The 71941-nt window shown below is 41.9% G+C and overlaps 2 protein-coding genes and 1 long non-coding RNA gene across 3 annotated transcripts in view; 1 reads left to right on the top strand and 2 right to left on the bottom strand.

The window, feature by feature from the left end:
• Window positions 1-2443, top strand: part of LOC148131863 (uncharacterized) — a 12190-nt gene extending 9747 nt beyond the window's left edge. Inside the window, exon 3 of the long non-coding RNA XR_015747434.1 lies at window positions 1527-2443. This is a non-coding gene — a long non-coding RNA (uncharacterized LOC148131863). The remainder of the gene's footprint in view (window positions 1-1526) is intronic.
• A 22730-nt stretch (window positions 2444-25173) lies between these two features.
• Window positions 25174-49396, bottom strand: LOC113423174 (C-type lectin domain family 2 member D-like). The gene is made up of 8 exons (XM_087954145.1): window positions 49343-49396; window positions 48807-48882; window positions 47256-47336; window positions 45309-45401; window positions 38839-39026; window positions 30437-30540; window positions 29511-29676; window positions 25174-25852 (listed from the first exon to the last, which is right to left on the bottom strand). Exons 1-7 carry the CDS (start codon window positions 49394-49396, stop codon window positions 29520-29522), a joined length of 753 nt encoding a protein of 250 aa, XP_087810271.1. The 3' UTR covers window positions 25174-25852; window positions 29511-29519.
• Window positions 49397-58609: 9213 nt separating this feature from the next.
• Window positions 58610-70116, bottom strand: LOC113423187 (killer cell lectin-like receptor subfamily B member 1B allele C). The gene is made up of 6 exons (XM_026684471.2): window positions 69864-70116; window positions 67346-67444; window positions 63616-63792; window positions 61592-61746; window positions 61097-61206; window positions 58610-59421 (listed from the first exon to the last, which is right to left on the bottom strand). The coding sequence occupies exons 1-6, from the start codon at window positions 69955-69957 to the stop codon at window positions 59310-59312; spliced, it is 747 nt and encodes a 248-aa protein (XP_026540256.2). The 5' UTR covers window positions 69958-70116; the 3' UTR covers window positions 58610-59309.
• Window positions 70117-71941: the final 1825 nt, after the last annotated feature.

The following is a 71941-nucleotide window of genomic DNA, read 5'->3' as shown; positions in this document are numbered from 1 at the left end:
ATGAGGACAGTAAGACAAGGATTGTAGGCACGCTGGGGCACTTATGCATACCACCTTTACGGACCTCTTAAGAATTGGGTGAGGTCCAAGGTAGACAGTTGAGTTTGAAGCTGTGAGGATTTGAGGATGTAACAACGGAGTCAGGTAGAGCATTCTAGGCATTGACCACTCTGTTGCTGAAGTCATATTTTCTGCAATCGAGTTTGAAACGGTTTACCGTGAGTTTGTATCAATTGTTTGTCTGTGTATTATTTTGTTGGTTTTGCATGTGTGGAACTTGTGGCTCTGGGATTTTAACATCTCTAGTTCTGACACTATATCAGAAATATCCTGTACACTATCTAGGGCAGCGGTCCCTAACCTTTCCACCTTTGCAGCCCGGCCTGGCACGGGGAGGACATTTGAGTGGCAGGACCATGTGCATGCACACAGCTCCATTGGTGCGAGCAGCATGCATGCATGCCCTTCATTCTCACAAATGGAGCTTCGATCATGAGTGAAGGGCACTTGTGCTTTTGTGTGAAACTCCACTTGCGCATGTGAGTACCCTCTGTTCGCAAAACTAGAGCTTTGCGCATGAGCACAAGCATCCTCCACTCAAGCACTTCCTCATCACATGCACTTCCTCATCACTTATGTGGCCCAGTTTGAAACAGGAAATGTTGAGGAGTTCAGAGAACTGGCAAATCCCACCTCTGACTGGCCCCACCCCATCTATTCTCTGCCTCCCGAGTCCCAGCTAATCGGCTGGATCTTCTTTGTTGCCCTGCACAGGAGAACGGAGCTGGAAAGCAGGTTAGTGGGGTGGGGAGGGAATGGGGATTTTACAGTATCCTTTCCCTTGAGTGGGGAGGGAATGGAGATTTTACAGTATCCTTCCCTTGCCATGCCCACTAAGCCATGCCCACCAAGCCATACCATGCCCACCAAGCCACGCCTCACCCACAGAACCTGTAGTAAAAAAAAATTAATCCCACCACTGTCTTCCGCCATGAAGCAGGAGGCTAGCTAGGCCACGCCCACCATGGCCACGCCCACCCAGCAGCTGGGCAGAGAACCAGTTGTTGAAATTTTTGAAGTCCACCCCTGTCTGTAAGCCACCAAGAGTAACCTCTGGCGAGATGGGTGGCATAGAAGCTAGATAAATAAATAACTGCTATAAACTTCAGAGTTATAATCACTTTGTCAGACGCAAGCAAACACAACCAACTGTGAATAGCCTCAAAATGAACTTTATTGTTTATCACCTATATTAAAAGAATCTCCCAGACTGCTTGCCTTCCCCTGGGAATGACTAGATAAGGTTTCATGAATTCTAATGAAATAGCATAAGCTTATGCTATTTATGGTAGCATAAGACTCCAAGCTTGGCCCCCACTTGACCCTGCAGCCTGGAAGCATAATGTTGGGTGAAATTCAGTATGCTTTAAAAATGGGAATCTTCTTGGAAGGATCCTTCCTGTAATGCTAATTTCCTCCTCAGTTATCTCTGTCATGCTGATAATAACTCCTTGTTCTTTCTGCAGGTTTCCAATTCATGGAGAAGGCTTGTGTGCATATATAAATTCAGAAGGGGCCAGTAGTGCACAGTGCTACATGAAGAAAGGTTTTTTATGCAGTTGTAACAAAATTGTAGCAAAATTGGACAAGACAACCTCATCAAAAGTGGGAAGCTCCTAAATACGAACTTTGGGGAGAAATTTATTCAAGGGATTAAGAAGATATATACAGCTCTACAAGCTCATATTATTGTTAATGGAGACTTAACTGAGCTATATGAGATCAAAAAGAATACAAGGCAAGAATGTCTCTTATCTCCTTTTTTTACTTTAATTTTGGAAGTCTTGACTGGAGATATTAGGTAGGGGAAAATATGTTTGAAGATTAAAAAAGGAATGTACAAATTGAGAACTGTTGATGATGATTTTGTTTTGATTGTACAAGATCTGAAAAGTGAAATGCAATATTTAATGAAGCAGCTGAATGACTTTGGTGCTTTAGCCATCTTTAAAAAGCAAAAATGTTGCCTAAGTATATGACTATGCACAATCTGGAAATTTTGATGAGAAAATCAGGTTCTAAAGTGGAGCAAAAGCCTCACTATCTTGGGGTTACATTGACTAATAATACAAATTCTACCGGCAATTTATTTCAGAATAATTATGTGACTGTTTGGAATGACATTAAAAATGGCTTACTGAGGTAGAAAAAAATACAATTATCTTTGTTAGGCATACTTTTTGTAATTAAGATGAATGGTTTACCTGATATTGTTTTTATTTCAGAATATCAGAATAAGAGTTGGAGGGGACCTACTAAACCAGGAAACCCTATACCATTTCAGACAAATTTAAGAAATTACCAGTATTTATGGCCCATATTCCATTCAAACAATGACACACACACACACACACACATTCATTCACATGGCAAATGGACAAAAACAAGAATTAAATGTAAATTCTTGCAGAATACGAAAGAGAAAGAGGATTGGATCTACCAGGCTTAAAACTATACTTTGACACTTACTGTTTGGTTTGCATGATTGACTGGGTGACCTTAAAGAAAAAGATTTGGATGACCATGAATTAAAATTTGGATGGCACACCTATCTGTGGCATGACAAAGCTAAGGTGACTTATTTTGTTAGGTGTGCCATCCATTTATTTATATATATATATATATATATATATTAGTTTTCTGAGGTTCTCGCGGGTATTTGTATGTGGATCTTTGGTTATTCAGGTTTTCTCCCGCGTAAGACTGGAAGTATCTAGGCAACATTTCGATGAAGTCTCATTCATCATCTTCAGGCTTGTGTCTTCGGCTCTGTGCTTCTCAGAGTAATGTGAGCTTACAGCTGCTTCTTCCTTTTAAGTGCTAGTGGGGGTGTGACTTGATTGGGTGGGGGCTTGGCTGTGTTCTGATTGGGTGGGGGTGTGTTCTCATTGGTTGGGGGCCTGGCTGTGCTCTGATTGGCTGGGGGGTTGGCTGTGCTCTGATTGGCTGGGGGTGTGTTCTGTTCAGGTGGGGGCTTGGTTGTGCTAAGGTTAGTCTTAATTGCTGGGGGATTTGAGCCTGTGAGCTGTGATCCTGCTGTTTGGCTTTGCGTTTGTGGTCGTGCCGCATCTTCATGGTGCCGCATCTTCATGGTGATGTATATATATATGTATATATATATATCAGAATGAACACAATACAGAAGCCTGATGATGGCAGATGAGATTCTGCCAAAATGTTGCTACAACTTTAAAAGCACAACTACAATGACGTGGGAGAATACCCGAACAAAGCTCGTGGGTATTTTCCCACGTCATTATAGTTGTGCTTTTAAAGTTGTAGCAACGTTTCGGCAGAATCTCATCTGCCATCATCAGGCTTCTGTACTGTGTTCGTCTGTGTTCTGTATTGTGTTCTGTATTGTGTTCGTCTACAGACGAACACAATACAGAAGCCTGATGATGGCAGATGAGATTCTGTTGAAACGTTGCTACAACTTTAAAAGCACAACTATAATGACGTGGGAAAATACCTGAACAAAGCTGAATACCATATAACTAGTGCAGAGGATGTTGGTGATTTCGAGTCTGATTCAAAAGGATTCAACTTTGCTGTCGCTCCCAAACACATCCCCACAGAAACCATCATATGCGGAGTTGAAACCAGCCTGACCAAAACCAACCCTGATGATGCTAATAGAATCAGACTCGAAATCACCAACATCCCCTGCACTAGCAAACCACCCAAAAGCAACTTATCCAAAGAAGAACAAACTGCACTACGTAACCTGAAAGAAGACACCAGCATAATAATCCTACCAGCAGACAAGGGCAACGCGACAGTGGTTATGAACACATCTGACTACCAAACCAAGTTAACCAACCTACTCCTAGACCGCACATACAAACCCCTAAAGACAGACCCCACCACCTACCTGGAAAAAAACCACCAGATCCAAAATAAAAGCCTCCCCCATCAGTGAAGAAATCCAGCAAATAATCATACCCAGAGAGAAATCATCCAGATGCCCTAAGCTTTATGGCCTCCCCAAGATACACAAAGAAGGAATACCACTCAGACCCATAGTCAGCTCCATAGGCTCACCTCTACAGAATCTTGTCAAATTTCTCACCACACAACTCCAGCCCTACACAGAATCCATCACCTCACACGTACAAAACTCCTTCCACTTCATAGAAACAATAAAGAAACAAAACCTACAACCCAGCGACCTACTTGTGAGCTTCGATGTCATATCCCTCTTCACCCAAGTACCCATCAAAGAAGCCTTGACAGCCATCCAAAACAAATAACCCCCCCCCACAAGCCTTTGGAAGGGGTTTTTCCTGTCAGGGATGGGAGTTGCTGCTCCCCTCAACCCTCCAGGCAATTCCCCCTTTCTTCATCACCCTTCCAGGGTGGTTCTGGTCCTGATTGTGACCCTCCAGCAAATTAGCTCGAAGCAAAACCATGCATGATCACGGATTCCGCTCCAACTCTGACGATGAGCAAACTGGAAGTAGGTGTGCCATCCTAAGAATTTGGAATAAATATAAAACATGCCTGTCACCTAAGATATCTCTTTGGTTGTCACCCTAAAAAAAACTTTCTTTAGAAAAGCTATGACAGTAAGACCAACCTGATAGATCTATGGTGAAATAGTATGTTTTATTCAAGATTAACCTAGTTTGAAGAAGGAAAAGGAACTGGAGACAGAGGGGCATATTTTTCATTGTCACATATTTGCAGTTAAAAGAAAAAATTAAGTTAGATAAGGAAAAAACTATGGTTTTGAATTTACAAAAATGAATTTGAGATTGCATTGTATGCTATTGATGAATATGCTCTTGCCAAGGTTTCTAACATGTTGAAACTGAATAAAGAAAATGAATATCATTATATTAACAGGCAAAGTATGACTTAACAGGCAAATATTTTTAACTATAATATAATGATATTGAGAAATGAGAAAATAGGACTGAAGTTTATATTATAATCTGAAGCAAGAAGATATCTATAAGATGAGGTATTGTTGGTATATTTAATGCCTGGAAAATTGCCAAACACAGAAAAAGGAATTTCAAATGTATGCTGGAAATGCAATTGTAAAGAAAGTACTGTTTATCACCTCAGGTGGACTTGTGGCAAAGCAAAGAAATATAGGCAACAGATTTTTATCTTAATTCAGAAGGTTCTTAAAATAAATATAAATTGAAATCAGAAGTTTTCCTTTTAATCTCTGCTTCCCAAACATGAGCCTTGAAGAGCTCTGCAGTGCTGTGGAGATGGCACTGGAGAAAAAGTGTAAACTGAACTTTAAGTTGTCCAGAGTCTTTGACTGAGATGGGCAGCCATAGAAATGGGATGGATGGATGGTCCCTAAGCCACATGGCCTGCTTCTAGAAGCGAGGGCCATTTTGAACAGTCATGGTTCATTGCGGCTGATTTGAAAATGGCACTCACTTCCATAGCCTAGGGAAGGAGCAGCTTGTTCTTCTGCTCCAATGAATCTCTGAAGTGATGCAGATAACTTATTTATTTATTTTATTTATTTATTTTATTTATTTATTTGATTTGCCAATTGTTTACAAGATAATAAACAGAGCTTGAGTCATCACAAGATCTTGTGGCCATCTCCCCAATGAGATCTTCAGAGCTTTAAGAAGGAGATTTATGAAGATAAGTGCCTGATCAGTGATGGGCTGGTGGGGGGATGGGGGGTGGGAGGAGTGTGTGGGACCCAGTGGGGTGGGAAGCAGGCCCAAGGCCCTGTGGGGGACCTTGAGGCATGGGAAGCAGAGTGCCTCAGGGAGTTGAGGAGGCCCAGGACAGGGCCTGTGCTAGGCCTCCCAGGGCCGCTTCTGGGCCCTGAGGCACCCTGTGCCAGACAGTCATTTAATGAGTGAATTGGAGAGCGATGCTATGTGCCACTTTTCCTAAAGTGGCTGCCTCGTTGCAACCCCCTGCTATTCGGCGAGCAGTTACTGCTCTCCTGAGCCTATCGGGGACTCCATTTTTAAGAAGGCTCCACAAAACCACAAACAAACATTGAAAAGGATTCTAGGTATCATCTCTTGTAATGTGTAAAGGGAGATAAAGTGAAAAGATGGGTTAAATTGAGTGCTAACAATTTATTTCACAAATTTTGACATGAAGAGCTGCAGAACTGGCAGTAGCTCGTGTGAGGCATCAAGGATGTGTGTGTGTGAGAGAGAGATAAAGAGGGAGGGAGGGAGAGACAGGAAGGGAGAGAGAGGGAGGGGAGGGAGGAAGGGAGGGAGAGAGAGTAGGGGTGGGGGAGAATGAGAATGAGTAGGATAACTAGCCTTTTCTGGTTCAACTAGAGAACATAGATCATTTCATGGTGTTATCAATACCAAAGTCTGCAGACATGATTAGCAGTCCCTTTCCAACTGCTTTGGAAAAATCAGGGAATGAAAATAGTATGATGGAGAAGTAACAAAAAAAGGATGGAAAGGAGGAAGGAAAACAGATGAAGACAAGCTTTGATAGCCAAATATGGAAATCACTGTTGAGAAATGTATACAAATATCCCTTGAGCAAAATACCTTATTAGTGAACTCATTGCGGAGAAGCAAGCTGATCTGATGTGCACCACTGAGACCTGGCTGACACCAGGGAGGATCTCCTCTTGGAGATGTGTCCAGCTGGGTTTAGGGTTTGGCACCAGTCATGATCCTAGGGGGGTGGGGGAGGTAACAGTTGCTATCCAGGAATCTCTTTTGGCATTCAGGGGCAATGTTCCTCAAAAGTTTCTGGCTGTGAAGCTGGACTCGTAGGATCAGCTGGGATTGTTGCTATTGTACCAGCCTCTCTGCTGCATAGCAACCTTACTGGCTGAGCTACTGGTGGCCAATCTCAGGGTTGGTGGTGAAGTTCTCCAGGCTTATGATCCTGGAGAATTCAAACTCCTGTCCCTTGGGATGGCCTTGGAAGTGACTCAATTCATGGATGCCATGGGCCTAGTTCAAGACATCCACCACCCCATTTTGGGGCAGTGCTAATACTACAGATATGATCTTGTTGGAACACTGACAATATGATCTGATGAGAGATCTATCACTATCCTCTCTGTCATGGTCAGCCCACGCCCTGTTGTCTCTTGAGATTTGTTCATGCCAACATTCTCTGCAGGGAGGCAGGTTGTATTCAAATGGCCCACTCCTGCAACAGATGGACCTGCTTGGGTTCCAAAGGGAGCTGGGAGATATCCTTGGAACTCCTTTGTACTGGAGGTTCTGGTTGTAGCCTGGAACCAGAAAGTGGCCAAAGCCCTGGACAGGTTTGCACCTGTGTATCTTGTCTCAGCCCATCACTCTGAATCATCATCATCTTTGTTTAATGACCCCATAATCCTTTGTGAGGTGGAGTCTGGGCAACTAAATGGAGCTGAGTGTTTACTGGCCAGATGCTCTTCCTGTTGCCAATGCAGAGCTTTGTTCAGCAGATAGAGTCTCATTGTGCCCAGAGAGAGCAATATCTGCCTCTACCTAGGATCGAACTCACAGCCTTCCTGATTGTGAGGTGAGAGCTCCACCTCTAGGCCACTGCACCACTTGGCCCATCACTCTGAATACTCCCTGTAAAAGGGAAAGACCAAAAGATGTCTGGAGTACTGCTAGAGTAAAACGAGGGATGAGTGCAACTCAACAGGTTAGAGCTGCTATCAAGACCTACCTTGGTGGTGACATGCCTTTATTTCTCTGCCTTTATTGCATTTGCTGAGTTAGGGTCATCTGCTCTATTTTAGGGAAGGGTGGCTCAGATGACTATCTTCAGGGCTATGCAGAATTGTTTGTGGAACACCTGGTGGACAAGACGAGCGAAGCACATTTTAAAACCTGATCTAGCTCTGCCCAAATGGAGAACGAACAATAAAGAGCTAAGAGATAAAGAGGCAGAGGGAGCAGGAAGAGCTACTTTGCCTAGTCCAGCAGATCAGGTTTCACAAGGTGCACTTGAGAACAAAAGAATGCCGCTGGTTCAGTAAGATGTCAGGGGTTCAGTAAGAAACTCCTGCTCTCCTTCTCTTCCCCTGCCTCCCGAGTTCTGCAGGTTTCCAGAAGGTAAGTGAGGAATTGTGAGGGATGGAGGAGGAACATGTGGAATGAAATGGGGACCATTTGGGAATCTGGCAGGGCAGGATGGGTGGGTGGCGGGATGTTCATCAACATCATCACAGTTGCAAGGAATTCTTGGAGGTTTTCCAGTCCAACCCCCTGCTCAAGTCTATGCCATTTCAGACAAATGGATGTCCGATCTCTTCTTAAAAGCCTCCAGTGATGAAGCACCCACAATTTCTGAAGGCAAGCTGGTTGATTGTTCTCACTGTCAGGAAATGTCTCCTTAGTTCTAGGTTGCTTCTCTCCTTGGTTAATTTCCATCCATTGCTTCTTTTCTTGTCTTCTGATGCTTTGGAAAATAAGTTTGTGGCAGCCCCTCAAATATTGAAACACTGCTATCATGTCATGCCTAGTTCTTTTTATTAAACTAGACATCCCCAATTCCTGGAACTGTTCTTCATATGTTTTAGCCTCTGGCCCCCTGATCATCTTAATTGTTCTTCTCTACACCCTTTCCAGAACCTCAACCAGAGGTGGTATTCAGCAGGTTTTGACCAGTTCTGGAGAACCGGTAGCGGAAATTTTGAGTAGTTCGGAGAACCGGTAAATACCACCTCTGACTGGAGATTTTACAATATCCTTCCCCTGCCATGCCCACCAAGCCATGCCCACAGAACCGGTAGTAAAAAAATTTGAATCCCACCACTGGTCTCAACATGTTTTTTATAATATGATAACTAAACTGGATGCAGTATTCCAAGTGTAGTTGTACCAAGGCCTTATAAAATGGTAGTAACTGTGCTATATTAGCATATTCCAAAACCTGACACCTGATTGGTCCGCACGGACCGCAACCGGATTGGTTGACTCCGCGGCTGTGATTGGTGCACTGAGAATCTACCGCGATTGGCCGAGCCGATCGCGGGAGATTCAAAGCGCTGCCATTGGCTGCCGAGCCGGGAGCAATCCCCATAAGAAGGGTTGCCGCGGCTCCAGTTTGTTTGTACTGAACTGACACAAATAAAGAGCTGAAAGTTACTATGGTCTCGCGTCTCCTTGGGAACCGATCCACCCCGATTTAACAGTAACACTTCACACGATCTTGATTTTAACCCTCTGTTAATGCAGCCTAGGATTCCATCAGGCTTTATGGTGGCTGCAACACACTGTTGGCTCATATTTAAGTGGTTGTCTACCAGAACTCCAAGATCTCTCTCACAGTTACTGCTATTGAGTTAAGTTTTGTCTAATCTGTACCTGTACAGTATATTTGGTTTTATTTTCCTAAGTGTAAAACCTTGCTTTTCTCTACATTGAATTTCATTTTGTTACACAGGGCTCAGTGTTCAAGTCTGTCAAGATCCATTTATTCCTGCCAACTTGGTATTGTCTGTGAATTTGATGAGTTCCCCTTCTATTCCCTCATCTAAATTGTTTATGAAGATATTGAAGAGTACTGGGCCTAAAACAGAACCATGCTTATTTCCATCCATGTAGATGTTGTTCCATTAAAGGAGGACTCGTTGATTGTGGTTTGTCAGCCAGTTACAAATCCATTTGGTGGTAATGCTGTCTATCCTACATTTTTCTAGCTTACCAAAAAATAGGCTGTGGTCTAGTTTGTCAAAGCTTTATGGAAACCCAAGTATACTACGTCTGCAGCATTTCGCTGGTCCGTTAATTTAGTCACTTTGTCAAAGAATGAAATAAGATTTGTTTGGCAGGATCTGTTTTTGACAACCTCACATTGACTTTTGCTTGCAGTTTTGCTTGCTTCTCCGTTTGCAGATCAGTTGTTTGATTATCTTTTCCAGGATCTTCCAGGTATTGATGTCAGGCTGATTGGTCTACAGTTTCCTGGATCTATTTGTTTCGGTTTTTTGAAGATGGGAACCACATCAGCTCTTTTCCAGTCCTCTGGTGGTTTCCTGGTACTCCAGGATCTTTAAAAGATATAATTCAATGGTTCCGAGATCATGTCTGCCAGCTCCTTCAGAACTTTGGGATATAATCCACCAGAACCTGGTGATTTGGATTTGTCTAGAATGGACAAGTGTTTTCTCACCATTTTCTTGCCTATTTTAATTTGGGTTCCTAATCTATCTTTTACAGTTGTGTTTTTGGTAGTCTGTGCTTTTTTTTTTTTTTTGCGTGAAGACAGATGCAAAGAATTAAGCAGCTCTGCTTTCTTACTGCTGCCTGTCACTTTCTTGCCATCGTCTCCCATTTGTGGACCAATTGTTTCCTTTACTTTTGTCTTGTTCTTTATCGGTTTTAAAATTATTTTTGACATTTGTTGCAAATCTTAGTTCATTCTGAGCCTTAGCTTTCCTAATTTCATCTTTGCAGATTCGAGCTGTATGCTGGTATTCTTCCTTAGTTATGTGTCCTCTTTCCATTTTTTATACTTATTCTTTTTTGTCTTTCAGTTTATCAGAGAGTTCTTTGTGCTACCATGTTGATTTCTTCTTGTATTTCTTATTTTTCTTTTTCAATGGTATTGTGCTGGTCTGGGCTTTTATAATAATCTTTTTTAGAGTTTCCCAAGCTTCCTGGGTTATTTTCCCATTTAAGATTTTCATCCATGGAATCCTTTCCAAGCTCTCTCTAAGTTTGTTGAAATCAGCTCTTTTGAAATCTAAAACGTTGGTTTTACTATGTTGGAAGTTACAATTCTCCTCTCTTCTAGGAAAACAGCCCCCACCCTTTGTCAAGTAGGGCTATTAAAATAGCTGGAGCCAGCTTACTTTTCACAACAAAAGGAAGGAGAAAATTACAGGCATGGGATACAGAGAAAAAACCCTACAAACTAGCTAAGATCCTTTCCCATAGAAATCAAATAGATAGCAAGCTACAAGAAAACTTGTGAAAAGCAAACAGCATAACAGGAAACTCAGGATATTGCAACCAGGTACAAACTGATAGCTACAAAGGATCAGGGAAAAACAGATTGGACTATAAAACAATTACTCCTACCAAGATCCCAGGAAGAGATCCTAATCTCAAAGAGACAGGAATTCAGCACAGACAAATCAAAGAACCTGAAGTGCATAAGAGAGAGGTTTTCTTACCTGCTGATTAGATTAATCCTAGGAATGCTGTGAGATTTCTTTTTACCTGCCTTCCTATTAATAAACCGATTCTGACTTTCAACGCAGCTGACCAAATCATTTTGCATTTCTCCCAGCCGGGAAATTTGAATCTACAAAAGCAAAGAACTTTGCCTATTCCTTAAAGGGCAAGGCTTTTTTCCTTTCCTCATTATGTTCTATTGCTTGTGTCAGCATTATATTGAATTCCAGTATGTCATGGTCACTCTCTCCCAAAGTTCCTGAGGCTTCAACCTTCTCTATTATTTCTTCTCTATTAGTAAGAATTAGATCCAATATAGCTTTTCCTCTAGTCCCCTCTACATTTTGGATGACAAAATTGTCAACTAGGTTGGTCAAGATAGGCTTTTGGACTTCAACTCCCAGAATTCCTCAGCCAGCAAAGCTTTTGGACTTCAACTCCCAGAATTCCTCAGCCAGCAAAGCTTTTGGACTTCAACTCCCAGAATTCCTCAGCCAGCAAAGCTTTTGGACTTCAACTCCCAGAATTCCTCAGCCAGCAAAGCTTTTGGACTTCAACTCCCAGAATTCCGGGAGTTGAAGTCCAAAAGTCTTAAAGTTGCCAAGGTTGGAGACCCCTGACCTAGAAGGAGACCCCCATGAACTTTTTAATTTCTCTGCCTCGAAAGTTATTGCTGGGGGCCGGGCGGGGGGGGGGGGAGAACCCCCGGGGATTAAACCTCACACTAAAAGGACGGGCGGGCTTCTTTTACCGCTGTGAGTTTTCCCACGAGGCCCGACTCCTATCCAGGCAGCCCTTCCAAGTCCCGTCAAACCTCAAGATCTTCGGACTAAAAAGCTTTTTCTACCGATTGCGCTTCGGCCAACACCCACACCCACACACCCCACTTTTTTTTTTTTTTTTTGCTCCAGGTTTCCTGGAACAGACCTCACAGTGGTTTTAACGCGGCTGGCAGGAAAAAGAGTTGCTCGGTGAGGAACTTTGTAAAAACTTCTTTGCCTCTCCCGTGTATCAGCTTGCGCGTAAAAAGGCGCGGCCGCATAACGGAGAGCAGCATTAACAATGCGGGCACCCCCAACCCCAACCCAGCCAGGCAGCCGCTCCCTCCGGCGCCAGGACCGGAACTGGCTTTCCGAGGACCGCGAGGGAGCCCCCCCCCAATCTCCGGAAGACCCAAAGCGAAGCCCCCTTCCCCACCTGAGCGTCCGGTGCCCGAGGGCTCCTTTTCTCTCCTCGCATTTTGCTCCGTTGATCCTAAAACAGGGGCCTGAAATCTTAAACACCCAAAGAACCGTCCGACCCCTTCCCCACAAGAAAAGCAAATGCCGGGATTCCCCGCCGGGAACCACAAGGCCACTCCCACCCAGTCACGTGGCACCCCCAGCCACGCCTAGCCAGGTTTTGTGGTACCCTGTGTTTTTTGTGGGAAATGGGTCTCCCTCCCTCACATTTCTGTTTTTCTCTCTTTTTTTCCTTGCTCCCTCGCTCTCTTTTTCTTTTTTTTCATTTCTCTCTCTCTCTCTCTCTCTCTCTCTCTCTCTCATTCTCTCTCTCATTTGTTTCCTTCTCTTTTTCCTTCTCCCTCATCTTCCCTCCATTATTTTCTCATTCCTCTCTCTCTCCCTCCCTCCCATTTCTGTTTTTCCTCTCTTTTTTCCTAGCTCCCTCACTCTCTTTTTCTTTTTTCATTTCTTTCTTTCTCTCTCTTTCTTTCCTTCTCTCTCTCATTTGTTTCCTTCTCTTTTTCCTTCTCTCTCATCCTCCCTCCATCATTTTCTCATTCCTCTCTCTCTCCCTCCCTCCCATTTCTGTTTTCCTCTCTTTTTTCCTAGCTCCCTCGCTCTCTTTTTTTTTTTTCATTTCTTTCTTTCTCTCTCTCTTTCTTTTCTTCTCTCTCTCATTTGTTTCCTTCTCTTTTTCCTTCTCTCTCATCCTCCCTCCATCATTTTCTCATTCCTCTCTCTCTCCCTCCCTCCCATTTCTGTTTTCCTCTCTTTTTCCTAGCTCCCTCGCTCTCTTTTTCTTTTTTTCATTTCTTTCTTTCTCTCTCTTTCTTTTCTTCTCTCTCTCATTTGTTTCCTTCTCTTTTTCCTTCTCTCTCATCCTCCCTCCATCATTTTCTCATTCCTCTCTCTCTCTCCCTCCCTCCCATTTCTGTTTTCCTCTCTTTTTTCCTAGCTCCCTCTCTCTCTTTTTCTTTTTTTCATTTCTTTCTTTCTCTCTCTTTCTTTCCTTCTCTCTCTCATTTGTTTCCTTCTCTTTTTCCTTCTCTCTCATCCTCCCTCCATCATTTTCTCATTCCTCTCTCTCTCTCTTTCTCTCCTCCCCCCTCTTCTCTTTCTCTTCATCTCCTTGTGGCCCTTCATTGCTCCTTTTCTTTCTTCTTGGCAACTTTTCGGAAATCTGGGCTGGCTGAGGAGTGAACGCAAGCGGTGGCATCAGCTTCCCTGAAAACAACACTCCTCCTCCTCCTCCTCCTCACACACTGCCTGGCTGGCTGTTGTGAGGCCGGGACGGCGCACACGAGCAAGGATACCCTCCTCAAGCGAGTGGTGCGGTGCCACCTGCGATGTTGATTGAAAAGCGTCCTCTGGGCAGCATTAAATCTCGCACTAGGATGCTTTTCGATCAAAGCCGCCGCCAGCACTGCTCACCTGCAGGTATAAAGAAGCCCCACCAAACCTTGAATGCCCAACCCAGGGATCAGGCTCAAAGAAAGCCAGAGCACCCTCACCAAAGATGTACACCTGTTAGCCAGTCAACCCATCTGCTCTGCGTGCCTTCGCTGAGCTTTGGTCGAGCATGGCTGCTCGGTTGAGGATAGAATAGGGACCTTGGAGGTCTTCTAGTCCAACTCCCTGCCTAGGGAGGAAACCCTACACCACTTCAGACAACATCTTTTTTAAAACTTCCAGTGTTGGACCATTTACAACTTCTGGAGGCAAGTTGTTCCACTGACCCATTGTTCTGACTGTCAGGAAATTTCTCCTTAGTTCTAGGTTGCTTCTCTCCTTGATGACTTGCCACCCATTGCTTCTTGCCCTGCCCTCAGGTGCTTTGGAGAATAGCTTGACTCCCTCTTCTTTGTGGCAGCCCTTCTGAGATATTGGAACACTGCTGTCATGTCTCCCCTAGTCCTTCTTTTCATCAAATTAAACATACCCAATTCCAGCAACTATTATTTATATGTTTTAGCCTCCAGTCCCCTAATCATCTTTGTTGCTGTTCTCTGCACTCTTTCTAGAGCAGGGGTGGGCAAACTACGGCCCGCGGGCCACATCCGGCCCGTTGGTCTGTCCAATGCGGCCCGCCCCTGAAAAAAAATCGCTGGGCGTGGCGTATTGCCCTGTGCCGCAGGGCCCCCAAAGCTGCAAAACAGTGCGGAGCGATCTAGGGGTAGGAAAGAAAGAAATTTGAAAAGGCCTCGGCTGGGAGTTGAAATCACCTTCGAGTGCGACCTCTCCGAAGGTGAGTCCCCCGATCCCCCTTTTTTCCGGGGCTTCAGGCTTAAACTTTGCAAAGGCAAAGCTTGCAGGCTGGAGCGTCTTCCCGCCGAGGAGCGGGAAGGGTTCCACCCGGCAGGCGGGCGGGCTGCTTGGAGCCACCTAAAGCTAGGCCGCTGCTGGTGGAGCTTTGCCCTGCCTTGGTGCCCGTTTCCCGGCTCGGCGGTCCTGCTCGGGCGGCACTTTAAAAGCCTGCTCCCAGCACCGAGCAACTTCCCAGCAACTTTACCGTTTTAACTCGCGGGCGCTCGCGCCTGGCCCGCCAGCGCGGCGGAGGGAAGCCTGGTGGGCGGGCGGGCAAGCGGGCTGCTTGGAGGAGCGACCCGGCGGCGCTCTGGGCTTCCCCTCCGCCGTGCGGCTCGGGCGCGCGGCGCCCGCGAGGTTAAAGCGAAGCCGAAAGTTGCTGGGAAGTTGCTCGGTTTTCCCGGGCTTCAGGGCTTTGCAAGGCAAAGTTTGCAGGCTGGGCGTCTTCCCGCCGAGGAGCGGGAAGGGTTCCACCCGGTGGGCGGGCGGGCTGCTTAAACTTTGCTCGGGCGGCACTTTAAAAGCCTGCTCCCAGCACCCGAGCAACTTCCCAGCAACTTTTAACTCGCGGGCGCTTGCGCCTCGCCCGAGCCGCACGGCAGCCTGCTCCAAGCAGCCCGCTCCGCCCGCCGGGCGGAACCTTCCAGCTCCTCGGCGGGAAGATGCTCCCGCCTGCAAACTTTGCCTTTGCAAAGCCCTGGAAGCCCGGAGCCGAGCAACTTCCCAGCAACTTTCGGCTTTCTTTTAACTCGCGGGCGCTCACGCCTGGCCCCAAGCAGCGCGGCAGAGGGAAGCCCGGCAGGCGGGCGGGCAGACTGCTTGGAGGAGGCTCTGGGCTTCCCTCCGCCAGGCATGAGCTCCTGCGAGTTAAAAGGAAGCCGAAAGTTGCTGGGAAGTTGCTTGGGTTTCCGGGGCTTCAGGCTTAAACTTTGCAAAGGCAAAGTTTGCAGGCTGGAGTGTCTTCCGCTGAGGAGCAGGAAGGGTTCCGCCGGCGGGCGGGCTGCTTAAACTTTGCTCAGGCGGCACTTTAAAAGCCTGTTCCCAGCACCGAGCAACTTCCCAGCAACTTTCGGCTTCCTTTTAACTTGCGGGCGCTCGTGCCTGGCCCCGAGCCACGCGGCAGAGGGAAGGCCGGCGGGCAGGCGGGCTGCTTGGAGGAGGTCACCCGGCGGTGCTCCGGCAGCAGCAACAGGCACTTTCGCCTGGGCTCCGCTCAGGTGTCCGGCTGGGGCTGTCAGGAGTTGCTACCGCCCGGCGCAGCTCCGTGCGGCTCCAGTCCGCGTTGCCTTGGGAAGGAAAAGGCAAAACCAAGAGCCGCTGAGCCTGAGCCTCCGGTGCCGCTGCTCCCGTTGCAAAGTGCCGCCGCGGCTCTTCCTTTTGCCTTTCCTTCCCAAGGCAACGCGGGACTGGAGCCACCGAGCCGTGCCGGCGGTAGCAACTCCTGACTCAGGGGCCTCCGAGGGGAGGGAAGGAGGAGAAGAGGGGGAAGGGTGGGGGCGATTCCCAAAAATCTTGTGCTGACCTGGCCCGTCTGTCAAATTTTAAAAGTCAATGCGGCCCCTGAGCCAAAAAGTTTGCCCACCCCTGTTCTAGAGTCTCAGAATTTTACATTGTGGCGACCAAAACTGGAGAAGAATAGCCATGCTCTCATGTGCGCTCTCCTAGCCCCGCAACAGCCAGCCAAAGGATCGTGTGAGGAGAAGGAGGAGGGTCGTGTTCGGGGAAGCTGCCGCTGTGGCTCATGCTCGCTCCTCAGCTGCGGGCCTGTCCCCCTTTCCATCATACCCTCCTCCTAGATCCCATTCCTACCCCATCAGACCTTGTGTTAGCAAGGTTGGTGTCGGCCACGGCCGGGTCGGGCCAGTGTCTCGGAGCGGAGAGCAGGTCGGATGACCCGGTCGGCAAGGAGCCGCAGGAGAGAGGTCAAAGAACCACATATGGCTCGTAAGCCACGGGTTGTTGACATCTGGCCTAAGGGAAACATTGTAACAAGAAACTAATCACTGATGGCTGCCGGTACCTAAAGATAATGAGCCTGTTGAAAGGGGAAGCCAGGCTTCTGCCTCCATTCATAAGCAATTAATCATCCACATCCCTCACCTACATTGTAGAAAGGACTATTGCAGGGAGGGGTATTTTATTTTTTATTTGTTTAATTTATATTGCCACCTATTCGCCCATGGCAACTCGAGGTGGCTTACACAATGTAAAACCATATTTAAAATAAAAAATAAAAATAAAACATAAATAAAAGACTACCTGTACTTCCTAAGAATACTCAGGAAGATAAATCTATCTCAGCATCTACTTCTGTCCTAGTACCGCAGCACCATTGACAGTGTCCTGACATACCGAATTCTTGTATGGTATGGGAGCAGCTCTGTAGCGGACAAAAAAGCTCTACAAAGAATAATTAAAACTGTCCAGAATATCATTGGGCTCCAGCTACCAGCCCTGGATGACATCTTCACATCTTGTTGTTTAAGGAAGTCGCACAACATTCTCAGAGACTCTTCCCATCCTGCTCACAATCTTTGTGAACTGTTGCCTTCTGGCAGAAGATACAGAACAATTAGAACTCAGACCACACGTTTTCTGAACAGTTTTTATCCCAGAGCTATAATTGCACTTTACAATGAACTTAAGGACCACCATCAGTGAGCTGTTGGACAGCATTACTTGGTCTGTTGTGTGGATGCTTGTGTGTTTTTAGGGGCTGGGGAACCTTGGCGGGTGGGTAGGGGTGTTTGGGGATTGTCATGTATGTGTCTGTGTTGGGTCTGGTCTTTGGGTGTTATGTGAATTTCGTATGTGTATACTGTGTATATTTGTACAATGACAATAAAGTGTTGTTGTTGTTGGGAAGATGGCAGAGCGTGGATGTGGAGATAAAACCTCTGACTCTAGGAGAAGAAAAGTTGAAGAAGCTGAGATATCATCTACTAAAACACATGGTGCCAATCTTCATTTTTATTCCTCTGCTATGCCTTTGGAAAAACAAACACTTGGAAATCTAACTGTCATGTTAGTTACAAAAGGAATCAAAATGAGATATAATGGGAAGTATATGGCGATATTTTATCCCTCATTGCATTCATTAAAATTTTGTGGACTTCTGTAAACCATAGTCAACAAAGTTTCTGCTTTCTAGTGTTTGTCAACAGGTCTGTTTGGCTTCTATCACACTGATGCTATCTGAGTTCACTATTAAATTCAATAGCATAGAACAAGGATGGGTGGGAGGGCCCAGGGGTGGGATATGACAGGGTTAACTACCAGTTCAGGATTTACGAGCTTCCCTGTCGTGTGCTTGTAATTTGTCATCAGCATGCTGTGTGCAGAGATGCAGCCTTTGAAACAGCCCTGTTTTCCTTCTGTTTTAACTGCAGCTGTGCCTCGTTCAGCAGCTGAAGTTGAAAAATCAGGAAATAAAGATCAGGTAAGAGCCGGGTGGGTGGGTGGGCAAAAACATCAGCAGACATAGAACTGGTTCTATGTCTGCTGCTCTTCAAGCTGCCGGTTCTACAGAGGTGGACAGAACCGGTAGAAACCCACCTCTGGGAAGGCCCAGCCAGAGATCACAGGTAGGGGCTCGCCTGAGCCCTGCCGACCACCCAGCAGCCCACCACTGGCCTTACCAATATGGCTTTATGCTCTAATAGTGGGTTGGAGGGAATCAAATACTTCCCGTGGACTAACAGGCCTGGTGAATGGCAGCTGGCTCTCCAGTATCGACTGAAGGTGGAGACTATATTGGTCAGAATGTCTTCAGAAGAATAGCACACGGTGTGGTGGCAGCCACTTGAACTGTGTGTGTGCACAGTGGTGTAGAAAGCAAAGGGAAGACTACTACACTATACAGTAGTGGCCAAAATTGTGGAAACCTTTTGGGCAAAGTGTCTCGTTACGTATTTTATGCCATCACTACCAAACAGGGAGATCTTGGTCTCATCACTCCAAATAACACTGTCCCATTGTTCCTCTGTCCAGGTAACATGGGCTTTAGCCCAGTTTAGTCTTTTCAACCTTTGTTTGAGAGATAAAAGTTCTGGACTTCCAGGAGGCTCGTTTTTCACCCTCCAAGAGCCTCCACGCAGACCCTGCACTTACCTGCATCCAAAATGGGCTGCGTGGAGACTCCTGGGAGGGGTGGGGCAGGGAAGGTGAGGCCAGCCGGTCGGTTCAACTACCAGTTTGGCAAACCAGCTGTAAATGTAACATCCGGTTCATGAGAACCGGTCCAAACCGGTTGAATCCCACCCCCTGCATATAAGCTGGGTTGACAAGATCAGAAACGAGGAGATGATAAGCCGCTTGGGAAAGCCAAGGGAAATCATCAAAACAATTAAAAAACGAAAGTTAAAATATTTCGGACATGTGATGCGACACTCAGAAAATTACAGCATACTCTATTTAATCCTCCAGGGAAAGTTTGAGGGCAAATGAGGTCCAGGCAGAAGAAGATCATGGCTTCAAAATATAAGGGACTGGTTTGGACAAAACTCAGCAGGATTTTTTTTTTCATGCGGCTGTTGATAAAAATAGAATCGCCAACATGATCGCCAAAGTCCGATGACGGATATGGCGCAAAAAGAACTGGAAGGGGAAATTGCTTCCGTCACGAAAGCAAAAGTAAAAGCAGTGGCCCCTTTGTGTTGATAGGATGAGGCATTATAGAGGGGAGGTTGTTTTGCTAATGATCCAGGATTTGGCAATCTCGGGGGTGGTGAGTATGGTTTAGGTCGGCATTGTACACAATACCTAGGCATTATGCAGAACGACAAGAACTATTTAGGCAAAGTATGAAAAGAGTCATGAAAAGGGTTAGGCTTTATTGAAAAGAATTGAACTGAATTGATTGAACTCTTTATTGCCATTTTACGTATATACACAATATACATACAACAAAATTCACATAACACCCAGGACCAGACTCAACATGTACACACGAGACAATCCCCAAACACCCCTACCCACCCACCAAGGTTCCCCAGCCCCTAAAAACACACAAGCATCCACACAACAGACCAAGTAATGCTGTCCAACAGCTCACTGATGGTGGTCCTTAAGTTCATTGTTAAGTGCAATTATAGCTCTGGGATAAAAACTGTTCAGAAAACGTGTGGTCCGAATTTTAATTGTTCTGTATCTTCTGCCAGAAGGCAACAGTTCATAAAGATTGTAAGCAGGGAAGAGTCTCTGAGAATGTATATGAAAATGAAAGAAGAAATGTAAAATAAAGTACAGGACTTTCTTACTAAAAACAAATGAGAAAAAGACCAGTATTGACTGTTGCAACAGGGAAGGCTAGAATGGAAAAATGAGAAAATACCATCAGGTAGCCCCTTGCACCCCAATTGCTATACTAAGGAAGGAGGCAGGGATATCCAAGATCAAAACAGGTGCATGGATTTGCATTATAGCACACTGGCTGAAATTACTGTTCTTTCGCATGGGTCTAAGCTAGGGATATCAAACTCATGTCGTCACATCGTTGTCACATGACATATCGGGACTTTTTTCCTCTTCATGAACCTGGGGGGTGGCATGGCCAGCGTGTGACACATCCAGCCCATGGACCATGAGTTTGACACCCCTGGTCTAAGCCCTTTCCTAATGGAGGATAATTATAAATCAACATGGGTTAAGACTATATCACAAAAACTTCAACATCTTGGCCTCTCCAAGGAGAAGTTCCTACTAATTGTTGTGACCAAGGCTTCCAAGACCCTAATTAAGCACACAGTTAAAACAATTCTTGTTTTATTTTAACGCTGGGAATTTCAGATACAGATAATCAGAGTTGGAAGGGACCTTGTAGGTCATCTAGTCCAACCCCCCACCCAAGCGGGAGACCCTGCACCATTTCTGACAAATGGCAGTCTAATCTCTTCTTGAAAGTCTCAAGTGATGGCGCTCCCACAACTTCCGAGGGCAACTTCTGTTCCATTGGTTGATTGTTCTCACTGTCAGAAAGTTTCTCCTTGTTTCCAGGTTAAATCTCTCCTTGTTCAGTTTCCATCCATTATTCCTTGTCTGGCCTACAGGCGCTTTAGAAAACAGCTTGTCTGTCCTGATACAATTTAATGAGCAATTGCCTTTAGTTCTAGCTGCAGACGCTTCCCCTTTTGGCATAGGGGCTGTTTTAAGTCATAGACTGCCTAACGGTTCTGAGGCACCCATTGCCTTTTTCTCCAGAACCTTTTCCCCAGCCGAGCGCAATTACAGCCAAATTGACAAGGAGGCTTTGGCTGCAGTTGCTTCTGTCAAAAAATTCCATGAGTTTCTATATGGACACTATTTTGAGTTGATCACGGATCACAAGCCTCTGTTAGGCCTTCTGTCTGGCGAAAGACAAACTCCTCAGATTTTGTCTCCAAGAATGACCAGGTAGACATTATTTCTGGCTGCCTATTCCTATACACTGGTTCATCGTCCTGGCAAGAGTCTATGCCATGCTGACGCTCTTAGTCGCTGCCCTCTGCCTGTTCCTGTGGAAATGCTGTTTTCCAGATCAACGACCTCAAACTCCCCATCACTGCCCTTGATATCGCTGCCCTCTCTTCCAGGGACAAGGTAATCGCCCAAGTCCTTGACTGGGTGGGAAGGGGGTGGCCAGCAATTCCTTATGCCCCCAAATTCCTGCCTTTCAAAATTCGCCAGCAAGAACTATCTTCTTTGCAAGGCTGTTTACTTTGAGGAACTAGGATAGTTATCCCTTCTAAGCTGCAAAACTCAGTTTTAAAGGTCCTGCATGAGGGCCATCCTGGCATTGTCAGGATGAAAGCCCTGGCTCGCAGTTATGTATGGTGGCCAGGCATGGATGCTCAGATTACAAGTTGGGTGAACGCATGTCAGCCATGCCAGGCTACCAGACCTGCTCCACCCACATCCACTCCAGACAGGTGGGAAGATTCTGTGGCCCCTTGGTCCCGGGTGCATATTGATCTGGTTGGCCCCGTTCATGGGCATACATTCCTGGTCATGGTGGATGCTTTTTCTAAATGGGTGGAACTGACCTTGATGACCACCACAACTTCAGAAGCTGTCACTAAGTCTCCATCTAGGATATTTGCTACCCATGGCCTCCCTGACACCATTGTGTCTGATAACGGCCCCCAGTTTACTTCCTGTGAGTTTGAGGTCTTCCTAGCCAACCTAGGAATAAGGCACGCACTTATAGCTCCCTTTCATCCTGCCAGTAATGGCCTGGCTGAAAGGGCAGTCAGATCAGTTAAGGAGGCCCTGGCAAGGTTTGGGCCTATAGATTGGCACTCTAGGCTCGCTAAGTACCTCCTGACCCAACACACAACCCCCTGTGCCACCACTAATAAGTCTCCAGCCGAACTCCTCATGGGTAGACGTCTGAGGACCACCCTAGACAGACTCCATCCTCATTATGCCCCAGTCACACCCCTAGGGTCCAAAAGCCAGGCAAGGGAGTTCACTGAGAATGACAAGGTCTATGCCCGGAACTATGTGGGACACCCTTTGTGGATGCCGGGGCAAATTGTGGCAGTAACTGGTCCTAAGTCTTATAGGGTCCTACTGCAAAATGGGCGCATCTGGCGCCGCCATATCGACCAGCTTAGAAGGCGTTGGAGTGCGGTTGCAGATGGCCCTCAAGACGTTCCTGCAACTGAGAAACTGCCGGCGCCCACAGAAACTTCCCTCGGACCTGACAAGAACACAAGCCTACCTGAACTGTCATCGGACCCTCGCCCAGAGACGCCTGAAGCTGAGACGCCAGCTTCGTCGGCACCAGAAGTTGCCCAGCAAGCGGAGAAGTTCCTTCCAGCAGCAGCTTCACCAGAACTTAGATGATCTGGCTGCCTGCGCAAGCGCCCAAGCTATCTCAAAGACTACACATGCTCCGTTCTGGGGGAAAGGAGTGTAGCGTTCGCAATGGACTAAGCCGAAGTCTTCACTCCGGTCCGTGTTTCCAGCAGGAACATGGACCGTTCCTATTGGCTGATGCTGTTTGACAGCCGGCTATAAAAGGAGCTGTCAAACGGCGTCAGCTGTTGTCCGCCAGCTGGCTGCCTTGTTAGCGCGGCAGCCGCGGCAACCCTTTATTGTTTCAATAAAGTAACAGCTGAAGTTCGCTCCGAGTTTTGCCTCAGGTTATTCCACCGCTCTACAACAGTTTCCTACAAAGGTTTCTTCATCTTTGCCTGTCCTTTATACCTTATGGGAGGGGCATCACCTCCCAGCCTTACTCCTGAGTTGCCCCTTTTGTCTCAGCTTGCCTTCTAGCAGCTCTGCGCACATGCGCATTGGGAACAAGCTCCCCTTGTTCCTTTGCCTCGCTGCTGCCAGACTCTGGAGGCTCCGGAGTCAGCACACAACTCCCAGATGGTCCTGGCCCCATCTCTGCATCGGATGCAGGACCCTTGTCCGAATCCTCCCCAGACTCCCAGACTGGTCCCCGTTCTTCCCCACTGTCCAATTCTGCTGCCCTCTGCACAGGCTGCCGGCAAACCACAACACTAATAGGCTATGAGCAATCACCTAGGTCATTTTAGCAATGTATTAAAGATCAGGAAGTCTAACGCAATCTGTCTGCTCTATCCAAGAACATTTTCTGGAGCAATCGGGCCTCCCACCCTAAACCAATGAGATATTTATATCATATAACTGTCTCTAAATTTTGGAGGGCACTAACTCTAGCACATTGTAGCACTCTGCCCACAGCAGTTCTGGAGGACCGATAGAAAAAAGTCACGTATTAGCTGAGACTGTGCCCCTGGATAAGGGGCAATGCTGAAACCACATCCTGCTATACAGCATCCTGTATAAGGAGTCACTGACTCGTTTTATAACTCCTTATCTGATCTCTTGTATGTACAGCTGCTACTATCGGATCAGTACAGCACAGTTTATTTGAATGTAACCAAACTTTGCTATACTATGTGTGATATTAGGCAGACCACAATACAAGATTGAATTCGTCCTCAGCCCATATTCTCTCCCACTAGAATTCGAGAAAGAGAAAATTCTAATTCTGTGATGCCACCTATTGATGGATTTTGGCAAACCAGATTATGATCGCTGTGGAAAGTACTACTGTATGTGACATAGAGATCAAGGTTAAATCAGGCTTAAGAGTAGAATTGGAATTATTATATTTTTTGACATTTTCCACTTCTATTTTTAAATATTTAAACCTATTTGTGGGCAATGTTAGCTCTTCTGGATTTTCTGTCTCAAAACTACTGCAAATCAATTTTCAGCACAATTGCATAAAAGTGATTCTGAAGGGCATCAAGGCCAAGGAATATCTTGGTAGTACAGATTGCTCAACTCTCCTCTTCGTTAAAATTGAATCCTCAAATTCACCTGGTTGCCAGGGAAAAGGCAGACACTCTTGAATTATTTTTGGTTCATTTGGGGCTCTGCAATCTCCTTTATATCTTCATAAACTTAATTAAAAGTTTCATTTAGAAACTCTCCTATCTTTAATTCAATGGATATGAATAATTGTAATTGGATATTTAGAGAGAGGTATTGAAAGATTCACTTACTTAAATTCTCTTTCAATATTTAAAAAAAAAATGCTTTGGCTTTCTTTGGACTTTATCACCTGATTTACATTTGAATTCCTTTCAATCTTGAACCCAGATAGTCAAATGATAGTAGCCAAACAGACCTATTGACAAATACAAGAACACACAAATTTGTTTGGCAACATGCTGCAGTTTACAGATCTCCACAAAACTAATGAATGCAAGTGAGCACAAACTTAACTCTTCTTCCCTCCAACATCCAATGAAGGTAAAAGCGTGCCATTTCCGGAACATGTATTTACATGTTCAAATTTCAAATTTCAAGATATTCTTTTAATTAACAAAGCTTGCTGCAAAACAAATTGAAAATCCCCAATTCTTCAGTTGAAGCTATGTTACCTACTAACTAGCATTTCAAATACTGCCAGTGAAGTGACAAGACTGGAAATGCAGTAGTTAGGAAAACTTACTATCCCAATCCTAAATCAATTAAGCAAATATATCTTTAGATATCCCCAAATTCCAAATATAAAATATCTAAGATATATACAGTATAATACATAAGATGTAAAATATCTCCATCTACTTATTCGTATCATTTTAAAATCCCATAATATCCCCTTTTATCTTTTCACAACTGACATGACATAGTTAGATTTCCAGGTCTTTGTTCCTCCTAAAGAATAATAGAGAAATAAAAATGAAGGTTGGAACTTTTTGTTTTACTAGTGGATATCTCAGCTTTATGTTTTTGTCTCTTAAAATCTGATAGCCAAACCTGATCTTAGACTGATGCCCTGGCACAGGAGATTCAACTAAGCAAACCTGGGGCAGGAAGATCATTTTATTATGATTTATCCAGAATGTTCTGCTTAAAAAGGGGTCCTCTCTTCATAGAGGGAACCCCAAGCACCAACTTGTACTCTTTTTTATAATTAACACATCAAAGGAAAATACAAAACAAAACTTTATTGGACAGGGCAAAACATTCTCCCCTTTGCATAGAAAATCAGTTACATGAAGTTAAACAGGTTACATATAATACCACACATGTACATTCAAAGGAAGGTTGTAGAATCTGTGTGTGATGACCCAGGGTTGGGCACAAAACAACACAGCCGGAGTACAGATAACAGATAATCAGAGTTGGAAGAAACTTTTTTTTTATTATCTTTGACTTTTGTTGCAAGTCTTCGTTCGTTCTGAGCCTTTGCTATCCTGACTTCGTCTTTGCAGATTCTGGCTATCTGCTGATATTCTGCCTTAGTTGTATGTCCTTCTTTCCATTTTTTGTACTTGTCCTTTTTTTCTTTCAATTTGCCAAAGAGATCTTTGTGTAGCCATGCTGGTTTCTTCTTGGATTTCTTGTTTTTCTTTCTCAGTGGTATTGTGCTGGTCTGGGCTTCTATGATCATACTTTTTAGAGTTTCCCAAGATTCTTGAGTTGTTTTCCCCTTTAGGATTTTCATCCATGGAATCTTTCCCAAGTTCTCTCTGAGTTTATTGAAATCAGCTCTTTTAAAATCCAAGACTCTGGTGTCATTATGTTCTGTTGCTTGTGTTTCTGTTATGTTGAATTCTAGTATGACATAGTCACTCTCACCCAAGGTTCCTGCAGTTTCAACTCCCTCTGTCACTTCTTCAGGAGATTCCATATTCCAGTCTAGAATATTTGGATAAATTAACAATTATTATAATAATAATTAACCAACAAATGTTCTGTCCTACACATTGGTAAAAAAAAATCAGTTCACCAAATACAAGCTAGGCAGATATGGTCTCGTTGATGACCCTCACTCTGTCAAGGACCTCGGAGTACTCATATCTAATGACCTAAGCGCCAGAGTTCACAGTAACAGCATTGCCAAAAAGGCATTAAGAGTTGTAAATCTAATCTTACGAAGCTTCTCCTCTGGAAACATTGAATTGCTAACTAGGGCATACAAAACCTTTGCTAGACCAATACTCGAATACAGCTTATCTGTCTGGAATCCGCACTGTATATCAGACATTAATACAATTGAGCAAGTCCAGAAGTATTTCATGAGAAGAAGAATACATTCCTCTGCTAGCAACAGAATACCCTATATCACCAGGCTTGAAATTTTGGGCTTGGACAGTCTTGAACTACGCCACCTACGGTTGGACTTAAGCGTAGTACATAAAATTATCTGCTACAATGTCCTACCAGTCAATGACTACTTCAGCTTCAACTGCAACAATACAAGAGCACACAACAGATACAAACTCAATGTTAACTGCTCCAAACTTGATTGCAGAAAGTACGACTTCAGCAACAGAGTGGTCAATGCCTGGAATGCACTACCTGACTCTGTTGTTACATCTTCAAATCCCCACTCCTTTAACCTCAAACTATCCACTATTGACCTCACCCCATTCCTAAGAGGGCTGTAAGGGGCGTGCATAAGTGCACCATCATGCCTTCCGTCCTTGTCCTATTGTCCCCATTTATTCGTACCTATTTCCTGTGTTCTTACGCATGTTTATACTTATACCTATTATCTTGTAAGCAATTGACAAATCAAATCAATCAATCAATCAATAAAATAAATCATTTAAAACAGATAAAAAAATAAGTCAAATTGAAATACAAGAAAATGCTAATACAATAGTATGAAGTTCATGTTGTATGACCTTCAACTCAGAGTCTTTCCCTCTCCATCCACACTCTGCCATCTTCCAAACAAACAAATGAGGGAAGAATCCACGTTGTTCAAAAGCTGCAATTTAGAATGGCTTAAATTCTAACTGTGACTTTTATATGGACAACTACACAGATTTGATAGATAAATAAGTAAACGCCACAATTTTGCAACAAAAAGAATTTTCCATGGCTGGCTGGAGAATTCTGGAAGTTGAATTCTGCCCATCTTAAACTTGCCAAAATGGGAAAACGCTGCTCTGGAATGGATGGTTTAAATAGGCTCCTTCTTGTCTGCCATGAAAACAGAGCTTGCCTGAAGCATCTTGAGAAAGAAACAATTGATTAGTCTTTTTAGGTGCTCCATTTATTATTAGCATTAATATAACTGTCCATCTCATTTAAGCAATTCTGGGTGGCTTATCAGATTAAAAACAAACACCCCTCCCAAACAATCTACAGTACTTGTGTCCAAAGATAAACTATTAATTTAGTATTACCAAGAGTAGCAGAGTTTATCTCCAGGGGTGGGATTCAACCGGTGTTACTACCAGTTTGGTGACTACGCTGCATGTGCATGTAAAACAACCTTAGGCTGTGCCGCCTGGACAGCTGAAAAGCATTGCACGCAGATGCATAGCATTTGAAAAGCCTCTTTCTTCCTGCTTTTTCAACTTCAGCTGTGCCGCGCAAAGCAGCTGAGGTTGAAAAAGGAGGAAATAAAGGACAGGTAAGAGCCCAGGAGGGCGGGTGGGCCAAACAGCAGCAAACACAGAACCAGTCCAGTGTCTGCTGCTCTTCAGAGCTACCGGCTCTATAGAACTGGACAGAACCGGTAGAATCCCACCCCTGCTTATCTCCCCACCCACTCCCAACCCAAATGCTTAGGGAAAGAGCCAGGATTTCAATATCTGGGCAAAGGCCAACAAGGTTAAGCACATCTTACTTTTTTTAATGTATTTAATTAGAAAGATAACAGTGGGATCCTTGGTGCTCTCTCAGCTTGGTTCATACATTTCATTACCCAACCTGGTAAACATTATCAATACAGGTTTTTATCTTTTTTTATATACTAGTGGCTTGCCCTGTCAATATTGGTGGGATTAACATTAGACCAAGAATCAAGAAATAAAAAATACCTCTATCACGGAACTGCCAACTCAGACAAGCAAACTAACAATTAGTCACAATGTAATGAAGGCACCATCGACAACTCTCCCCCTAACATGGACAGGGCAAGCTTCCTTTCCCCAAAGATAGAAGCAGATCTGAGTGCAGCAAGTTTGTCAGCACTTAAAAAGAAAAAGAAAAAGTTAAATCATGGGTTGCAGGAGAGAAAACAAGCCAGTCTTTTGCTGAAACATAGTAGGTGTTAGGAATATAAGTCACCTAACAGCTATTTGGGTTAGAAATATATAAACCAGGATAAACATTTTAAAACTGTATCTTTAAGAAAATGCAAAACTGTAATTAGGTGTGGTTTCTCAAACGGCCATAAGATGGAGGCAGAAACCTGGTTTGTCTTAGTCTTAGTCTCAGAAGAGACTGTGAGTAAGTCTCTGTTTCCTTCTGTTGGAGAGTATTGCCATTTTTCCTAATTGACTGATATTTCTGGATTTAATGTAAGTCTGATACTGAACTGTTTTTGACACTGGAATTTGATATTTGGATTATCCCTGGATTGAAAAACTGACTGATTTACCTGTGAATGACTTTGGATTGCTTGTTTGGACTTTGCTTAACGTTTCTGGAAGTAAAAACCTACATTTACTGTACAGTGTATCTGTGTGCTGTGTATGTGTATTATTCAAACACTACTCTCAAATACGTCTCCCTGTATGCGCTCATTCTCCTAACGGGGAATTACCTCAACAGTAGGTCCATTCTGTCAGCTGTCCATCTTGATGTACTCAGGGGTGGTATCCGACGGGTGTAACTACCAGTTCGGTGGCTATGTGTCATGGACGCATGCGCGCTTCGTGCCCATGTGCGCCTGACATGCACTGCGTGCGTGTGCAATTAACAAACTGCTGAGCTGTCCGGACAGCTGACAACACTGCACACGGGTGCGCAGCATTTGAAAATCCTCTTCTTTCCTGCTTTTTCAACCTCAGCTGTGCCGCGCAAAGCAGCTGAGGTTGAAAAAGCAGGAAATAAAGGACAGGTAAGAGCCCGGGTGGGTGGCTGGGCCAAACAGCAGCAGACACAGAATCAGTTCAGTGTCTGCTGCTCTTCAGAGCTACTGGTTCTACAGAGCCAGACAGAACCGGTAGAATCCCACCCCTGGATGTACTGTAATTCTCACCTTCAAGAGATGAAATTATTACTGTTAAATTCTAGGAGAAGAATGGAGGTAAAGCCAGAGTGATTTCTAACAGCTGTTTATTCAACACCGCCTGATAGTATTTTCCCACACTAACAGAGGAGCAGAATGAAACCTTCAACTGACAATTATCTACAATACATAACAATTACACGTATAAAAACACAACACAGTGAAAAGCAGTAATGTAACATGGAGATTACAGGGAAATGTGAATTTCCCCAGAAGGACCAGAATAGCTTTGTTAAGAGAGGATCTGAAGATGGATCCTTAGGGTTACAACTAAAGACTATATGGCCAGTAGCAAATCTGGATGTGCCAGGAGGGACTACATACATATGCTTCTCAAGGCAAGAGTTCCTTCTTTGGATGAGGTTGATATCCAGGTATCCTACAACTTTCTGGCCGGCTGCAGAGAAAAAGTTTCTCCATGGAACACAAGGTGCTATCAGCCCCTTTTCCATTTAGATATGCACAGAAGCCTTCCCCTCGCACTGGAAACCTGCAAAAGGGACAAGGAGTTACTATTCGCTGGACAGCGGCAACCGAGGGCAGAAAGTAGCATTGCAGGAATGATCTTTCCAAGAAGATACCCAGATTTAGAGTATAGAGAACATCAGCCAACATTGTGCCTCCAGGGTGCACTGGATCAAATTGATTATGGAGTCTGGAGTTAGTTTTGTCTGACAAATGGGTCATGACTGAAGTAAAAATAAATGCACACATGCACACACACAAAGCAGAAAGCATCCATTTAGAGGTGTATCTCATTCTTGGAAGGAGATGTGTGGATTTCAACTCTCAGAATCCCCTAACCAGCATGGTTTACTGGAGAATCCTTGAAGAATTCTTAAAGTTGCCAAGTTTGAAAACACTGCCTTTTGGGTGGGGGAACCTTCAACGTTATGACCATCTGGGATGCTTCTCCCTGCTTACAAAAATATCAAAATTGGCAGGAAAACCATCTATTCTTGGAGGTGGTGTATCATCTCAGCCATCCTGAACTTCTCAGTCTATTACACAGCTGGCCAGCAGTGCAGGGACCACCAGATGTTACATACTATTGCCTGATTAATTCTCTCTTTTTTTCCCCCTTCATTTTTTGTGTCTTATATTTTGTGGGAAAGAAGATCAGACAAAAATTATCTTGATTCTTATTATTCTTTCAGCCACTGAAGATGAAATGTGACGTATATAAATGCTTGAATAGGTAAATAGTTCTATAAGTCCCATAAACAAACAAATAAATAAAACACACTTACTGATTTCTAAACTCTGTGCCATTGGACCACTTCCAGACCTGGTTAACTTCTCTTGAGAGACCAATCCAGTAATGAAATGGTTTGAAAATTTTTACCCAAAAATCCTAGGAGAAGGAAAATAATAAACAATAAAATCCTCACTTAACATTGGGGAGAGAAAGTTTCTGTTATTTTTGCCTGACTATTGAATGCCAAAATACTGTATATCATTTGTGTCAGATTATTTTATTTGTTCAAGATCATACAATTAAAATAAAATTAATGTATTAAATAAATTAATGTACCTATGTGCCTTGCCTTGCCAAAACTATTTAAGAGACAGTGAGGAGATATGTACACCAAAATTGGGTCTTTTGCATCCAAAATCCATTAAAAGGAGGTCTATTAAATTAAGCTTTCTACTGCAATGATGTACAAGTATCTCTATTTAAATTTAAAGTGCATTGCATAACATTCAGCAGGAATATATACGTTTATCTTACTCATAATGACACTCCTTCAATATTTATTAATATTAATAATTCATCAAGGTAACAAAAATATTCATGGCCACTTATATGCAGATAATGTATTTATTTGATTATGTGCCACTAAGTTAATGTTGACTCTTACTGATTACATAGATTTCACTTTCTCTAGTCTAGGAGGTCTTCCAGGTCTTTCAATGGGTACCAGTTGCTGCTGTAATTGATCATATATCTGTCAATGTGAGTACTGCACGCATAGAAGGCAAACCTCTAAGGAAGGTAGATTCTTCAAAGAATAGGTTTATTGGATACATCATATCAGCATAATTGGTGAAAACCAACTCTGAAAATTCCTGCGGTTTTCACCTAATTAAAAAGTAAAAGTTCCCACTTTCCCCCAGGTCATCAGTCACATTGTCCAATAGAGGTGCTGGCTGGTTGCTTGGTTACTCCGCTCCTTCTCTCCCAGACACTTGTTGGAATGACCTTGGTTCTCACAGGAAAACTTTTTGTTTTGACGGCAAAACCCAACTATCTATTTTCCACCCTCCCTGTCCCCTCTTCTGCCTTGTGGCAGCCAAAAAAGATGGCCTCAGCCAAGTTCGCTTCAGCATTGGCAATATCTTGCTGGTAGTCATCCTCTTTTTCTCTTTTCTTTGACCTTTCCCAGAGGGATAGACTTAAGAGAGAGTCTTTAAGGTACCCCTCAACATATGACTGTAATCAAGCCTACCCATTAGCGGTGTATATCATAATGGTAATGAAATGGGTTGATCATGTGACAAATCCAATCTGATGACCCGTTTTGCAGTGGTCTTTAAGCAAATCATTACAATTGTTAAGCTAATGCCCTGGTTGTTATGTGAACTAATAATTCACTATGGGTGTGGTTTTGCCAAAAACTCTACGTGTCAAGTTTTTGAAAAATTGTCATAAAACACCTTCATGTGACGACAGGACTTTGCAAAATTATGTTGCTAAGTGCCTGAAATTTGAGGGCCCCCTACTGTTGGAATTTCAAAAATGAACCGCTCTAATCTTTTTCTGGACTGGTCATAACTTCAAACGTTCGTAAGTTGATTACCTGTATATAAGATGTCCAACATTTACACCTGGTCTCAAGGAAAAATGAAATAATTGGACTAAAATGAAATTCTGTATAAAGAAAACCAAACTAAGGACAACAGATAGAACAACCAGGTGTAGAACTGACAATGAAGATATTGAGAGTGAGAGATAGCTTTTGCCTTTTAGGGATCTATTTTCAACAAAGGAAATGCACTAAAGACTAGCAATGGGTAGGGCAACCATGAAAGGCCTGGAAAAACAAAATCTCAAGAAACTACACCTACAAAAAATAGCTACATATACAAAAATCAGAAATGTGCAGGCAATGGTGTTCCCTGTAATACTCTGTGAAGGTTTGACTTTGAAGAAATAGGAAAGAGAAATATTGAAGATTTCAGGTATTGAAGTTGGAGAAGACTCTTAAGAATACCATGTATAGTTAAGAAATATATCATAGAACAAATTCACCCAGAGCTCTTAGCTGAAGTACAAATGACCAGGCTGTCATTATATTTTGGACACAATGTGTGAAGACCTGGCTCTCTTGAGAAGACTATAATGCCAGAAATAGCAGAAGGAAAGAGTGTAGAGGACAACCAGCAACAAGATGGATGGATTCACAGGCATGAGGGGTATATAGCTGGAACATTTGAAGGGCCAGTTTGGAGTCAACTAATAGTAATAATTAAGGAAACAATGGAAGACAGAATTGGTAGTTGGAAATAAATAATATGGGATTGTCAACTTTAGGAGAGGCATCTTCCAGGGTGATGCATCCTTATTCGTTATTGGTATGATTCTGCCTTCAGTGATTGGAATAGAATAGAATAGAATAGAATAGAATAGAATAGAATAGAATAGAATAGAATAGAATAGAATAGAATAGAATAGAATAGAATAGAATAGAATAGAATAGAATAGAATAGAATTCTTTATTGGCCAAGTGTGATTGGGCACACAAGGAATTCATCTTGGTGCAAATGCTCTCAGTGTACATACTGAATTAAACAAATCTGGGCTACCAAACAACATAAAAATGTGGATAAAAATATCATATTTGCTTTATATTGATGATCTGATGGTTTATGGAAAATCAGAAATTGAAATCCAGTCATTAACAAACGGTATAAGAATATTTAGCAGAGATATGCCAGTGGAATTTGGCCTAGAGAAATTTGTGACAATAGCAATAAACTGGAATAAAATCACAAACAGTAATGGAATTGAAATGGCAAATGGCAAAACTGATAGGAGTCATCAGGGTGAAGTCTATAAGTATTTGGATATGTTGCAGCTGGATAATATCAAACACGTACAAATTAAAATGTGATTAGTAAAAAAATACATCTAAAGAGTGAAAAAAGTGCCCAAAACAAAATTGAAGGTGGAAACATGATCAAAGTCACCTATCCCTGAACCATACTTCTGAGATGACACGCTGCAGGAATTATTAACTGGACACAAGCTGAACTGGACAGTTTGGACCAAAAAACAAGAAAGCTAATGACAATTCATTACGTGTTACATCCCTGTAGTGATACTGACAGTTTATACCTTCCATGTGGAAATCAAGACAGAGGTTTATGTCAAGTCAAAGTGTCAGTTAAGCCTGCATTGACTGATTACATAAAAGATAGCCAAGAGCAAGCACCGATACAAGTTAAAAATTGGAACTTATGGGTATGCAGAAAACAAGACATGAATATAAAAAAAAGTAATAAAAACATGAACAAAATGCTGGTAAGGAAAAGCATTATATGGTCAATATCTATAAAAGATCAATTGGAAAGTGGGTAATGATAAAACCTGACATTGGCTTACAAATGGAGCATTTAAAAAGGAAGAAACTGAAGGCTTGATTTTGTCTGCTTACACCTATTTGAACTAATGCAATCAAGGTCAGAATTTCAATCAGAGTAGAGTTGGAAGGGACCTTGGAGGTCTTCTAAATCAGTGGTCACCAACCTCGGCAACTTTAAGACTTGTGGACTTCAACTCCCAGAATTTTCCAGCCTGGGAGTTGAAGTCCACATGTCTTAAAATTGCCGACATTGGAGAACCCTGTTCTAATCCAACTCCCTGCTCATGCAGGAGAGACTATACCATTTCAGACAAATGGATGTCAATTTCTTCTTAAAAGCTTCCAGTGATGGAGCATCCACATCTTCTGAAGGCAAGTTGTTCCACTGGTTAATTGTTCTCCTTAATTCCAGGTTGCTTCTCTCCTTGATTAGTGTATTGTTTCTTGTCTTGCCTTCTGGTATTTTGGAAAATAAGTTAACCCCCTCTTCTTTGTGGTAGTCTCTGAGATACTAGAACTCTGCTATCGTGTTACCCTGTAGTCCTTTTCCCCTCTAGACTGGCCATATCCCAATTCCTGCAACTGTTCTTCATATGTTTTAATTTCCAGGCCTTTGATCATCTTAGTAACTCTTCTTTGCACTTTCCCCCTCCCAAAGTCTCAACATCTCTTTTGTAATGTGGTGACCAAAACTGGATGCAGTAGTCCAGGTGTAATCTTACTAAGGTTTCATAAAGCTTCATAATATTTCACTGTCAACTCATAAAATATTTATGATATTCACATGATTTTGACCCTCTGTTTATGCAACCAAGGATTGTGTTAACTTTTTGGATTGTTGCCACACACTGCTGACTCATGTTTAAGTGACCATCCACTAGGACTCCAAGGTCCCTCTCACAGTTACTGTTTCTGAGCCAGGTTTCACTTAATCTGTACTTGTACCTTTGGGATTTTTTGCCTAAATGTAAAACCTTGCTTTACTTCTCATTAACTGTCCTTTTGCGCAGTAGGGCCCATTGTTCATGTCTGTCAAGATCCTTTTGGATCTTGAGCTATCTTCTGGGGTATTGGCTATTCCTGCCAATTTATTGTCATCTGCAAATTTAATGAATTCCCCTTCTATTCTCTCATCTAAGTCATTTATGAAGGTATTAGTATTAGGTTTAAGATGGAACCTTTTGATACTCCACTGCTTATTTCCCGCAATGCAAATGTAGTACAATTAAGGATGACTTGTTGAGTATATTTGTCAGCCAGTTATGAATCTATCTCATGGTGATGATATCTATCCCATTTTTTCTAGCTTACCAAGAAGTAGGCTGTGGTTTACTTTGTCAAGTGCCTTATTGAAATCCAAGCATACTATATCTACAGTATTTTACTGGTCTGCTAGTTTAGTCACTTTGTCAAAGAATGAAATAAGATTTGTCTGGCATGATCTGTTTTTAACAAAGCTGTGCTGGCTTCTAGTTATAATCAGAGTTTAAAATTCTACTCAAATTTTAATTAGAATTGAAAAATCACCAAATTATTCAAATTATTGATAATGCAATTTATACTTGTGACTCTGAGGTACTTTTTATGGGCGATTGAAAGGTTCTGATTTCCACTGAAGCTGATTGGCTAAGATACATCTTCAGACCTGCAAATGTGTGGTTAAAGCTCTGCTCTTTGACCGCAAGAGGGAGTCAAAGATTACAAAGCAGTGGGTAATATGATATGATGAACATCAAACTAGATCGCAAAGGTGGGAGCCAAACAAACTGGATTTCATGAGAAGATTTTTTAAAAAGGATGTAAAACTGAAATTAGAACTTTTCCCTTTAGGATTGTTGAGCAAAGTGTTTCAACTGCTTTTGAAACATTTGAAAAGTAACTCTATTCAACTTGCCAAAGTCTGGGGGGAAGGGAAGGAGAGAAAGAATGAAGATGCTTTAGAGACAGACCATGAGAGTCAAGGTCACCAATGCAGGTATCTGCCAAAGAAGTGAACTGTTCTCATAACAAAATAACAATTCATAATTGGACAATATGACCAACAAGGAGGTGGGGAGAATGTAAATGTTTAACTATGCAGGGCTGCATATAGGAAAAACTAGAGTTTTGTTTTGTTTCTTCAATGCCAAAATGGTATATCCAATAACGTTTTGCATTTGGGACAGCAAAGTTCCTGAGAGTGCCTACTTTTTTTGGGGGGGTCACTAATCAGACCATTGACACAAAGAGCTTAAGGAAAATTTTGTCATTATATATCCTGACAGTAGTGAAAATTTACTATGCATGAATGGAAAGATATATTATTTCCCACAATGGAAAAATGGATGGAAAAACTACTAGACTTGGTGGACATCTTTTAAACAAAGACTTTATCTTTTTTTTTTTTTTTTCATTTACAGTTCGCTTCTAAACTCCCTGCTTGAAATAGATGAAAAACAAAGAAACTTTGGCTTTGGGTCTTGAGGACTGGATTAATCCAGTGACCTGTAGTTACTAAAAATGCAACAGAAAAAGTTGATGCTATAGTTCTATTTAGTATTTTACAAAAATGAAAAGAGTAAAAAGTCATTACTTTTTTTTACTTTTTTTTCATCTTGTACTTCCTTTTTCATTTTTTGTAATCTTTATTTTCATTTGTATTTTTTATATTATAATAAACTCAAAGACACATCATTTAAAACAAAAATAGCATCTGTAATAATTATTACATCCCAGTAATGAAAAATTGGGGGCAACGTCGAGTTGAAAAAGTAGCTGAAAATGAGCAGATTAAAATATTGTGGGATTTCCAAGTACAAACTGATTAAGTCTTCACTCATAACATACCAGATTTCACTGTGGTTGAAAAGAAGAAAATGTGAATAAGTGATATGGCAATACTAAGAGCTAGTAGAATAGAAGACAAAGAATTGGAGAAGATGAGAATTTATCAAGATCTGAAAATTGAAATTGAATGATTATGGCATAAACCAGCTGCAGTGTGATGACCAGGGGTGTGGCACAAAGGCAACACAGTCAAATAAGCAATAGGAGTCCCTTTATTATCTCCAACTTTGCCCCCAATGTCCAGATTACCTTCAGCTGGAGAAAACTCTCCCAGGAACAGCCTTTGACAGTAGAAAATTCAGTTCAAAACAAGGCACATACAAACTGTAACTAAAAATCCAAACAAACCAAGCTGAAGTAATTAGCTTGACAGGGCAGGAGAAGGAACTTCAGACTGGAAAGCACGGCAAAACTCACACAATTGGGAAGATGCCAGGAACACTGATAAGCCACGACAATACAAGATAACTTCACATTTGCTCCCAACAGGTTGCTGTGCACAGCTTCCTCTTTTATACACTGTGTTCCCAGCTGCAGCTAATGAAGGGAATCAGGGCCCTTTCCTCCTCCATAAGCCATGCAACTCACGTTACTCCCTTCTCTGTTCCTCCCTACGTGCCCTAGGATGAAGAGGGGATGGGTCTGGGTCTTCCTCTGAATTCTCTCTCCCTTGCTCTACCTCTCCCCTGCTCTACCCAGCCGGACTTTGCCCTTCCTCAGTTTCTTCCACAGCCAATGGAGCCACACTCCCACTCCCTGTCAGCTGTTCGGCTTCCCCCTCTGAATCAGATTCCGACAGGGGCATGACATGCAATGGCCCCAGTGGTTATTGGCACACTGAATGCCATATCCAAAAAATGTTGGATGGCACTTAGAAAACCTGTACACCGATACAATTTTCATCTGTCAACTACAAAAAGCCACACTGCTTGGATCTGTACATATACTACACTGATACTTTGCAACATTCTAGGTGCTCGGGAAGAACTCAGTGCATATGAAGGCCAACACCAGCAAAAGAACTGGCAGCTGTGATTTCACATTGTTATGAAGAGTGAATAATAATAAAAATAATTAGACAACTTTGTGACTTGTTTGTTCAACCTTTGAGAGAAAAGTAGTGCAGTCTGATATGACAAAAATGAAAATGAACATTAAATTTTAAGTTGACCAATTTTTTATTCCCATAACTGTGAGATGGTTCCTTCATCATCTAAGCAGAGTATACATAGTGGAGCCTCGGGTCGCGACTGTAATCCATTCCCAGACTCTGGTCGTGACCCGATTTGGTCGTGTCCGGAAGCACGACTGACTATGCATGCGCGCAGTTAAAAAAATGGCGCCAAAGGGAAAATTGGTGCGGAAAGGGAACCTCTCCACGCCGATTTTGTTAGCCAATTAAATTTTGAATCATGACCCGATTCAAAAATCGGGTGGATTTTTTGTTTGCCACCCAATTTGGTTGCAAACAGGACCCTTCGCATCCCGAGGTTCTACTGTATATGATAAATAGAAAAATAATTGCAGTGGTAAGCAAACTTCAATAATAAGTCAGTATTTACTTTGTTAAAGAGATTAATCAAAATGACCATGGGTAGGCAAAAAACAGTGATAGTAGGAACAACTTCCAACCTCCTGCTTGCTTCCCCATTGACTTTGCTTGTGGCAAGCTGGTAGGGAGCATTGGAAATCACAATCATGTGAGTGTTGGAATGCTACACAGGCCACAGTTTTGCAAATAGCAATAGCACTTAGACTTATATACCGCTTCACAGTGCTTTTACAGCTCTCTTTAAGCAGTTTACAGAGCCATCCTGTTGCCTCCAACAATCTGGGTCCTCATTTTACCTACTTGGACAGATGGAAGGCTGAGTCAACCTTGAATCTGGTCAGATTCGATCTGCCAAATTGTAGGCAGTCAGCAGTCAGCAGAAGTAGCCTGCAGTACTGCACTCTAACCACTGCACCACCACAGCACTTATATAAACCTGATCTAGACATCATAGGCATTTCAGTTCATAGGAGTAACGAGTTGCAGATTTTTTTATGTATTCTTTAAATTAGACAATTTTAATTACACTGATGCAGAAATTATTGCAAAACAATAATTTGTGCTAACTTAAGGATACAAACAAAGAGATAAATAGAATGAGAGTTTTAATAGTATATACTTTAGAATTGGACTGCTTTTTATATTTGTGAATGCCTGAACAATTATGCAATTAATCATGATTCCTTACCAATTCCTTCTGAGAATCAATCACAGCCAAAGATGCATTAAACGAAGAACACGTCTCTAAACTGAGAGACCAATTCCTGTCTTCTTTTGATGCATAGAAACACTTTCCTAGGTATCCAATCCAGGAATCTGGGCAGGCAACACCTTGGCTTGCAAAGGGACGACTACATGGATGTGATTTTGTTTTAACTGAAACAAAAACAAAATGAGTTAAGACAATTAACTACAATACTGAAAACAAGTCTGAATAATTAATATTAGGCTACCTCACTTAAATTGAAATTCCAGGATTTTTTAAGGAAGGCAAGTAAATTCACCTGTAAATAGAGGTAATCCTCACTTACCAATCACAACTGAAACTGGCAATTCCATTGCTACAACACAGTTGCAGACTGAAAAATCATATGCCCAACTCATGACAGCAATTAATTTGACAGTTTCAGCTGCACTTGCAAAGCAAATCATGATGGGTTCTTAAGTGCAACCTTATGTGACTGTGACTTGCAACTTCCTGCTCACTTCCCAAAGATGTTGCTAGTTGGAAACCGGCTATGAAGATCACAAACAACAGTCATGTGACTGTGGAATGCTGTAACTACTGTAAATGTACGCTGTTTGCCAACCAACACATTACAATCACATCCCTGTGGGGCTTCTATGATTGTTACAACTTCAAGGATTAGTCATAAGTCTCCTTATTAGAGCTGTCATAATTGAAACAGCTGATGAACAAGTGGTTGCTAACTGAGAACTACCCATACACACAAACACGTATATAACTTCATAATCTAATTTTAAATTTACATCCTGAATATGTTGTAGTACTCTTCCCAGGGGTGGGATACTACTGGTTCGGCCTGGTTCTATAGAATCTGTAGTTGCGAAGAGCAGCTGACACCTAACCGGTTCGGTGTTTGGCCCACCCGCCTGCCTGGGCTCTAGGCTGTCCTTTATTCCCTGCTTTTCCCTCCTCAGCTGCTTTGCGCGGCACAGCTGAGGTTGAAAAAGCAGGAAACAAGAGGATTTTCAAACACTGCCCACCTGAGTGCAGCGCTTGTCAGCTGTCCATGCAGCACTGATGATTTCTTGCAAAGGCTGCACACACGGTTCTCCCCAGTTCGGAGAACGGGCAAATCGCTCCACTGGCTGGCCCCGCCCCTCCCCGCCCACTCCCTCCTTACCTGGCATGCGAGCCATCCAACTTGCCTGGTTTGGTAAGTTGCTATTTTTCCTTCCTTTCCCCCTCCCCCAACTATTAGCTGTTCTGCTCTGCCAGGAGGTTTAGATTAGCTAGAAAGAAGGAAATCCTTGGATTTCTTGCTTTCTAGCTAATCTAAAAGCAGAGCTGAACCTTCCTTAGGACTGAAGCTTTTCAGTGAGGACTCAAGTAGCCGATTGCAGATAGATAGATCTCTAAATTAATCTGTGATTCTGTGAGCAACTCAATCTGCCTGCCTGCTTTGCCTGCTTTTGGGTAAAAGTTGCTCTTTTTTATAAAAAAAAAAAAACAATATTTACATACATGGTGTGTTATGAGTTAATTTTGTGAGTTTGCTTGCTAGCAAATTTTATGTGACAGACTCAGATAGCCGATTGCAGATGGATAGATCTCTAAATTAATCTGTGATTCTATGAGCAACTCAATCTGCCTGCTTTGCCTGCTTTGGGGTAAAAGTTGCTCTTTTTTATAAAAAAAATCAATATTTACATAAATATTTATAATATTTACATACAAGCCATGCCCACCCGGTCACATGACCACCAAGCCACACCCACAAATTAGGCCACACCCACAGAACCAGTTGTTAAGAAATGTGAATCCCACCCCTGACTCTTCCTATATAGTATCTCCTAGTTGATGCAAACAACTGTATTCTGGGTTGCAAGATAGCCTCTAATCTACTGTAGAGATCTCTGGGTGTACTTATGGCAACCTAGCCAACTAATCAATACTGCCTTTACCATTAGTAGGAATGCTGCATGTATCACAAGTATGACTAAGGTGAGTAATTAAATCTACAGGTGTATTTTACAAAAAAATGTTATAGAACTGCATCACTTAACAACCGAGTAGCTGGATCAATTGCTGCCACTAAACAAAGAGTATCCATACTGTTCTAGCTGTGGTGGCACAGTGGCTAGAATGCAGCATTGCAGGCTAACTCACTGCTCACTACCAAGAGTTTGAGGCTCATCGACTCAGCCTTCCATCTTTCCGAGGTCAGTAAAATGAGGACCCAGATTGCTGGGGGCAAAATGCTGACTCTGTAAACTGCTTCAAGAGAGCTGTAAGCACTATGGAGAGTATAGTAAATCAAAGTGCTAGTGGTAGTGTTCTCCTATATAAGGGGACACCTAGCAAATGTTTGAGCGCAGAGTCTACTGGGGAGTTATTTTGTTGAGTGAGTCTGGGAAAGTATCTGGCAGATTTTTCTAATCAAAATGGTATGAAAGGTGCTAATGCAATCAGCTTGTGAAGTTGTTTGTAGTGTTATGCTGGACAGGAGACAAAAGTACAGATTTCATTCTTTAGTAAGTCATTTACATAAGCATGAATATGTAAAAACAAGTTCATTCGTCAATATAGAGAAAATGTATGATAAAGTGTATTATGTGTCAGCTTTGGAAGCCATATTCCACACTGCCACAAGCCTGAGAAAGTGGAAGGGGGGATGGATTTGTAGTTTGGGAAATTGTAGGAAGCCCGGAAACTTTCAGATTCGGGATTCCACAGATGTGCCAGTTACTATCCTAATAAAGGTACTTTTGAGATATGTTTGTCTCAGAGTCACTGATTGGGATGGAGGGTTGCTGGAATGCTGACATTAATGGAGTATTTTACATGAATATGTAAGCTGAATGTAGTAAGAGTTGTTTACGATGAAAGTGAAACATGTATGAGAATAGACATTTTTATGACTGGTTCAACATTGAGTAGGGAATAAGACAGAAATGTGTGCTAAATGTTTTTCAAACAAATGTGGCGATGTTAAAGTAAGTGAATTTTTGTACCCAGTTTAATACCATGGCATTGGCCCAGAATCTGAATAAATGGCAGCAAATGTTACATGGATTGTATGATACAACAAAGAGTATGGCTCTAGAAATTAAAATACTTGATACATTTTCCCCCACAGGGAAAAATGAGTGAATGATGGCCATTTAAATTTGTGTAACTTGATAGAATTTTTTAATTAAAGGTGGAAAATGGTTGGAGAAAGTTTAAAAGTGCAAATGCTGGTGAAAAGGAGGGAGGTATGTGGTCCCGTGGCAAAGAACAAATGTCAGCAAAAGTGAAAATGGCTTGTGTGAAAGAATGTTTAGGCTTATGCTTGTTTTATTTTGTGTTACATGAAGCTACATCATCTGATGGGATTTAGGAGCTGTGACTTTTCTTTTTTTTTTTTGAAACAGGTTTTATTGATTTTTTGAAGACAAACAAAACATAGGACATAAAAGTATAAAACCTCCTTTCTAAAAATTACTCATGAGTTTTAACAAGGCAAATAAAACATTATTTTTTAAGTCATAGTTCCACATTATCACATTTCCATTTAAGCACATATATATCTTTTCCAAATTTCTCATTGTTTCTCCCTTCACTTTTATTCAATTATATTTCTTTCTATCAAGGTTTTATTAATTCTCAATCAAACATAAACACACAAAATACAAAACATAAAACAAAACATAAAAAGATAAAACCTCCTTAATTATCATTTATACATGTCTTTTCCAAATTTCTCTCCCTTTAGTTTTCCTCCAAGCTTTTATTAATTCACAATCAAACATAACTAACCAAAACACAAAACATAAAACTTCTTTTGAAAAGTGGCTTAGCCCCGGGTTACATCTTTTTTTACAGACCTAAATCAAATTCATGCTCACCTTATATACCATTCATATCTTATTAGCCATTCTATATTTTCTATATAACTTCTCCCTTCTTTTCACTCTCTTAATTATATTTTATTTATTTCATCTTATTTCAAAATCATTATGTTTGTATCTTTTGTCCGTTCTTTTCCAATCATCTATTTATCTCTTCTCTTTAGCAAAGAATTTCCCCTGTAATCACTTTTAAAGTGTGACGCCTTTCTATCTTTCCCCTAAAGCAACACTTAAAATAATACATAATTTCCATCCTGATTCTGCTTAGTACATTCTACATGTTGCATTTTAAAATAAAAGAATAAAAAACTTATAATATAGATTATATAATTTCCATTCTAGTTCTAATTCTAATTAATACATTATTTTAGAATAAGAAAATAAAATAGTAAATTTATAATAACATTAAGACAATAACGAATTAAACTATAACTAAGCATTAATCATTTTACACATTCTCTTTAATATTTTATTTAATATTAAGATCTATCATTATTAAACATTTTAATATTTTATTAAATCTTATAATATTCCAATAAACTATTTCAAATGCAAATACTACAATACTATCTTATGTACTTTTGCAGAATCTTTCTTTAATTATACATTGTCCTTTATCCTTTATCTCTAAAAAAAATCTGCTTTTTGGCATCTTGTTTCAGACTGTGGCTTTTTTCCCCTTTTTCCCTCCCTTTCTTCTCCAGTCTGGTCTTTTTGCCCCCCCCCTCTCCTAACCTCCACCTTTTTAACTTCCCCTCTCTGTTGTAATTCTCTTTTCAATTGCTTTCTAACATTGTACCTTTTTTTTCACCTTATTTTTCTTTTTCTTGGTTGTTTTATTGAATCTTAAATTCTCATTTTTCCTTCCTCTCTTCCTATTTTCTTTCTTAATCGAGCTTTTTTGTCCATTAAAAATGGCTTCTTCCTTTTCTTCTTCTTCCTCTCCTGCTCCTTCTTCCTCAAGTATTTGCTGGTACGTAGAAACCGCCATTTCTAAAAAGTGGAAGACAGCTCCCAAAGAATCCTTGCCATTTTGTTCTCTTTCTTTTAATTTTTCATATTCCATTTTTAGTTCATCCACAGATGGTGCCATTATAAATTTTTAAGAACAACCCAGATGTTTTTAATCTTAAAGTAATTTCCAAATGTCAAAGTTATCAAACAATCCAAACAGACAGAAATTATTTTCTCTTCTTCTCTTTGCAATTTTTCCTCCTGGGGCAAAATCCCAAATATATTTTAAAGCCGTATTACAGTTAGTTGCTGGTCTTATAATCTTCAAGGCGTCTCCTCCAACAAATTTTTAAAGATTTTTTTTTTAGTCCTCTCCTTCCCACTTATAACAAAGAGCTTATTTTTACCTTAAGGAAGCAGGTTTTTCTGTGCTCATTTGCTTTCTCCGTAAGGAAGGGGAGTGAACTTTCCTTCAGCACTTTCGCCGCTGTAACAACTCCTTTTGGAAACAAATGTATCAATCCAAAAGTCAGATTTCCAGGGTGTTTTAAAAGTAACTTAATGTCCCGGTTCAGCCAAGAAAACTTCTCCTTCTGGTTCTTCCTCCTGCACAGTCTTATCCAGTTGAAGATTCCTTTGTGGCTGCCATTTCTGACAGCCGCTCCACCGCCTCAGGAAAAAGGAGTCTAGCCGGCTGGGGAAAGGGGGTGCGATATCCCCAGACCCCTGCCCGGATCTCCTCTGTCTTCCGCTGCCCCTTTGGGGCAGCGACAACCCCCAAATCCAGTTGGATCGGGGGTACCTCAGCGGCGAGCGCAGCAGGGACCCGCAGAGAAGCGGATTCCTGCCGCCACCGAAGCCTTGCAACCGGAATTGTCCCGAGCTGTGACTTTTCTATTATGGTGCCTGACCTGTGGAATATGTTCTGGCCCCAAACCTGTTAGTTTTTAGGGAAACTCAATAGACCTGGCTGATCTCTTGGGCTCTGAGGCCAGGATATTAGATAGGCCTCTCTTGGGAGGTGTATTAGATGTTGTATCTCAGTTGTGTATTTTGTTATGATTTTTAGTTTTTTACCTGATTATATTATATTTCTATTTTTATGGCTATACACTGCCTGGACTCACACTTTTGTAAGGTCAATGGCTATATACATGTCCTTTAAAGCAGTGCTTGTTAAAGTTTTCCCTTCATTACACAAAACCGCTTATCAGAAAGTCCTTTTTATCCAATGTAGGTAAAGCACTTTGAATCAATGTAAATGTTGGGATAGGGCAACAGGTTCGTGTGTCTTTGCCCAAAGAAAAACCACTTTTACTCAATTTTGGGTAATTTAAATGAATTTAAAACGTGAAAATGAAAGTGAGAGTTGAGTATGTCAGAAGAAACATAAAATTAGCCTAGCTGTTACATGAAAAGATCCTGCTTGGTGTAGTGATTACCACATCAAGCTCAAAACCAGGAGACTGTGAGCTATAGTCTTGTCTTAGGCACAAAGCTTAAGGCTGTGAATTCAAGTCCTGTCTTAGCTAAGAGAACTGGCTAGGTGACATTGGGCCTGCCTTAGAAAAGATACAAGAGCAAACTACTTCCAAAATCTAGAAATAGGAATGTCTCATTACTTACCAGCCAATACAATTATGGTAATGATCAAAGCTGTGATTAGAACAACAGCTGCTATAATTAATTTGTTGTCTGCAATGCGCTTACATAGGAGAGCTGCAAAACAAAACACAGGAAAATATTAAGAGATGAAATTCATGGTTTTATTGTGATTGCTTAGGATTGTAGTCACACAATACCATACTAAATCAGGCAGGCAGGCAGGCAGAACAGGAAAAGAATCAGCCACTATTAATGCCAGTATTTGCCCTTTATGGCAAGAGACTGTACATTTACCCCAAATGACTGGCTATAATTTGTATGAAGTTTTTGTGTTCTATCGTTTAGAACTGCCTTAAGAAAGTGGAGTTAGGAAAGGAAGCCCAAAACATCTGGACAAGCTTTTGTTCGGAGAAGGCAGAGGACTTCACATTTGTTGACAGTTCATGTTTGCGGTTCAACTTGCACCTGTTGATCCTACCCAAGATAAACCTGAACACCCCTCGTCTCCCTCCCTTTCCCTCCACAAAGAACAACAGAAGAAGGCAGTCAAAAGTGCCTCTGAGGAGGACAGAAGCCCAGCTCTGGTGTCCGACGTGTGTGGCCTTCAGATTTCTTTCCCCACAGAACAAATGAAATGTGTTCCATACTAGCAGGCTTGTAGGCCTGCATTCCTATTGGTCCGGAAGAGCCGGGCCGTGATTGGACAATATAAAGCAATCCTGATTGGTTCGCATAGGGGTTGCCACGATTGGGTAAAACCAAGCGCGGCAAGCTCAAAAGTCTGTCATAGGCTAGGAATTTCGTCTCAGTATCTGGTTGCCTAATAAAGAGCTGTTGTCACTACCACGAGTCTCGTCTCTCCTTGGGACCCACCGCCCAGACTTAACAAAATGGATCCGGAGTGGCTAATAGCCTACATCCTTCTCACATTTGTGGGAGACACAAAGTCAGTCTCAATCCCATTGCTCTTAAATGCCCAACAGCCCTGCCAGAAGAAAGAGCTGGTAACACTTGTGAGAGTGTCAGGTCCAAGTCTTGAAAATTTAATGTCACAAAATTGAGGTATGATACTGTAAAATAACTCAACTTCCTCATCTTCTGCTGCAGCACCAAGGCAATTAATCAGATCTTGTTCTTTGTGACAAAGGTATTACCATCAGTTCCTTTCCCCTCAGATGGGCAATCAGAACTTCCCTTTCTACTTGCAATTACCAAAGTTCAATGGCAGCGTTTCTGCCCTGAAAATGGGAAACACAAAGGTGACATGGGAATCACACCAAAGCTTCAGTGTTGGCCTAAAGTAGGATTTATATGAGAGTTTTCTTTTCAAAGAGAAAAAACAGCTTCAACTTCCTCTCATCAAAACTAGGAGAGGAAAAAAAATCTTGGTTTTTAGCACAGCTTCACCCACTTTGTCATATTACACTCCCATCCAGGGATTACAAAGAGTCCCAGGTAGGTGTCTGTTTTTACCAGGTCTGTTTCTTAGACACATTACATCAGAGCTTCCTGTCACCCCCGGAGTTAAACGATCAAGACATCCAGAATCTCCTTCTGCCCCTAAAGAAAGGAAAAAGACAATAGAAACAGACGAAGTCCAATTTTGCTATTAGGAAGACGCAGGTTGATACAAAGACATCAACATCAATTTCTTCCCCCTCGGATGGATGATCTGGACTTTCCTCTCTAATCCCAAGTGCCAAAAGTCAGTGGCAGGTTATCTGTCCTGAAGGTGGCATGGAAAACTCACAAAGGGTGCAGTGCTTGCCTAAAGTTGGTTTTGTGTGAGGTTTTCCTTTAAAAAGAAAAAGAAAAGAAACACCCCCTACTTCCTCTCCTCAAAACAAGTGGGGGAAAAATAAAGAATCTTATTTTTTTTAACTTAGGTATGGGCCCGTTCTAGTCACTTTGTTTCATTACTTCCCCCTCAAAGATTATAAAGGACTCTAGGCAGGTGTCTGTTCTTACCAGTATTTCTTGCCTTCTTTGCATCAGAACTTCCAGTTGTCACCTCAGGAGTCAAACGATCCCCACATCCAGAATCATCATCTACCAATATGAAAGACAGAAACCAATACACAGAGTTGTGTGGTTCAGTTCTGTTTCTAGGAAGATGGTGCCCCCCAATATCCAAGTAGGGCTCCGTGGCGTTCCCGGTCAAAACAATTTGAACACGTATTTTAAGTAGCTGAAACGTCACAAGATCCCCAAATCTTGCACTGTTGATTATACGCAGGCAAAACTCAAGATGACTGCCAAAAATCTCACGAGTGCTAATCATCTTGCAAGATTTCAGGTGATTATATAAAGGGATGGTGCCGAAGTTATATGACAGAATCAGGCTTACATCTGGGATATTTTTGGTGCATATTGGAAGGTTTTCTTGTTTTTCCATATGCAGTTATTGTTGCTGAATTATATCTGAAACTGACACTCTACACAGAATCTCAGTTGTGAAAGACTCTGACTTCCTCAATGAGCCTCTTTCCAACTTAGAAGATAATTATTTATTTATTTATTTATTTGATTTGTCAATCGCTTACAAGATAATAGGTATAAGTATATACATAGTTATGAATACATGAAATGGGTACATATAAGAAAAATAAAAAGAAAAAATAGGACAGGGACGGTAGGCACATTGGTGCGCTTATGCATGCCCCCTACAGACCTCTTAGGAAAGGGGTGAGGTCAATAGTAGACAGTCTAAGGTTAAAGTTTCTGGGGTTTGGGGAAGAAACCATAGAGTCAGGTAGAGTATTCCAGACATTGACCACTCTGTTACTGAAGTCATATTTCCTGCAATCAAGTTTGGTGCGTTTAACCTTGAGTTTGTATCTCTTGTGTTGTTATGGTTGAAGCTGAAGTATTGATTGACAGGTAAATCATTGCAATGTATGATTTTAAATACCATACTTAGATCGGACCAAAGACGGCATAATTCAAGGTTTTCTAGGTCTACAATTTCAAGTCTGGTGGCATAAGGTATTCTACAACAAGTAGAGGAGTGGAGAACTCTTCTTGTGAAATATTTCTGGACTTTCTCAACTGTGCTAATATCAGATACGTAATGTGGGTTCCAGACTGATGAGCTGTATTCGAGTATTGGTCTAGCAAATGTTTTGTATGCTCTAGTTAGTAGTGTGATATTACCAGAGAAGAAGCTACATAGGATTAGGTTAACAACTCTTAATGCCTTTTTGGCTATGTAGTTACAGTGGGCTCTAGCACTTAGATTATTAGAGATGAGTATTCCAAGGTCCTTTACAGAGCTTGGATCTTCAACAAGGTCTTGACTATTCAGCTTGTATCTTATTTATTTATTTTTTTGCCAATATGTAAGACAGAGCATTTATTTGTTGAGATTTGAAGTTGCCATTTGTTAATAATCTTTGTTATTTTTAATCTGGAAGAGTCCTCTCAGATGCTCTTCCTGGTTCACCAGATTTAAAATATTTGGTTCCAGTGCAACTTTTACCTTGAGAACCAAGGATGACTGAAGAAAATAATCCTAGTTACTAGTTATCCCTAATTCTAACTCGAGTCCAGTCATATCCAAATGTTGCAGATTGAAACATTTGCCCACCCAAGCTTGCTATTTCAATTCATGCCTGCCTTATTTATTGTGATTTCTCTGCTTAGAAGAGAAATCAATGGTTTGAATGTTTCCTCTAATTTCATCCTAAGGTTTTTGTCCTGCTTTCTTTACTTCTCAGCTAAGTGAAAGAAAATCCTGAATGCCTCACCTTTAATTTCCCCTTGCATCTTCCAAGCCGTCTTTGTTACAAAAAGAAAAATAAATCAGGATTCAGACTGTATGGAAAGAAAAGAAATTGGTATTACTCATTGCTGCACAGAATATCAATGACATATTATGCAGAGCAGTGGTGGGATTCAAATTTTTTTACTACAGGTTCTGTGGGCATGGCTTGGTGGGCGTGGTAGGGGAAGGATAACCCTAACCCTAACCCATTAGGTGGCCAAAGTCTTTGAGTTTCATCTTCAGGATCTGGCCTTCTAAACAGCAGTCAGAGTTGATCTCCTCTAGGACTGACCGGTTTGATCCCCTTGCAGTCCAGGGCATTCACAGGAGTCTTCTCCAGCACCATCGTTCAAAGGCCTCAGTTCTTTGGCGCTCAGCCTTCCTTATGGTCCAACTTTCACAGCCATACATTGCAACTGGGAAAACGGTAGCCTTGACTATAAGCACTTTTGTTGGCAGGGTGATGTCTCTGCTTTTTAGTATGCTATCTAGATTTGCAATCTAGACAATGTGTGTGATGACCCGGGGCATGGCACAAAGGCAACACAGTAAAATAAGCAAGAAGAGTCCCTTTATTATCTCTAACTTTGCCCCCAGTGTCCAGGTTACCTTCAGCTGGAGAAAAACTCTCCCAGGATCAGCCTTTAAGTGGAGGAAATTCAGTCCGAAAACAAAATACATACAAACTGTAACTAAAAATCCAAACAAACCATGCTGCAGTAATTAACTTGACAGGGCAGGAGAAGAAATTGCAGACTTGAAAGCAACACACACAGTTGGGGACATGCCAGGAACACCGATAAGCCTCGACGATACCAGATAAATTCATGATTTGCTCCCAACAAGTTGTTGTGCACAACTTCTCTTTTTAATCACTGTATTCCCAGCTGCAGCTAATGAAGCGAATCAGGGCCCTTTCCTCCCCCGTAAACCACGCAACTCACATTGCTCCCTTCTCTGTTCCTCCCTGTGTGCCTTAGGATGAAGAGTGGGTGGGCCTGGGTCTTCTGCCGAATTCCCTCTCCCTTGCTCTACCTCTTCCCTGCTCTGCCAAGCCGGACTGTGCCCTTCTCCAGTTTCTTCCACAGCCAACGGAGCTACACTCCCTGTCATATGCATGTGCATGTGCATGTGTGTGCACACGCATGCACACGCTTGCTTGCTGGCAGTTTGGGGAGCTGAGGACCTGGTGGGGTGCCGAGTTGGTCCCCTCTCCAGTTAGCTGGTTTGACTTGTTCCACATTGACCCAGCCAGGCTCACACAGTTGTACCCAGCTGGCCGGGCATACCTGGCCATGCCCAACCAATCCTGCTCACTTGGCTGCACTGAATCAACGCCGAGCTGGCCGTGCCCCACTCCTTCATGCCCACCCATCCACAGCCACCCAGTCACACTGACCTGGCCAGTTGTTGACTGCACTTGGAATGTCAGTCGTTAGTTTTCAGAGATGCTTATTGGGTGTTTACTTTTGGGGTTGCCTGACATCTTGGCTTTCCTAGCTTCCTAAGTCTTCCCCTCCCCCCCCCCCCCCGCCCCTTTAATTGTTTTCATTGTATGTATAGTTAAGGTGCTGTTGGATTCAATATTTACCTTTGATAATTGGCAGCTTGATGTCCTGGTTGCCTCAGAAGCCAGATGCTTTCAAGTCCTGCTAAACAGGACACAAAGCATTGTATGGCCTTACAATAGCTCTTATATGAGAGCTATGACTCCATGGGATTTAGTGTCTCACGGTGTGGGGGGGATTAATAAGATTGGCTACTTATGGTAGCTACCTTGAAAACAGAATATTTCTTCAAGTTTTATGCAGGCAGCCTACCAGAAAGACACAGGGAGGAGGGAGGGAAAGCGCACCAATCTTAGGGAAACAACAACAAATTGTAGATGAGAGTTACAGATACAGATACAGATCATCAGAGTTGGAAGGGACCTTGTAGGTCATCTAGTCCAACCCCCCACCCAAGCGGGAGACCCTACACCATTTCTGACAAATGGCAGTCCAATCTCTTCTTGAAAGTCTCAAGTGATGGTGCTCCCACAACATCCGAGGGCAAAGCTGTTCCATTGGTTGATTGTTCTCACTGTCAGAAAGTTTCTCCTTATCTCCAGGTTAAATCTCTCTTTGTTCAGCTTCCATCCATTATTCCTTGTCTGGCCTTCGGGTGCTTTAGAAAATAGCTTGACCCCTTCCTCCCTGTGGCAGCCCCTCAAATATTGGAAGACCACTATCATGTCTCCCCTGGTCCTTCTGTTACAAAAAGACTATAGGTAGCAAAAAATGCATGCAAATAAAAATTGCAAGGAAATTGTTAAACCAACAGGGACATGAAACATGAGAAAACTGTCAGCACAAGGGGACAATTTGCATGGGATAGAAGTAAACAGAAAACAAGCTAATTACAGGTAGTCCTCCATTTATAACAGTTCATTTAGTGACCATTCAAAGTTACACCACAAGTGACTTACGACTGTTTTTCACACTCATGGCCATTGTAATATCCCCATAGTCACAGGATTTACATCTGAATGCTTGACAACTGCCTCCCATGTATGACAATTGCCACATAATCGCCTTTTGTGACCTTCTAACAAAGTCAATGGGGAAACCAGATTCACTTCACAACTCACTGAATTACGAACTTAACAATTGCTGTAATTCACTTAAACAGACGTGGCAAGAAAAGAAAAGTAAAATGGGGCAAAACCAATTTCTCACTTAGCAACATAAATTCTGGGCTCCATGGTGGTTGTAAGTCAAGGGCCACCTGTATGTCAGCAGAAATGGGGAGATTATGAGATCTAGCCTTGTCTAAGTCATGAAGCTGGCTGGGTGATCTTGGCTAGATCCTCCCCCTCAATCCTAAAGAAGAAGTAGTAGTCCAGGGCAAACCATTTTCCAAAATCTTGCAAGAAAACTGACTTTAGACACAGTCTCCAGAAATAACATGGACTCGAAAGCGTGTGCACGGACCCACGAACTCACACGCATGCTGCATTCAGAGGAGGAGAGAACCCATCACCTTGATCAGCTGGTATTCCAACACTTTTGGAATATTTTTTCTAACATTTAATTAGAATATGCTTACCTGTACTAGTCTGGGATGAGAGATCAAATGAACGCAAACAAGTATTTGGGAAGGATTGTTTGATTTCTGAAGGGTAAATAGATTTCATGGTCATGAGGTTTAATCTCCAGCCTTCTGTATTTATATACAGTTGGAACCACCAGGGTGGAACTGGCACCAGGTTGCCTAAAAGAACAGGAAAGAACTATCCCTATTAGGTCTATTCCAGCCGTTAAAAACCCCAGTTAAACATGGGATGGGTGTAAGAATTATAAACTTGGATCTCAGGAAAAAGTCTTTTAATCCGGAGTATTCATCTATGAAGAAGAGAACACACATTAACTAGAAACTAGTTTGGAAGCTAGCTTTTCAACCGAGATGATCAGGAACCAAAATATGCCCTCTCCACTTCCTTTTTACTATCACTTAGCCCCGACAGAATTCTTTAGAATAGAATACAGCTGGAAGGGACCTTGGAGGTCTTCTAGTCCAGCCCTCTGCTAAAGCAAGAGACCCTATTCCATCTCAAATAAATTCTTCTTAAAAACCTCCAGTGATGGCCCACTCACGATTCCTGAAGACAAGCTGTTCCACTGGTTAATTGTCCTCACTGTTAGGAAGTTTCTTCTTAATTCCAAATTGCTTCAATCCTTGATTAGTTTCCATCCATTGTTTCTTGTCCTGCCCTCTGGTGCTTTGTAGAATAATTTGACCACCTCTTCTTTGTGGCAGCCCCTCATACACTCAAATACTGCTCTCATGTCACCTCTAATTCTTCTTTTCTTTAGACCAGCCAGACCCAAATCCTGCAACCGTTCCTCATATGGCTTAATCTCCAGCCCTCCGATCATCTCAGTTGCTCTTCTCTGAACTCTTTCCAAACTCTCAACGTCTTTTACATCTTCAACATTCACTTATTCATTTTCTGGAAGATGTGTAAGCGCCCCCACAACTAAAACAGGGCGACATACAGCCTGAAAGGCAAACACTATAAGACCCACCCGCAAACCATGAGAAACCAAGAATCCTAGATTGAGAGTCTCAGAAGGATAAGAGCCCTATCCCTTCTTATTTTGATACTTTTTGCAACCCGTACAGCCCTTCCCCTCAGTACCTTCTATCACACGCCCAAGAACAATCCCACTAGGAAAGGCCAGTTCCTTGCCATCTGTAGCAAGCAGAGGGAAGGTGTCCTTCATTAAACCTCTGTTCAGAGAGGCCGCACTTCTTCAAAGGCGACTGCTAATGCTCAGTGATAATTTGTAGAATCAGGGGCATACGTTAGGTTGCAGTCCAGAAGGCTTATCGCTCAGTGCAAATTGGCGCCAGATAAGGGTTTAGAATGAGGACTCACTTAATTGCATCTCCAGCTGCTTCCTGTTTTTTTCCTCCATAGGCGTATTGTATGAGGGTTATTAACCCTGTTGTGTGAGGGTTATTGTATGAGCCCTATTGTATAGAGTTCTCTGAGCTTGCCTGCTTTCTTGCAGACATTTCATTATCCAAACTAAGTAACAGGATCAGCTCGGGAATGGTGTGCATACGTATGTACATGTGTGGGTTCATCCATATCCTTGGCGGCTGGCAGTTTGGGGAGGTGAAGACCTGGTGGGGTGCTGAGTTGGTCCCCTGTCCAGTTAGAATAGAATTCTTTATTGGCCAAGTGTGGTTGGACACAGAAGGAATTTGTCTCGATGCAAATACTCTCAGTATACGTAAAAAAAAGATACATTCATCAAGAATCATAAGGTACATCACTTAATCATAGTCATAGGGTACAATAAGCAATCAAATCATATTAGGAAACAGTCAATGTAAATAGTAAGGATACAAGTGACAAAGTTACAGTCATACAGCCACAAGTGGAAGGGGATGGGTGATGAGAAGATTAACAGTAATAGTAGTGCAGACTTTGTAATAGTTGGACAATGTTGAGGGAATTATTTGTTTAGCAGAGTGATGGCATTCAGGGAAAAAACTGTTCTTGTGTCTGGTTGTTCTGGTGTGCAGTGCTCTATAGCGTCGTTTTGAGGGAAGCTGGTGTGACTTGTTCCACGTTGACCCAGCCACGCTCATACAATTGTACCCAGCTGGCCATGCATACCTGGCCACATGCCACCTGGCTGCACTGAGTTAATGCTGAGCTGGCTGCGTCCACTCCTTCATGCCCACCCATCCATGCCCACCCAGTCCCACTGACCTGGCCACTGTGAGTTGTCCTAGACCCATGCCAGGGGGATTTGCCACTGAATGCCCCCCCACTTTTTTCTTACCCTTTCGCACAGGTGCTCCTTGGGCCTTCTGTTCAGGGCAATTTCAACTTGGAGGTATATGATGCACCAGTGGTGTAGCTTTGCAGGGCAAATGAAAATAGCATTTAATTCACACGAAATGGTGTTAATCATTGAAATAAATGCAAAGAAACGATTTCCCGCCTTGCCTTGGAGACAAAGGCAGTTGAGAGATAAAAGGCACTGGCAGTTGGTTTTATTGCCATATGTTTGTATAAGAGTTCTGATAAGAAGCAAATGTATGACAGGTGCCCAGATATATAAAAAAAGTGATTAATATTGAAAACTAGTTTTTCCAGGAAAGAAAAAAAGGGGAAATTGAAAAGGATAAAACTTCCACAGGTCTGGAAATGACGTTTAATAGGGGGATGGGGTGTGTGTGAGTTATTTCCAAGACCTGAGAGGAGGGAGGATGAGATCCTCTAATATCAATAAACAAAAAGGCCTTTAAAAAAAAAGATTCAGAAAATGGAGCTCATTAATGTATTAAGCAGAATTAGAATGGAAATTATATACTTAACTATATTATAAATTTATTATTTTCTTATATTAAAATGTAACATGTAGAATGTACTAAGCAGAATCAGAATGGAAATTATGCATTATTTAAAGTGTCAAATTTAGGGGAAAGATAGAAAGGCATCATACTTCAATTAGTGATTACAGGGGAAATTTTCTGTTAAAGAGAAGAGATAAATAGATAATTGGAAAAGAACGGACAAAAGATACAAGTATAATGATCTAAATTAAGATTAAATAAACAAAATATAATTAAGAGAGTGAAAAGAGGGGAGAAGTTATATAGAAAATATAGAATGGTAAATAAGATAAGTAATGGTATATAAGGTGAGCATGAATTTGATTTAGGTCTGTTAAAAAAAGTTGTAACCCGGGGCTAAGCCACTTTCCAAAAAGATGTTTTATGTTCTATGTTTTATGTTTTGGGTATTTATGTTTGACTGAGAATTAATAAAACCTAGGAGGAATATCTCTAAAGGGAGAAACAACGAGAAATTTGGAAAAGATATGTATGTGCTTAAATGATAATTTGGAACTATGTTGTATAAAACAATGTTTATTGCTTTCAGAAAGGAGGTTTTATGTTTCTATGTTTTATGTTTTGTTGGTTTTTTAAAAATTAATAAAAATTAATAAAATTTGTTTTTTAAAAAAAAGATTCAGAAAATGGAGCTCATTGGCTTGTGAAAAGCTCTCTGAAATAATACAGCTGGGTTTGGCCAACACAGGGGTCCTTACTCTTCCCACCAGAGGTGGTATTCAGCAGGTTCTGACCAGTTCTGGAGAGCCGGTAGTGGAAATTTCGAGTAGTTTGAAAAACCAGCAAATAATACCTCTTCCTAGAGATTTTACCGTATCCTTCCCCTGCCACGCCCACCAAGCCACCCCCACAGAACTGGTAGTAAAAAAAAAATTGAATCCTACCACTGCTTCTCACCCGCAAACATGCAAATCATACCCCTCCCCAGAAGTATTGCCATATGGTAGAGCCAACCCTCCAACCAACGCTCATCTAGCAAAGAGGGCGACAAACATCCCATTCAGTTGCTATCTGAGCCCTCCAGCTCTCATTCCTGACAGCATCATCCCTGTGAAAATAAGATAATCACCCTCTTTGACAGGCCCTGAAGACATGATTTTGCACCCCAGGGTGATACGGAGCCTATCAAATGATTGGTCTGATTGTTGTCAATGATCAACAACCATCAATTTATTTCTATAAGCCTCCCAGCGTAATCATGAATGAACTGAGCGGTCAAATACATTTTCCCAATAAATAAAATATTAGCAATTTCTACCGGGGAGCGGGGTGTTTAGGCACAAAACTAGGTTTCTACAATGTCCTCATGTTGCATGTGTGATATGCATGACAGCAGTTTCCAGGTGGTTTATCCATGCCTCTTCAAGAGGAATTATACATAATCCTTGACTTATTGCAATCATGGCTGCAAGCAGAATTTCAGTCACTAAGCAATGCAGTTATTAAGTTCATCTGATTTTTTAATACCTTTTTTGCTATCATTGTTAACCAAATCACCATCACTGTTAAGCGAATCTGGCTTCTCCCATTGACTTTGGTTGTTGAAAGCTCCCAGGGAGAGTTGCCAATTTTGATCATAGGCTATGGGATATAATAATGGTCGGAAGTATGAGGACCAGTCATGTCACTGTTTTCAGCAATGTTGTAACTGTTAAGAAATGGTTGTAAGTCAAGGACTTGACTTTTTTTTATAATGGAGGAGGACGATAATTAAGTGGAGGACAATGACTAAGAATCCTAGTTTTCATGGATATCCAATGGGGAGGACTGATGGGAAATTACAGTCCATCGTTTCTATTCTGATTTTTTTAATATATATATATATATTTATTATTTTTTAAAATATACATCCATATTGTGTGTGAACAGAGTTGGTTCTAATTCTATTTCTGCCTCTTTCAGCTTACAATCAAGCTACTTTAATATTTAAAGGGCAATTCTTTCTATCCATCATCTTTAATTCTCTTTAGTGCTTCAATTCTTATCCATTTTTAACTCGCCTCCCGCACTCCTTTATCTCTACCTTCATCTGTATCTTTCTTGTTCAAGCTAAACATTTCTCCCAGTACAATCTCATGCTGCCAGTTCTCCCAAATGTCTGCCCATATCCCAATCTCCTCATCAAAGGTATCTTCCTGTTTCTCCAATTGTCAATTTGTCTGTTTTATTTTCTTCAGTCTTTCTTCCTTTGTCAGCTGATTTATCAGTCCTATTTTTTGTTCCAGTCATTGATTTATTTGTTGATGTGGTGAATTCATCTGTTTTTTCCACTCCTTTTGCTTGCCATTTGTCTGGTCTTCCTCTTCATCAAGCTTTTGCGGATTTGCTGATTTTTCTGATCCATATTTTTTTCCCTGTTCATATTCAATTTGCTGGCTTGAGTAGTCCATTTCATCTAATCTTTCTGTTGCTTCCACCTGTTCATGGGAACTTTGATCTTTATCCATTGTTCTTTGCAAAATGTTTTCCATTTTCTCATCTATACCATCAATTAAATCCTTAATATTTTGGAACTACAAAGTCATCTCACTAAAAAAAATCCTCTCATTTCCATAGCTGTTCCTTCAACTCCAAACACAATAGCGGTAAAAGTACAATAAACAATAAAGTCTCGATCTAATTCAGAAAGCATCCAAAATTATAAAAGCATGGTTTATTTTCCAATTCTTAGTAGATGGCGCTCTCCTCTCAAATGTCCATATTGCCCTTTTTCCAGCAGATAATAATTTCAATCAGAATCCATTTATTTCAAAACAAAGTCATTCATTTAGCTGAGTCAGTTCCAGTATTTATTCAATACTTTAATAATCCAAGGTATTTTCCAAATTCTTTAAATGTGCTCTGTAATTTTAGTCTTTTATTCTGGTTTCCCAGAGTCTTGTTTATAAAATGTCTTTCTTATTTCTACCTCTGGTAAGTATAAGGCAATAAACAGTTAAAAATCACAGCCATCCACCAGCTATCAAATATTCCTTTCCTCCTCTGTAAATTTCAAGGAGTCTAGGAGTCACTTTTCCTTCAGTGAGCAGATGGCGCTCTCGACTTGCTTTTCAACATAAATCTCTTTATCAAAAGTGGTCTCTTTCGCAGCTTAAACATTCATCTTTTTAGAACCTTTTATTAGGATTTTTTGTTTTTCTTGGGGTTAATTTTTAGATAAAAGAAGAATCATCTCACCCAGCAACACAGTCTCTGTTCTCTTCACTCCTGCACTTTCTTAGGTATTCCGGTTGTCTCCAGATTCATGGCAGCCATCTTGACTGCCACTGCTCCTCATCTTCGGATGAGGGGGAATTTCCAAGTCAGGGAGAAAAGATGCGGCTCTCCTCAACCTGCAAGGTGCCCCCTTTACTTCACCACTCCTAGAGTGGCTATGGCTCCTTTTGGAGCCCTCCAATGGGGAGAGCTTGGACCGGGGCCATAGAGCTTGCGGTCCTAGCCTCTGACTCCACCAGAAGTACAGCCAGATATCTCTAATCTGATTTTATAGGCCTGTCCATGAACAAGCCTGTTCTATCTCAGAAATTAACAAGGGAAGAAAAAGAAAGATGGAAATTATAAATCTGAAACGAAAGATTTTGTGCATTGGGAGGCATAAAAATAGATGCAGTAAAAACAACTACAACATCTCTAAAGGCAACCACAGGTTTATTTATTTTTTTATTTTTTTGACATGCTATATTTAAAAATGCAAGTGAAACTTATTCTATTTCATTTATTGAACTATCTTTTTAAAGTAATGTAGTAGGAGCATGTATATCTTATTTATGGACTCGTGTATTTGCTACGGATCCCACAAAAGAGAAGGACCAGGGGAGACATGACAGCAGTGTTCCAATATTTGAGGGACTGCCACAGAGAGGAAGGGGTCAAGCTATTTTCCAAGGCACTTGAAAGCCAGACAAGGAATAATGGATTGAAACTGACCAAGGAGAGATTCAGCCTGGAAATAAGGGACAATTTCCTGACAGGGAGAACAATCAACTGATGGAACAGCTTGCCTTCGGAGGCTGTGGGAGCTTCATCACTGGAAGCTTTCAAGAAAAGACTAGACTTCCATCTGTCAGAAATGGTGTAGGGTCTGCTTGAGCAGAGGGTTGGACTAGATGACCTACAAGGTCCCTTTCAACTCTGTTAATCTATATCTGTAAAATCTTTTTCATTTAGAAGTCACTTCCTTTTATGCTCCTTTTCTCATCTACAACAGGCTGGCATAAGGATTTCGCAGTTGCTTCCTCAGATAGCAGCTCTTTGCTCTGGGGTGGAACAGCCATTGTTGAAAAAGGCAGCCAACATTTACAGGGGGAGGGGAGGATTTTGTTTTTAATTCAGCATGCAAATCCTCAGATGAATACAGACGGTTTCTGACAAATCCAGTGAAGCTCTGTACTGCACATATCAGACCCGATTCCCTTCTTTTCTATAACACCGCAGCCAGCCATTAAGGGTTGGGATCTGTGAAGGGAAAGAGAAAAGTACTTTCAGTTTAGGAAATGGTAAACTAATGCCACAACAACCTATCCCTCCCCCTTCTCCCCACCCATCTCTCTCTCACACACACATGCACACACAGAGAGAAACTTAGGAGGAGGAGGGTGTGGGGGTCTGGTAGGCCTGCATGGACCCCAAGGGGAAGGAAGTGGAGTATGGGGTGCCTCAGATGGCGGAGGAGGCTTTGTGAGCTCAGAGAAGGCCTTCCACTATGTCTCCCAGGACCCCCCAGCACACAGCATGCTCCACTTAATGACCCATGCATTTGTTTAATGACAGCATAGGGAAGAACAGGAATGTGGGGTTGTAAGTAATGTGATCATGTGGATCTTTCATACTCAATGGCCATCATGACTTCCAATCCTAATGGACAGCCTCCATTATGGCTGTTAGTCAACAACTATCTATACTGGTACTTTGCCATAGTTTCTTTTTGTTCCTGGAAATTTTTGTTACCGTTGACATCTTTTATTCTTTTATTCCTGTCTATTCTTTAATTTAAAAAAGGGTTTTTTTCTTTTTAAAAAAGTGTTTGTATTTGTCTGCCCTCTCCCTGAGTAATTAGCAGTTGTGTGGTTCCTCCCAAGCGATTAGATGTTGGACAGTATGTGATGTGAATGAAAAAAAGGAAGAATTTCTAACAGTAGCTGAAAGTCAAAAATAATAAAATAAACCCACAGAACCTGTCTTAAACATGGGTTTTTCATTTGTATTCAGTGGTGGGATTCAAAAATTTTAACTACCAATTCTGTGGGCATGGCTTTGTGGGCGTAGCATGGCTTTGTGGGTGTGGCTTTGTGGGCGTGACAGGAGAAGGATATACTGCAAAAACCCCATTCCCTCCCCATCCCACTAACCTGCTTTCCAGCTCCGATCTCCTGTACAGGGCAACAAAAGAAAACCCAGCCGATCAGCTGGGACTCGGGAGGCAGAGAGTAGATGGCGGCAGGGCCAGTCAGAGGTGGTATTCTGAACTACTCAAAATTTCCACTACCAGTTCTCCAGAACGGGCAGAACCTGCTGAATACCATCTCTGGTTGTATTGAAGTAGTTTCTTTAAATCTCTTTAAGATTAAAGATTTAAATCTCTTTAAGATTAAAGATTTTCTTTAATCTCTTTAAAATGCTTCTGGACCAGTGGTGGTATGCTACCGATTCTGCCCGGTTCTGCTGAGCTGATAGCGGCGATGAGCTGCGGAGACTGAACCAGATCTCTCCGCTGCTCTGCTGTTGGGCTCACCCGCCCGCTTGGGCTCCCATACTCACCTTTACCTTCTGCTTTTTGAAGCACAGCTGCTTTGCGTGACACAGAAGAGTGCTGTGTTGCAGCTGCTGAAGCGACCAGGAGAGTGCAAGCTTGCAGGAGGTGAGTTGGAACACCTCTGCGCCTGTGCAAACGCCTCTGCACCTGCGCAAAGTGCACGTTTGGCACGTGCATCCACAGAAAGTGTGGGCACGTGCACAAAGCGCGCCCACCAAGCCACACCCACCGAACCATAATATAAAAGTTTTTGAATCCCATCACTGTTCTGGACTCCATAGAGACATTTAATACCTATACTATCCATACATCTCTCTCTCTCTCTCTCTTTTACTTTGTTCTGCAAAAGATTCCTTCCATGCGTATATGAATACTCACAGCGTTCGGCTTAACGGTGAACCATTGATCCACATCCACTTCTTCTCTGGCAATTTGAACATGAGCCCAATCCATGTACTCTTGTTCTTTATTATGTTCTGGACGTATTCCTATAAAATATCATTTCATTTCCATTACAAAGATGACTGTTGGAATCCCTAACCATGTCCTATTATTGAAGTTGTGTTAAGTTCCTCCAAATGAATTGTGCCTCTGATGCAGTGGGGTACTTTAACAGGTGGATTTTGCCCCATCTGTTTATCCTTCAAGTAGAAAAGTGTGGAATAGATGACAATTGAGCATCGAAGATCAATAGGAACAATCATGAGAGAAAGTCCCTACTATGTATTCATTTGGCTGATGCCATTTTCTTGAAAGTATCACCGGAAGCCTGCTGGTAAACCCTAGCCCAACCACTGCACTCTTTCTAATTAAAATTATAAGTAGAAAAAGTGAGAAAGTTATGGATTCTTCACCTGCAACAAATTATTTTACCTGCTCTCCTGTATTAGAAATCACCAACAGTTGAGATCCGTTTGCCACACAGTCCTTGTAGCTTTGGTTCCAGGACTGGATTGAAGTAGAAACCCAGTAGCATTTGTCCTTATACGGAAGCCATGTCCTAGGGCACACACTGCAGGTTCTATTCTCTAAGAAGATAAATAAACCTTTTTAAAATTCACATTACCGAGTCTGTCTTTATACCTCAATAACCATCTGGTTTGTCACAGCAATCAAACAGGGCAGGTACAGACTTCAGTGGATATTTGAAGCAACCAGCCTGCCTTCCCGTCTAGGTCAATTTCCTCTGCACTTTCACTAACCGCCCGACAACAGGGAGAGGGGAGGAATGACTTGAAGGTATGGGTGCTGGGAGGGAGTTGAGGAATTCATGTGCACTGTCTATAGCAGGGGTGTCCAACCTTGGCAACTTTAAGACTTGTGGACTTCAACTCCCAGAATTCCTCAGCCAGCTTTGCTGGCTGAGGAATTCTGGGAGTTGAAGTCCACAAGTCTTAAAGTTGCCAAGGTTGGACACCCCTGGTCTATAGCCTGGGAGACTCTCTACACCGCAAGGTCAAATGATGAGAGCCTTTGAAGCTGAACTGACTGTTTCCCAAAACAAAACAAAGAGATGGCATGGATTGGTGGATAATGAGCAGTGGATGGCTTGAGAGGGAGGGTTTGTTTTTAATGGTACCATTTTTTTTTTTTGCATGAAAAATCAGAACTGTCTTTGCTTTCTACTGTTCCTATATGGATCTATCAGTACAGTTATACTCTTGGTAAAATAATGTCCCAGGGATTTCTTTTTGTTGCACATGCCAATGGGATGGTTGACGCTTCCGTTGAGAACCTGTCTATTGCACAAACCAGAAAGAGGGTTGAGAAAATATCTACAGACTCCTCACATCCTGAACATAAACTGTTTCAACGTCTCCCCTCAGGATGCTGCTATAGGGCATTACATGCCAAAACATCTAGATAGAAAGATAGTTTTTTCCCCATGCTGTCCCTTTGCTGAACATCTAATTCCCACAGCACTGTTTTAGGTCTAAAAATATTTATCCATGAGGTAAGCTGTATTGCTATAATCCTTCTCATTTTCTCCTCTTTCTTATCTTCCCATCTTCCCTACTACCTTCTCCTGTTGATACCTTATGATTTATCACATTGTTTGCATCTGATGATTAATGACTGTAACTATGATTTATGATCTATTACCTAGTTGTTTGTATGTACACTGAGAGCTTATGCACCAGAGGCAAATTCCTTGTGTGTCCAATCACACTTAGCCAATAAAGAATAAAGAGGAACAAAGAAAGAAAGAAAGAATTTGTAATAAAGTGTACTGGTGTTTTTCAAGCCCTTTACAATAATGTTATTTTGAAAAGTGAAAGAGGATCCCATTTAAAAACATGATCGTTTTATTGGTTAGGGTCATTTATTCATTCAATTTTAGTATGACTTTGAATAGGTTTGCATTTTAAGTGAGAAACCATTGGGCCTATTTACAACTGTGAGGTGGTTAAAGTAGACTGCCAAGTTATAATGGAGACCAGCTTTACTAGGTCCAAGGAAGGGGTCTCAAGTCCATGGCTTAGTGTGCCTGTAGGCGTGGGGATCGCTACAGACATGGCATGGGGATGGTCTGTGGGGCTAGAAGGGCAGTTTGAGTCCTATCCTCCATTTCATTTTCAGAATCCTGGACTCTGAACTACATCAAAAGAGCCACGAGAGGTTCCTCTCCCTCTCTCTGTTTCTCTTTCTGTGTTTGGTGACTCCCGCAAGGCCTAGCAGTTTAGCACTGCCTAATTGTCGGTAGAGCCTACTCTACTTGAAGTAGATAGTTCTGCAGAAAGAGGCAGGACGAGCACAAAGAGCTACTAGAGTTCAGGGGAAAAGCAGAAAATATGGCCATGATGTAAAAAAAAGAGGACAGACATACTGCGGGATAATAATTTCTGAGAAATTATAACATGGGTGACAGGAAGGTTTGAGTTCAAAATAGAGATTACCTGTAAATGTATCTGTACCATCACACAAATATTGCCTTACAGAAGACCTGAATGTTTGTAATTGACTATTTGTTTTGCTTTCAAGATGATTGCACTGATGTGTATTTGAAATTCCAGTCGTTTCCTCTGGGTTTTGTGAGGGTCTGTTTTGTGCTGTTGAGGAACTGCAACCCAGGCCTATAAAAGAATTAACCAGAATGTAAAATTACATAATTAGAACTGTACAGTATCTCTGATGCTGTATTCTGGACCAATATGAGAATTGGTTGTGAAGTTACTTCTTCATCACTGTCCTGACTGAGGACGATCACTAAACAAGCAGTCTCTAAACAGAGATTACCTGATTAGAAATGTGCCCCATTCTTCAGGATTTGCAACAGACCAACTTTCTTTCTCATACAAACCTCACAATCCTATTTGTTCCTGTTCAGGTATAAAATTAACTCGGGTTTATTTTAATACATAGATTTTGATTCTTATATTTTTCCTCTTTTAAACAGAATAACAGAGTTGAAAGAGACCTTGGAGGTCTTCTAGTCCAATCACCGGCTCCCTCAGGAGACCCTATACCAGTCAGTGGTGGCTAACCTTTTTGGGCTCCTGGGCCAAAAATTGTGTGCGTACTTGCACGCTCGTGCTCACGTGCCAGCACCCAGAAGGCAATGCGCCCCCCCCGCCCTCTACACATGCACGTGCAATCCCACCCCACCCCCCGCCGCCTCCTTACCTGCACTGGGCCTCACAGCTGATTTTTGGCCGGTTTGAGGCCTTTTTGGCCTCCCAAAGGCTTTAGGAAGGCTTTGTTCAGCCTTCTACAAGCTTTGTAGGCCGAAATCTAGCCCCAATTCATCACTTCCTGTTTTCCGAAAATACCAGAAGTGATGAAACGAGGCTAGATTTCAGCCTACAAAGGTTGAAGAAGCCTTCCTCAAGCCTTTGGGAGGCCAAAAAAGGCCTCAAATTGGCCGAAAATCAGCTGTGAGGGGTGCGCATGTGCAGTGAGGTAAGTTTGCCTGCAATTCGCATGCGGGCACAAATGGCTCTGCGTGCCACCTGTGGTATGCGTGCCATAAGTTTGCCATCATGGCCCTGTACCATTTGTGACAAGTGGTTGTCCAGTCTCTTCCTGAAAGCCTCCAGTGATGGAGCACCCACAACTTCTGAAGTCAAGCTGTTCCAAATGGTTGATTGTTGTCACTGTTGGGGAATTTTTTTCTTAGTTCTAGGTTGAATCTCTCCTTGATCCACTGTTCCCTATCCTGCCTTCAGGTGCTTTGGAAGATAGAATGACACCCTCTTCTTTGTGGCAGCCCCTCAATATTGAAATGCTGCTATCATATCACCCCTGGTCTTGCTTTTCACTACGCCAGCCATATCCAATTCTTGCAACTGTTCTTTGTGTGTTTTAGCCTTGAGGCCCATAATCAGTTCATCAGGCAGTTACAAATCCATCTGATGGTGATGCTATGTTTCCCACATTTTTAGCTTACCAAGGACTAGGTTGGGGTCTACTTTGATTTGTTGATAGTTGTCCATTGAATTGAAAGTATAAGGTTAGGCTGATAAGATCAGAATAAAAACATTGGAAGGTTTTCTAGTCCAATCGCCTGGTCAAGCAGGAGACTGTATTCCATTTCCAACAAATTGTCAGCGTTCCAGAAAACAAACTCCAACTCCAAAAACTCAGAGACAGGCATTTTTTCAAAGTTCCATTTTATTAGAGTTGTCATACTGGCACATCTGGGAAAACCCGAATCTGAGAGTTCCGGATTTTCCCTCAGTAATTAAAAATTAAAAATCCATCCCCTGCACCCCTCAGTCCATCACATGGTCCAATCACCAACCATCCCAACTGGAGACATCCCCCTAACTACTCCTTGTCCAGGTGCAGGATGACATGGCTTTGCCTGAGAAGAACAAATGCTATTATGTCTAACTCCATCCACTCTATGAAATTCCCCCTCCCAATTTCCCAGGCACTGGAATGTGGCAGCGTGGAAGCTCCTGGTGCTAATATGGCTTCCAAGACTGACATAAATGTTTGTCCAATCTCTTCTAAAAACCTTCAGTGACAACTTCTGAAGGTAAGCTGTTCCACCAATTTCATTTAGTTTAGTTTAATTTAGTTTATTGTCATTGCACCTCATACAACGAAATTAAACACCATCTTCAGTGCACATCATGACCATGAAAATAAACACAAACACACATCCTTTGCACTCCACACATTGAACTGAAAACCCCCGACACCGCACCAACACTGCACTATACAATAGAATTCAAATGAGCTACTGCCCTGGGATAGAAGCTGTTTTTCAGCCTATTTGTCCTTGTTTTTATTATCCTGTACCGTCTGCCAGATGGTAATAGTTTAAAAAAAAGGGTTCCCAGGATGAGATGGATCTTTGAGAATGTTTTGAACTTTCTTAAGGCAGTGGGAGCTATAAAGGTCTTCCAAAAAGGGGAGAGGGCAACCAATGATCCTCTGGGCAATGACATTAACCCTCTGGAGTGCTTTCCTATCTGCCACTGTGCAACTGCCAAACCATACAGAGGTGCAGTAAGTTAAGATACTCTCTATGGTGCAGCGGTAGAGGGCCACCAGCAGCAATTAATTGTTCTAGCTTTCAGGAAATTTCTCCTTATTTATAGGTTGGTTCCATTTATTGCTTCTTGTGCTGCCTTCAAATTGAGACTAGGTTGACATCCCCCCCCCCAACTCTTCTTTGTGGCAGGTCCTTAGATATTTGAGCATTGTTAATACGTCACCCCTAGTCCTTTGGATTAAAGTAGACATACTCAATTTCTGCAACTGTTCTTCATATGTTTTTTAATCTTCAGTCTCCTAGTTATCTTTGTTGCTCTTTTCTGTACTCTATCTAGAGTCTCAACATCCTTTTCATATTGTGGTGAACAAAACTGATGCAGTATTCCAAGTGTGGTCTTACCAAGGCATTATAAAGTGGTACTAAGTCTTCACATGATCTTGATTCTATCCCTATGTTCTATCTCTCCTAGGACAGCATTGGGTTTTTTGGCAGCTGAAGCACACTGCTGGCTTACATTGAAGTGATTGTTCACTGGGTCTCCAAGATCCTTCCCACAGTTAGTACTATTGAGCAGGTTCCACCTATTCTATACCTGTGCATTTGTTTTTTTTCTTACAACTGAATTTCATTTTGTTAGATAGGGCGCCATATTCCAGTCTATTGTGAACCTTCTGTATTTTGAGCCTGTCTTCTGGAGTGTTGGCTATTCTATCATCTGCAAATTTGATGAATTGTCCTTCTATCCCCTTGTCTAAATTGTTTATGAATGTATTAAAAGCATTGGGCCTAAGGCAGAGCCTTGGGGCACCCCACAGCTTACTTTCCTCTATGTAGATACAGTTCCATTAAAGACTACACATTGCATGTGATTTGTCAGCTACTTACTAATCCATCTAGTAGTGATGCTGTCTAATCTACTTTTTTTAAAAAAATCAAGTAATGGGTTGTGGTCTGCTTTATCAAATGCCTGGGTAATGAAACTTCTGCAACAAAACAACCAATCTCCGAGAGCACCAAGGATCCCTCATTTCAACCTTGAGCTACAAATATTCTTTGTGATCAAAGCTGCTTTAGCTACACTTCTATGAGAAGCAGTGCTTTTAATCTTTGGTTAAAAGGCTCAGTACATTTCATTCTTATTTATGGAGGGTCATCATGCTCTCTGCTGCTACAATACTCACCAAGAACTCCTATCAGTATCATGGCCACCACCAAGAGAATATTCCCAGCACAGGAAAGCCAAAGAACAATCCAATACCAATGAGGGCATAATCGGCGATCTGCAAAATTCAAGCAAAAATAGTTTCCTTGGCCTTCCAGAGTTTGACACATGTGATATTCCAAGCCTTCATTAAGTACATTTTCACTTCCTTATATTAAATTTAAAGAGATCTGAAGTACATCCACTTGTCAACTCGTAAAGCATTCCTGGCTTGTTCTCGAGTTGCCATAAGAAGGTGGGGGAGAGATCTGATGGAGCAGTTTGTTGCTATGATTAGATGCACATTCCACGCATACCTTTCTCCAGATTGTGTCTCAAGTTAACAAGCCCAGCCGCGGCGAAAGTGCTTAGTTGGAGAATGTGATTTATGACACACCCTGGGAGTAAGCAGGGAAACAGGGTCATAGGGGAACAGTAAATTACGTAGGGCAGAGCGACTGCCCTTGGAAAAAGTGCCGTCATGTTGCTCCTAATAAATAAATGGATTTCTTTTGAAACCTGGCTCGAGGCTCATGAATTAATTAGGGCATCCGTTGGAACCCTGACATCACTCTTACTAGAGAGGCAGAAACTCTGGGAGATAAGTGGCTCCCAAATAACCTGGTCTTATCAACATACATAACACATAATTGTACAACACACATGATATAATTGTAACAAAAGTAATAGAGAACTGGCAGAGATTAAAGAAAAAAGAACAAAAAGGGGCTCAGAAGGAGATAGAGAGGAAGATCCCTATTTACTGCCTTTTAATCAAAGATCCTGTAAGAGATATGAATGGATGAACAACTGACATTCAAAACAATGTGTCGCTCCAGCCATGCAAACCTTTAGAGGGAATAACCAGCAGCTCTTCGAATTTTATCTGTAAAACCGCAGAAAAATAAAATGTGCATATCTCTTACCACAAAGTAGATAAATACAGAACAATTCTATTCAAATAGTACTTGATACCTAGCTCCATTGGATTCCTACAAGATTTTTTTTTAATCCACTTTGCCAGTGAACCTTCACATTTCATGCATGTAGAGAAATGCATCCAGGTTTTTTTTAAAAGCACAGAGGTCTGCAGTGCTCTGTGACACTGAGATCATCAAGAACCTCCAAGCTGAGATTAACTTTTGTACAGTTACTTGGGAACAAAGGCAACTGCAAGACATCCAGTCCAAAGACTTCCTTCTGTTTTCTATATGAGAAGATGCAATAAATCAGATCCAGTCCTATGTGTGATATTCTGGATAGTGTAATTGCTTCTGTTATTATGATCATTATTACATCATTATTAATAATATTATTAATATTAGCTAACGCCCAAGAAGATAGGCTCAAGATCCAGACAGATCTTGACAGACTGAGCCGTACCTAACAAAATGAAATTCAATGTAGAGAAAAGTAAAGTCCTACACTTAGGACACATACAGACTGGGTGAAACCAGGCTCAATAGCAGTAACTGTGAGAGGGATCTTGGAGTCTTAGTAGACAACCAGCTAAATATGAGCCAGCAGTGTGCAGCAGCAGCCAAAAAAGCTAATGCAATCCTAAGTTGTATTGACAGAGGGAGATCAAGGGAGGTACTAATACCACTCTATAAAGCCTTAGTAAGACCACAACTAGAGTACTGCATCCAGTTTTGGTCACCACATTATAAAAAAGATGTTGAGACTCTAGAAAAAGTACCGAGAAGAGCAACCAGGATGATTAGGGGACTGGAGACTAAAACATATGAAGAACAGTTACAGGAACTGGGCTTGGCTAGTCTAGTGAAGAGAAGAACCAGGGGAGACATGATAGCAGTCTTCCAATATTTGAGGGGCTGCCACAGGGAGGAAGGGGTCAAGGTATTTTATAAAGTGCCTGTAGGCCAGACAAGGAATAATGGATGGAAACTGAACAAGGAGAGATTCAACCTGGAAATAAGGAGAAACTTTCCGACAGTTAGAACAATCAACCGATGGAACAGCAATTTCCTTCAGACGTTGTGGGAGTACCATCACTTGAGACTTTCAAGAAGAGATTGGATTCCCATCAGTCAGAAATGGTGTAGGGTCTCCTGCTTGGGCAGGGGGTTGGACTAGATGACCTACAAGGTCCCATCCAACTCTGATTATCTGTTATCTGTTAACATATCTTTTAGTTATTCTACAAGCTAAAAGCAGCTTTTTAATGTAATTGCTTCTGTTACTATGATCATTATTACATGATATCGTATAGTTTCTCTACAAGCTAAATACAGCATGTATTGTGGGGCTCCCCCTGTTACCCGCACAGTAACAAATCCTCAGAGAGAAATCAAGCTGGGAAATATTGTGACTGGATCAAAGTCACTGAGGGAGCTCTGCAGCCAAGTGGCAACTTAAATCTAGATCCTCATCTGCACCCCTACCAGCTATGTCAGCTTCTATTTTCATTTACAATGCTATTACAAAAACTGAAATGGAGTGTTTTTTGGAAAATGCCCTGAAATAAATGAACTTACCTGCCTGTTGAACAACATTTAATTGGGTGCTTATTCTTCTGGGTGAGGAATATTCAGAACACTGCATGTTTTCATAGTTTAGACCGGCATCCATGGTCAACTGCAACCTCAAATAGATGGGCTATGTGTAACTGAGACGTTCTTAATATGCCTACGTATGAGAAACGGAAGTGTGGTTGATCTGTACTACCTAAGTATGTAGTTGTGGTATACAATGAAAGGAGGAAAACCTCTGGTTCTCTAGTTCTTCCGTAGTTGATTTCCAGACAAAGAGTGCAAACAAAGCTAAGAAGCTGTCAACTTGTAAAGCATTCATGGCACTGTTGCAATTTACAAAGGGAGCTAAGACGAAAAGGTTGCAGTTTCTTTTGCTATCTTTGGGCTGCCAATCAATCAGAATAGAGCTGGATGGGACCCTGGAGGACTTCTAGTCCAATACCTATACCCTATACCGTTTCAGACAAGTCTGGGAATCGTAAACACCCAATGCCCTCAAATTCTCCTGTTTTTACTTGTGAAAGGGTTTACAATATCTCCTATGCCTTCCCTTTATTTTTACCTAAAGTCTTCATTTTATTATGTGGGAAGGCTTGACTTCTCTACATGCCCTGGCCTTCCATGCAAGTGAGACCATTAACACAACTTAAATGGGAACTATCCTCTGGTTGTGAGAGTGATGTGACATTCTTATCCAAAACAGAAGTCCTTACCAGGCCAGGAGAGTCAACAGGTGGGGCTTCTCCCCATCAACCCAAAAAGAAACTACATTTGCTAAGGAAGCTTGCACACAATCTCTGTTAGTTGGATATTCTGAGAATCGAAATCCTCACGTAACTGGATATCACCAGACAAGAGATGTGCTATGGCTGCTTAACCATATAATTGTACCTCTGACACAATCTATATTGGATATAGCAGGCCAGCCCTGTATTGGTCAAATTATGGCAGCCATCCTAAAGTAGCTGTTTTTTAGATCTTTCTGTCAGTCATGAAGGGACCTTCAAGAGTTATTTGGTCTTAGTTGCTGAAATACCTCAACTCTGAGGAGTGAGATATTATTTGCTGCATTGGCTCAAACCACACATTTTGGAATGACTGTTCTTATTTCTTGAGAATTTCTTGTTTTCTTGAGAAAACAAGATAGCTACAAACTCTGGTCAGAATAAAAGGCAGTCTTAAAAACTGTTTGCAAACAGGAAATATATTATTCTCATTAAGCTTGACCACAGTCTCTTTCCCCACAGCATACAGTCTCTTGTTAAATAAATGCCCCACTTGGTATTGTTTTTCAGATTGTAATTTCTTCAGAGCAAGAATTCATTATTATTTTTTTAGATTATGAGCAGCTATAAACTCTATTTTGATAACAACATGGCCTGGTTAAAAAGATCTGTTTTACATAGAGGTGGAAAAATGTTTGAATTTTGTTCTCTGTAAGGAAAGACAGTTGCTTGAAAAGGAAAAATTGGTTTCCAATTTGTTTGCTTCTAGATTTGAAGACCTTAAATCTTTTATATGGGGTAGCCATAATAAATAGCATACTGCTGACTGTTGTTGAAAGTGTAAAGCTTGTACACTCAAGGATGTTATTTTGTTTCAAATCCTGATGTAACTTGGAGATCACCACACAAGGGATCTGCTATGGCTGCTTAACTCTGTTATATTACATCTCACAAAGTCTGTAATGCATCTAGCAGGCCAGCCCTGCATTGGTCAGATTATAGCAGCCATCCCAAATCAGCTGTTTTTCAGAACTTTATTTTCTTCTTACAGTTATGGAGAGATACTAACTAGAGAGTCCTTCGGTCTCTGTTGCTGAAATACCTCAGCTTTGAGGAGCTTTGCTGCATTGGCTCAAACCACACATTTTGGAATGACTGTTCTTATTTCCTGTGTATCTGAAGACACGATAGCTATCAACTCTGGTAATTTTTTAAAAGGCAATCTTAAAAGCTCTTTTGCAAACAGAAAATATTCTATTCTCGTTCTCCATAGTATGCAGTCTCTTATAAATTGAATGCCCTGCCTAGTATGATTTTTCCCGATTGCAATTTCTTCAGTGCAGGAATTCATAGTCC

This window comes from Notechis scutatus, chromosome 2 (assembly GCF_049901735.1).
Source record: "Notechis scutatus isolate UNSWTSFEM ecotype Mainland chromosome 2, rNotScu1.2, whole genome shotgun sequence".
NCBI lineage: Eukaryota > Metazoa > Chordata > Lepidosauria > Squamata > Elapidae > Notechis > Notechis scutatus.
The sequence above is the reverse complement of the archived record's forward strand: the minus strand, read 5'-3'. Positions and strand labels throughout refer to the sequence as shown.

Coding starts and splice junctions, on each gene's coding strand:
- LOC113423174 (XM_087954145.1), bottom strand. CDS start 49,396: ATGGTGCTGGAGAAGACTCCTGTGAATGCCCTGGACTGCAAGGGGATC. Junction 45,402..47,255: donor AAAGAAGGCAAGAAATACTG/GTAAGAACAGAC, acceptor TTTGTTTTGCAG/CTCTCCTATGTAAGCGCATT. Junction 39,027..45,308: donor TACCATAATTGTATTGGCTG/GTAAGTAATGAG, acceptor TTTTTGTTTCAG/TTAAAACAAAATCACATCCA.
- LOC113423187 (XM_026684471.2), bottom strand. CDS start 69,957: ATGGATGCCGGTCTAAACTATGAAAACATGCAGTGTTCTGAATATTCC. Junction 61,747..63,615: donor TGGTACAGATACATTTACAG/GTAATCTCTATT, acceptor TTATCTTCTTAG/AGAATAGAACCTGCAGTGTG. Junction 61,207..61,591: donor TTTCTAATACAGGAGAGCAG/GTAAAATAATTT, acceptor GATATTTTATAG/GAATACGTCCAGAACATAAT.